General features: G+C 43.2%; 1 protein-coding gene across 1 annotated transcript; it reads right to left on the reverse strand.

Moving 5' to 3' along the window:
• Positions 1-2,700: 2,700 nt before the first annotated feature.
• DPT (dermatopontin) lies at positions 2,701-29,811 on the reverse strand. The gene is made up of 4 exons (XM_009976686.3): positions 29,495-29,811; positions 20,219-20,344; positions 9,985-10,092; positions 2,701-4,114 (listed from the first exon to the last, which is right to left on the reverse strand). Exons 1-4 carry the CDS (start codon positions 29,791-29,793, stop codon positions 4,048-4,050), a joined length of 600 nt encoding a protein of 199 aa, XP_009974988.1. The 5' UTR covers positions 29,794-29,811; the 3' UTR covers positions 2,701-4,047.
• Between the last annotated feature and the right edge of the window lie 42,278 nt (positions 29,812-72,089).

Genomic DNA, 72,089 nt, shown 5'->3' on the forward strand with positions numbered 1-72,089 from the left:
CTGTGTAACTACTGTGTCTTGAAACATAAATCTAGGCACAAGCAATGTTTTATGTTTGATAATGTGTTATTAGCAGAACTCCCCCTGCCCACGGTTCACATCAACAACTCTGGCACAAAGTGCCAATACCGGTGATGTTCATACTCTCTGCTTGCAAACAGTACTGTGGCCTTAAAGATGCAGACCAGTACAGTAACGTGTTGCTGGTGCAATAAACATGGACTGGAATTAAAGTTTAAAACCAGAAAAGGATTCAATGGCTGTGAGTCAAGGGTGAAGTCTAAGTAAGTTTTCCTAAGAGCCAACTGGTTTTCTGCCAGGTCTTCTGCTTCATCCACAGACTGGTTTCCCTTTAGCTGTGTTGGCATCTTTCTGCTTAGGTGATGCCATGACTCTCTGCCAGGTTTATCTCATATTACAAAATCCTGAACACTGGACTGGAAGAAGTTGAAAGGTCTCTCTTGATTTTATAGGAAATATGCTTTATTTCAACATGGCTATGGGCTTTCTATCTCTTTTTTTAATCAGTTCTGTGTTGCTAAGTCTGATATATTTATCATTAGTCTCATAGAATTTGATGTCCTGTAAAACTAATCCCAGCTCTTGTTGTCAAGTGATTAAACAAGAATCTCAGCCTTCACTTAAAAAACATGTTTCTAGGCTTAGCATTGTTGAAAAGTAATTGAAAAATAACGTTTAAAGCACTTGAAAAAGACTGAAAGTGAAAAATGTTGAAAAATCTTGGAAGTGCTTATATACTCTGCAAACTGAGCAATCAGAATATATGAAAAAAAGAGCTCTCTCTTTTTTTTTTTTTTCCACATAAGTCCCATGTTTTTTTAAGTTAATCTTGAGATTTGAGACAAAGAGCCATCAAGTCTCTTTGACTGTTTGAGGTTGATAGAATTGTCTGGTTTCCCCAATTACTTACACTGTTCTCTTACTCAAACCTTTCTTCAAGAGGAATGGATCAAATGGAGGATGTGGGTTTGGCTTAGCACCAGCTTTCACTGAGTTTTTCAGGTTAAAGGAGACCCACAAAGTCAGCGTTGGTATTTCTCTTCCCCAGCCAGCCCAACCCACTTTTTCTTCTTCACCTTTTTTATTTAGAGTTAGAAAAGCTCAAAAGGTTCTCCTTGTTTTTTGAAGTTTGCTGCATTTCCCTCTGTGAATGTGAAGATTACCCTGCCCTAGTTTATCTAAAAAAATCACTGACAGTGCTGACAGTATGCCATATGCAGCCCTTGTAGCATGACTGGGGCAATGCTCAGCATTTACGAGAGAGTTTTTTTTCTCTCAGATGTTTGAATTCAGTCCATACTGTTGTTATTTATTAAATAAATAAGACTTTATTTCCTGATGTTTTATTTATTAAAAAATAAGGATTTATTTTAAATGTTAGGCCCATATGGGACTTCAATAGTGCCTAGGCTCTGTGTTGGCTCTTAGATTAGGGGTGACTTTTACTCCGTATAGTACATGGGTAGGCGGGGGTGCTTCTGCACCACGGAACACATGAGAATGAGGAAATGCTGCGGGGTCCCCGTACCGGGCATCTGCGCTCAGTTGCCCTTGGACTGAACAGGCACAACTGTTTTTTGGCAATGGCACCTGGTTTGTGTTAGCAGGAGTGAAAGGTGATTCAGGTCCAGTAAGGTGTCCTAAGCAGGTTGAAAAGCTCTCTTTTCCAGAATGACTTTATGAAAGTCAAAACAGGCTTGATCAGCCTTCAAAGCCAGTGAACTTTTGCAAGGCAGGCTCGTCATCACCTTGTTCTGTGCTGAGGAATTTGGGCTGGAACCTTATCAGCTTTGGAGCAGTGTCTTCCCACGCGCAAAAATTACCTAAACATCAGAAGTGGATGCCGTAACTTAGATAAAAACTAAGTTCAGTTCCTAGCTCTACTAACTAGCTGTCCTAGGACTTCACAGGAACCACTCTTTCTCTGCCTCAGTTCTGCTTTTTGGGTTTTTTTTTTTTGGTCCACATCCCATTTCTGCCTTCCCCCAAGATACATTCTGTTTCCCACCCACGCCTTTCCTCATCTGAGAATTACTTAACTTTCTGAAGAGGAGTCCTGTGAAATGTATCCTACACAGATGCACTGCTAGGGTGGATCTGGGAATAGAGCATGGGTGGAAGGAAGTGACTGGGACAGGGATGAGGGAGAAAGGTGGCATATGGGACAATAAGACACTGCAGCTCCAGTGGACAGGAAAGCAGAACTGCTCCTTTCTGTGGCATTGTGGATCTAAATCAGCTCAAGCTGATTGTGCCCTGTCCTCTCAGTGGCCTCCATGGGCCCATGGTGTGCACACAGAATTAAGAAGTCAGGATAAAGTTGTGTGGGAGATGGGTGTCCATCTAGAGCAAGTGTTCCCAGAGATGATCCTTCTAGGCCTAATTATAGTTCCTGGCCTTTTTCATCAATTCCCTGGTGTGAGTGCCTTCTCTGGAGCTCTCCTGTTTGGATCTCCCTTGGCTTCCTTTGCCTGTCTACCAGTGTCAGCTAACAAGCCTCTCCAGCTTCCCTATGTCTCTTGATTTCTCTTTCACACTGTTCTTTACATGTCTCAGCAACTGGCTCTCTCAGAAACTCCCTAATCACCATCATGGTCTCTGAGAATGACAGAGGGTTTCTTTGTGGGCAAATTAATAAGGTGGTGTAAGTAAAATCAAGAAAGAACAAGGCTACAGAAATGCAAAACCTATTATTCTTTTATTGGACAAGTGTAGTTTTAATGTTCAGGCTTGAGGGTATGCTAGTAAATGTATTAAAAATGCTTGGAACATGGAAACTGCCTGGCTGACAATACTGTCTCCTATGAAGCTTTACAACCTTCAATTGGTACCTGGGGTCATCACGGCCCTTGAGCCAGCACCACTGAAGCCACTGATAAGTTTACAATTGACTTCATCAGCTAAGAAACTGAGCCCTAAATTCTGGTTTGTTCAAGAGCAAAAAACCTACCTCAGATCTTCCTGGAAGAGATCAATAGTCTTTCTTGTTGGATTACAGCTGCACAAGTGTGCAGTCGTGAAACGTGGTCAGCTTATCATTTACACGGAATGAGATCTGCAAGTTGGAGGAACTGAGGTCACCTAAGTCATTACCTTCATTTGTCTGTTCTATGCCAAGAATATACTACCAAGGGCAGATGGACACTGTACAGGCACCCATAGTAGAAACTGAGTCCACTTGAAAAGTAGACTCCTGGCAAGTGCAGTGTGCATATTTACTGAAAGTGCGAGTGGCCTGCCCTCCTCCTGGGTTTGCCCAGAGTCAAGCTCCTGGCTAGTTATGTCATTGGAGACTTTTAAGACAATACAAAAGAGACTCTCAGTAAAGCTGGGTTAGGCTTCTGTTTTTTATCGATGGATCTACTCTCATTTTAATCAGGTGTTGATGTCTTCCAGTTTGTAAATACCTGGAATTGCCCTGTGCAGGCAGACCTTTGCTGCAATGGAGTTACTCTGAGGGCTCTAACAGGTAACGCCAGATGCAGTACAGCAGAGACCTCCTGATGCCACTTTCAGCACACTTTCAGCTACTAAACACTGAGAAGCTAGTAGGGATCACTGGGTTGGTTCCAAGTACAAAGTAGAAGACAGGAAAGGCTAGTGGATGTTGGAAAGGTTATAGTATGTTTCCACCTCATTCTGAGTGACTGTGCTGGGAAGCAATTTATACAAAGTTGCTATGTGAAAGAAAGTTGTATTTGTTCAGAATGGCTATATGTATATATAAAAAAGGTAACTGTGCATATGCCATAGACCTGTGTATCATAAACGTGTGTGTCATAAGCAATTTTAGTTGGGGGATACAACTGCCAGTGCAGTTTGAAGGAATCCTCCAAAATCGCTGATGCAAGCACGTGGGCTGGCAATTTATTTATTAGCTCCAGAGGGAAAGAATTACATCTTCAGCAGACAGCTGATGAGTCTTGGTACTTTTTTTATGAGCCTAATTGCCCTTCTCCCATAATCACTGACCCTCATCCCACCCTGTCCATCCCCAAGCTTTCCAAGTGGGGTACACCCAATCTTTTAAACATTTTGAAATGGGCAGTCATACTCTGTCATCCTGCAGACAATGAATTTCCACTGACGATCCCTGCATGAAAGAGAGACAAGAGAGAGATATTAGTGAGCCAGAACTGCAGAGGATAAGGCTATACAAGTAAGAATATCTTTACACCAGGTATTGTGGCAACAAAAATGTCTGTCTGCTATTAGCTGACTTTGCTCTAAGTACTTTGTAGTTTTATGGTCTGGAAGGAGGTTAAATACGTCTGGTAGTTATAATTCCTTCACACTCCCTTACAAGGTAAGAAAATCAGTGCTCTGAATAATGAGGTCTCTGAGTATCCTTCAGAAGATAATGACTCTTGATGGTGATCAGTCCTGAATTGACTTTAAATCAGTGACCAAGAGGAAAAGGATGGTTCTGTCAAAAGTTATTGTCATGTAATATATCGCTCAGGAATGTGTACAAAGTAAATACATGGGTGATTTTCAAGCCATTTTTAAGTGGGGAGTTATCCACACAGCAAAAATCACTCCTTTTTTTTTTTTTTCTTTTGTTTCCTTTCCAGTACTATGTCTTCTAGCTAGTGTCCTTTATTAAAGATGTGAAGGAATCAATAGTGAAATTAAATTCACTTCTCATCCTTGATCTCCACAAGTCACATGGGAGACAGAGTAACTTTTATGAGTGTAAGGAGAGTTTATGTTCTTCCTGGTTTGTGAATAATTGGATGTCTGTGTTCTCTCTCAGGAGAGTAGTGATAGGATATCTACTAACAATTGTTAGTAGGAAGCATGGCTGGAGCAGCAGGATTCCACAGTGGAGGCCAGTGATTTAGTGTCCAATAGCTGCAACAGGCTGCAAATTTCTGCCTTAGCTTATTGTGCATTAAATTTTCCCTTGACAAAAAGGCTTGAGTTCAGAGGATCAGATTCTGGCCTACTGTGGAACAAATGTTCAATTTAAGCTGCTTGGTACTAGCTAAGAAGAGTTTAGATCTACAGTACAGTCCTTGCAGACGGCACCCATCTTTTAAATTGGTAATGGGTAAACCTTTAAATGGTAGCTGGTAAATCTCCGGGAGGTTTCTGAAAGTTTGGATTTTGCTAATGGTGATGTCCTAAACCTGAGGCATGGGACAGGTAATGCTGCTGGAGTGATTCAGTAGGAGCTTGATTCACAAGACCCATGCGTAATCCTGGTTTTCTGGTGGCCAGCTCCAAACACTGAAGAAACTAGTTCAGAACCTGCTGCCTCTCAGGGATGTGCTGAGACACCTGAGCCCAGATTTTGGTGTTAACTGCTCTTGCATGGTTTCACTGACTGGGTGACTCTATCCTGGAATAAGATTAAGCTGACTCTCAAACTCTGTGTAGGTATAAAGCATCTCATTTCAGCTTTCATTAACTGAGGTTTTTTAATTGGAAATTTACTATGCTACTTCATCAGTTTATGCTGAGTGTCATTTGGAACCAGGTCTGTTTATCAGCAAGTCTGCATTTATTTATATAGTGTTTATTTTTTTGTTTTCTTTAGGCCTTTCCTAGTTGGTTTTTAATAGTAATTTCCTCATAAAACTTGTTACCAAAGGTTAATAAAATGCGAGATTCATTTTTAGATTTATTTCAGAAATTCCTCATTTGGACTGTGTGCATGCTCTTCCAAGACAGTTACCACTCTTTTGGTCACTAAGATACCCAGAGAGACCAAAAAAAAAGATGACTCATATGTGGATTAACAGGATTATATGGGTCAAAAATAAGGTCTGCTAAACAAGCACCTGTTGTCAGAGAGACTTTTAGCTCAAAAGCTGAGGTCAAGTCATTTTTCTAAAACAGGATATTGTAAAGTTAAAAGTCAAGTTCTTTAAAAGAAATGTATTTTAGTTACCTGAATTAATAACATGCTTTCAAATATTAGAACAGAATTATTTCTGAAGTTGATATTTAAGATTAAATTTGCAGATACTTTAGCATACATGCACCTGGTTGATGGCCAATAGATTTATGCATTTAATGTCTTAATTTGTCTTTCTTTGCATTACTTCTGTTTGAAGTTAAGCATATACATCCAGCTTTTCAGGATGCAGGCAATTACTTTGTACCATTGGTGCTGTGTGTTTAATTCAGTAGTTACCAGCCTCCTTCAATTTGTAGATCCCCCACAAGTTTTCCAGTAGGGGTGCAGATCCCATCAGGAATTCCCCTATGTGGTATACTCTGGAATATATATGAACTTGCCTTTTCAGATCCTTAACACCAGTTTATAGGCATCGTGTTCCCCACCCCACCCCCCAACTGCTAATTTCATGAATTTTCCTTGGTTTGGGGAGTCAATATTGAATTGTCACTTTTACTCTCCAGCTGTCATGTGCTGTCAGATTTGCATTGTTGATGCTATAGGGAAAACATTTTTTATCTCCAAATATTGCTGAATAATCTGTTTCCAATTCAGTTAAAAAATTCAACAAATTCCTATTCATATTGAGTTTGAGAAAATCCTCTTTCTTTGGTCATATGAAACTTATTAGGGACCTAAAATACCCTATAATTTAGCTCAGCTGAGCTCGGTAGATATCCAGCTTGTCCAGGCATTTCAAATATACTTACTGTTGGAGTATCAGGGTGTTGATCTATCTTTCAGTGATGTTGTCAGAGCAGTTAAAAAATTACTGGCTATTTGGATCACCCAAATAAATGGAGCAGAGAATGATTTTGTAAAAGAAATGAGCTTATGACAGTCTGCTTATGCTATTTTTGTACTATGCAGTGAGGGACAAGCTGTGGCACCTACCAAGCATGTCTGGTAATCCCCACCTCCCTGTCCAAGCTACTTGCTGCAGGCTGGGATGTGAATGCTCCAGTGGTGCTCTCTGGATTTGAGAGACCGATCCAGCCAGCCCACAGCCCCATAACAAGGCTCTACAAGGGTGCCAGGCCATCATCACTTAGCAAGTTTCAGACCTCAGGCTGAAGCTATTTTGTTTTGTTTGTTTGTTTGTTTGTTTATTTGTTTGTTTGGTTTTTTGTTTGTTTTTATTTTGGAAGCCATTTTGCCAAGAGTTTACAATGTGCATGTCTATGTGGGCAGTTTCAGTTGTTTACAACCTGCTTCACACACCCAGGTCCTTCTCTAAAAGTTGACTGTATCGGTCTGTCTGACAAAAGATACTGCCTTTACCTGCAACTGTTCCCTCACTTATGTCCATAGGTCATCCTGTCTGCATCAGCATTACCACCACACTCCCGAATGTGTACTTCAGGCCTCTGCTAATTCTTTCCAGCTGCTTTTGTCTTGCTTTATAGACAATTGTTTTCTCCTTTTGACCCATTTAAAATGGGATGGAAAAATGTAAATATTAACCACTTCTAAAGTCTGTTCTTCACACACGAGCACTTAAAAATTCTTATCATGAACAGTAACTCCTTCATTCATTCCTGATACACAGGCATGGAAGCTCTCAGAGAGTGATTGCAGAAGAGGAGGTGGGGATACCACCTTTCTAAACTTTCTACAGCTTTTGCCAGACGTGCTCTCTCAAATAACTGTGTATCAGCAGTGACCTCAGTGATGCAACATCTTAGGGAGTAGGAGGGGAAGATATGATTTCTGCAAGTTCATTCAAAAAGTCTATAAATACCTAACTGTTTGAAGTCATTAGGAAAGCTTAAACTGAAATTCCTTCAGAGGCTTTTTTTGTGTCTCTTGTTAGCTCAAGGAGATTGCCCATCATGTTCTAGATACTATCGACACAAGTTTAATGTGCTTGAAAATGGAAAGCAGTCTCAAAATCTACAGCATGTTTACACAGACAAGCTGCATGTGTGCATGCTCCTGGCAAGCTAAAACTCACAACAGCTTTTTCTGCTCCTATTCTGCCTCAATTAGCTGCAAAGAACCATTTAGAATCACAGACTTTGCTGATTTTGGTGGCTATACCACTTAGGAGTTGCAGTGTGAATCTAAATTATGAACTGGCGTAGCAGGAATTTTTTTCAGTTCATACACTAGTCAACACAAGTTGGTTTTAGTCATTCTGGAAGCTAGGGGCCAGAAAGTTCATCGGCACAGAAAAGTTTCCTAGATTGCAATTCATTAAATATTTTCTCTATAGTTTTTACCTGCTACTATTGTAGGTTCATCTCTGCCAGCACTGTGGTGGTAGGACAAAGGTGTTGGTGGCTTCTTCCCTTTCCAGGTACTGTGGTCCCATAACCTGCGAGGACCTGTACTCCCAACGTACATCCCCGTGACCCTGCTACCACTCCTGGCCAGTCCCCCCACTGCCACCCCGTTCTGAAAGCTGCATTAAGCCTTCAGCAGTCACAGACAGAAAGCAGCTCAGAGGCATTGGTTACCTCAACTGCTCTGTTTTCTTCCGAGCTTCTCCTTCCGATTCCTGACTTTAGTGTGGTCCACATCCAGTGGAGGCTGGAATCCAGCTGCAGGGGAGCACACTGTCTGCATTACCTCGCCTGCTCTCTGCCACGGCCATGAGGAGCAAGGATTAAGAATGGCACTGGCGAATATTTAAGAGAAAAAACCCAGAACAGGCATGCCCCTTGTAAATTGTTTATCTAAAGGGATAAATAGATATCTTTGAGTCAACTGTGGAAGTTACTCTTCCTCTTGTAAGAGCAATTTGCAGACATGGCTTCCATTTGGTAATAAATGGGCTAATGAATTTTAGCCAGAAAATTAGTTACAGACCTGCAGCAACCTGACAATGTGTTATCATTTCTGGAAAAGCCTCCTTATTTTAGGTAATATTTTGGCTGAAAGATCCCTAGTGAACTCCAGCAAACTGAGAGCATCACAGTGACAAAAGCACCTCGGATCCTTTGAGTGTTACTGGAAACAGCTTGAAATGTTGGTGTGTTTATACTCCCACTTCTCTCCCTGCTTTCCCCTGTAGTCAGTCTTGGCAGCAATAGGCTGGTGCAGCTCACCTTGCCTTGCTGCCTGTGCTGTGTTCGGTCAAAAATGCTTTAATATACTGGACTGAGGTGTCTGATAAAAATCATCAGCAAAGAAATAGCTCACAGTTGATGTATTAGAGGTCAGCTTGAGAGGAAAGAATCAAGATTCCTCTCCCACAATCAGGTTTGAGTGACTGCTCGTACTCTCCTTAAACAAGTTCTGTTAGGATCTCTATAGTCCCAAGCAGACAACACTGTGGGGTTTTCTTTAAGTCCAAATTTTAAAACTTTGAAGTTCTGCATAGTAAAGAGGGAGAGATACTTCTTTTTAAATGAGCAAAGCAATTATGTATCCATTTGCATGACAGCAACTTCAATAGCCCTAGGGCCTCACTTAAGAAGATTAGCAAATGTCAAGTAATGACCAGGACTGATCAAGAAAAAGTAGTTAACTCATTTTCTGGAAAGGGATCAATGTGCGCTGCATTGCCTTAATTCCTGGTGTGGCCTCACATCTGTTAGAATTGTGTTGCAACGGATTGGGCAGTTTACAGCATTCACGCTGCAGTTTGTATGGTCCTTCTCTTTGCATGCTGGCAGAATCCCCGCTTCTCTGCAAAGAAAAGTGGGCCAAAATAAGTCCCTCATCCCCTGAAAGAACAGGCTGTTCAGGCTGAGTTTTGACTGACTTAGATTATAGATACACCAACTAGAGGTAGTTGAGAAACAGTACTGAAGATCTGTTAGGCTTTGTGGAGCTCAGATTCAGCTAAGCCTACCATTGCTATATTTTTCACTGCTCAGATGGACGTGGCAAATGATCCCCTTGCACATGAAGATGTCCTATTCCTGATACACCATCCTGGACAATTAGCCACAGGCACTGTGAACTCTGGTCCTCAGAAGTACCAGCCTGATACTGAGTACCACAGCAAATGGTGTGTAGCCGGGCGCTGTTTGGGGGAAATAGAAAAGGAAAACCTTTTGTTTCTAAAAAAAAAAAAAAAAAAATTCTAATGAAACAGATGAAAAGCAAACCTGTCCACAGCAGAGAAAGTTGTGGTTGCCCCACGGATGTAATGGTCATAAGTGTACATCATCATGTCCATATCTTCTCCATAGTGTCCTGGATATTCTGTTGTTAACCTTTATATTAGGGAAAAAGAAGATAATATAATTTACCATCTTATAGAAAAGTCCAGTTGACTGAATGCAACTCAAATAGTAATTTTCCTGCTTCTTTAAAAGTTCTTGTTTCTTAACAGTACCACGAGATGCAGTCTCACCTATGACTTTTCTATGCAATTAATTCATGTAGCTATTTGAATAAATTTCAGTGAGTTTAAAACTGCTAAGAGCAAGTTGGAGTATTTTTATGTATGTATGTACATCTGCAGCACTGGGATAAAAGCAGCCTGAAAAAGAATGTAAAGCTTGGCTACTACTTATGTCTTTATTGCAGGGATTTGCTCTGGCCTCTTGTGAGTCTGTTTGGTTTGCTGCTGTAGAGTGCTGTAAATGTTGCCAAGTCAAATAACTACAAGCATTTGTCCATTTATGAATGATATTAAATGAATGTAGTAATTAATCCATTCCTCTTTGTTCTTTCCACTTTCCTCCTAGTTTATAATGTAAAAATATGGACCTGGACAATATTTGTGCAGTGTATCTTATCTGAGAAGCTCAAAGTGCTTCTGCACTTATTAATCAAATTATGATTACTGCTTCCCTGGGAAATAGGCAAGTAATACTGTACTTGGTTTTACAGATAATGAACAGATACAGGAAGGAGCTGAGACCTTGACCAGTACTTTATGTCAACATTATGTTAGAGGTCAGGAATGGAAACCTGGCACTCAATCTTGCCTTGTGTTACACCATTTTATGTGGGAGTTGCTAGTGGAGTTGTGTCAGCTTCACTCTGAAACAGCACAGGGAGGAATTGGGTTCCCTGTAAGGGAGATGCTGTCCCCGTGGCAGTGAATGGCTCAACTCCTATTGAGACTAACAGAGTTAAGATGCCTTTACAGAAGCCTGACAGCTGTTTTTTCTGACTTAATTCAGCCCAACAGCAGTACTTGAATGATGCTTGAAGGTGGTCCTGGCACATCCCATCCAAGCACTCGTGTGCACATTTACATTTTGTTAAATCAGTGTGGTTTGATCACAAGCTTAAATATTTTATTCACTAGGAATATAACCATTGGGATGGTTTTAAGTTTTTAAAATGAGACGCTTTGGGGGTATTTGGAGCCCAAACCAGTAACTGTTGGAGTACTCAGAAACTGGAAGTTTACCTGAAAACTGAGGGACTCTGGAATATTAGGCTGCTTTCTCCTAGAGCCACTTGCTGTAACAAAAAAAATCCTCTGAAATTGCCAGCACTCCCTATATATTTTGATCACTGTTTACCCTGTTCTAATGCTGTTTACATCTTCTTCATAAAGCAGATGTGACTTAATTCCAGGTTGTTTTCAGCTTTTGAAAATGGAAGAAAAACATCATTCAGTTGGAGCCTTAGCCTGAGTATGAACTGGTCCCTAGGTATAGCCAACTTGCTGAAAGCCCTCCAGTTTGCAGAGAGCTGCTTTCGGGGCCCTGCACTCCATGCCCAGAGCTGTAATGAGAGCTCGAGTGTACTTCACAAAGCCTGACCTCTGCTATCTGATCTGTATTTTATCTATTTTCTTTACACAGAAATCAAGGCCTTGAGAAGGACTTTATGGCATGCAAGAGACTCCCATCAGTGAAGCCATGGATCTGAATCTGGGAACTTGAGAGTGTTTCTGGATCCATAGCCAGAGGCCAGAGAAACCAGGGCTACATCTATGCTAGTAAATCAAATCAGAGAATGTTTCAGGGCACTGTAACTCAATTGCCTAGACATGTAAATTATTAGAGCACTCCCTGGGACACTTTTAGCCCAGACCAACTAGCACAGTCCCAGCAGACACCCCAAAGATGCAGTTTGTGAGTTCGCACATGGGGGTTACCGTTCCCAACAGGCAGAATGTGGACACCCTGTTTTGGAGGGTAAGAAAGTTTAATGGTGTGGCTGCTCCCTCTGTCCGAGGAGGGTCTCCTCCTCAGTTTTAGATTTAGTTTACTCATTTGGAGCCTAAATGTCTGATAGTGCATCTTCAAAGATTCCTGGGTCATAGCATGTTTTTAAAATGTGGCATGAAGACCAGCTATGGACCAGGATTTCATTTTGCATTCCCCCATCAAATCTGGGTTTTGGGGCTTCTGGGGGGCTCTTATTATGAGAAAACACTAAGACGCATGTTTACATATGTTCCACCAAATATGTTTCATAACATCTATTTGGCATTCAGCAAGGAAAATATTCTGTAATCTTGACCAGCACTGTGTACTGGGCAGATGAGACTCTGCAAAACACAAGGTTAAAAAGCTGCTTTCGGCTTTACTCAGAGACAGAACTAAGAGTCAATTCTTTGAACTTGTTTCATGAGCCTTTCAGTTGAAAAGTAAATCTGATGACAAGCTCCTTCATTACTGTGAAGGGTCTCTCAGACCTTTTGCAGAAGCAGACAGTGTTATTCTGAAGGGAATGTATGCAGTAGGGAGCCTTCACTTAGCTTTCCTCTGTTTTTTTCTGCCTGCTGTCATCTCCCCCTCCCTCTCTCCTAACTTCTCCACATTATCATTCAGCCTCTTAAGGCTCCTCTGCTAAGAAGTATTTGAAAAACAAATATATGCACTTAGTGAAAGTAAATGATTTGGGGACTTGTGCTGCTCTGAAGTTTGTCTTGTTACATAGACAGATGCCTACTGACTCCTTTTGTTCTGGAGAGAAAAATGATAAGTAGTGCTATGACAGCAGTGTTCTAGTTCACTTGGGTCTGTGTGGTCTCTCTGACTAATTCAGTTCTCTTTGATGTTTGCTGTATTCATTTAGGAAACTGTTCCCTTAGGCCCATGCAGCTCAAGGTCATCTAGATTGAGCTGTATCCTTCAGCAGGAAATGCAATTGGTTGTCCATACAGCAGGGCTCTGTGGTGTGACCCAGCCCTTCTCTATTATCCCCATTTTTGGAATCCTGGGGGTAAGTCACACAAAATGTATCTGCGCTGAAGAGATGCTCTAGTGTTTAATGCATAGGGATATTCCGTATGTGATTTTCTGCTCATGGAGGGGAGAAACGTCGTTTAACTCAGTCGTTAAGGGTCGCTCAAAGTGGTCTGCCCAGCACAGGACAGTGATTTCCTCAGCATTTGTTGTAGCTTGGTGTGTAATCTTATTATCAAGTGCTTAACTGAAAATTTTGTTTTACTTTCTTAATGCATATCAACTGTGAACTGCCTACCAGGGCCCTATGAACAGGTAATTTATTTACAAACATGGTAGCATTTGCAAGCCATGTGTGTCAATGTATGGTTTATACCCGAGAGGAGTCATGAAACAGGTGAGAGATACTTTTTGCCCTAGTTGGTGAGGGTATGCCTGCCCATGGGAATCTGGACTCCCAAGGGCAAGACCCATTTGGGAAGGGCCATCAGCAGTAACCTGGGGGAGAGCCCTGTAAGTGCTTCTGGCATTGACCTCTTAGCAAAGAAAACTAGGTTAGGGGAGCAGTGAGAAGCTCGGGAATTGCCAGGTGCTAAGACCAAGTTGCTGCTGCCATTTAGGGTGATCTACAGCCTCTAGGACCAAACTGTGGTGCTTGAGGTGCCTGAGAGGGTACATGAGGGAAGGCCCTGAGAAAGAGGCTTGCAAAACAGCTGTGGAAAGACCTGTGTGGAACCTCGACACTGAGTAATTGGGTGCCAAATGAACCCCGAGGGGGCAGAGGGTCTGTGTAGGGGCTAGCAGGGTCTATTCGGTGGGATTGTTTACTAAACCCAGATATGCACATAGGTGTTAAGTTTGGGGAAGGACTTTTAGGGGAGAAAACAGTAATATGAAACCTTTAGCAAGTGGTAGTCTTTTTAATCCATATGATCTATTTGCAAGAATTAACACAGAAAACAGGAGTTCCGGTTTGGCTTTGCAAAGCACTTCAGGTTAGTATCAGGTGTATGATGTTTGGACACAAGAGACTTGGAGCACTAGTGCCATTGTCAAGAGAAGAGAAAGCAGGTAATTCTATGTTAAAGACTCTGAAAGAAATATTTGTGAGAAGGGATGTAAGTCCTTTGGCATGTGTGTGGGAGAACAGGAAAACTTGACAGAAAAAGATTTGTTCATAATGGGGTTTTTAACTGGTATAGAGTTGATGTGGGGTGGTTCATCTTCTGACTCGTTTGCATCATCCCACCCATCCCCATGTTTTTCTAATGTATTTTACTGTAATCCTATAAATCTTGCTTACGGTAGGAAACATTGAAAAAAGGCATTAAATCTTTAACAGGATTGCTGTTGTTATTATTTCAGTCTGAACCTAGTAATGTTGTTTATTTTCCACGGTGAAGAATTACTATGTTAGAGATTAATAGAAAACACAGTTACTCATTTAGCACTGAGAAGAATGTTTTGTACTTATCTACAATGATCCCTACCACTCTTTTAACAATTCACTTCAGAAATAGTTATCATGAGTCTATTTTTTACCAGTAAGAAGATGGAGTCACACCAATGGCCTTATTAGTATTATACAGCCCTGCACCTTAGAGAAGTAAATGGGAACTGTGGGTACGCCTTGCCCTCAGATATCAAGCAGACAAAATAAATGAGTCTTTTAAAAAATCAAAGACAGTGGTAGAGCTCATGGTTTCCTGCTCCAGCTGTCAAATATACTTATTCTTTGCTAATAAGTACATTGTTTTGGAGTTTCTTATGCTTTTCACTTCTTGTGCAACTGCAGTGCTGACAGGACAAATGGCTCCTCTTTAACCTTCATTTTTTTCTTTGTTGCTGAAGTCTTCCTATAACAATGCCACAGCCAAAAGAAGGAGCTGTTCCATTTCAAGAGGAAAACATAAGCTTTGACATTAACTTTCTGACCTTTGAGGACAAGGAGCGTCCCCTGAATGATCTTACTGTTTCTGATGTTATTTACAAGTTCTTCAAGAATATGACTCCTCTAAAGGAGAATTTTGTTTCAAGAGACATGAGCCTGCATGTTACATTCAGTGAACATGAGAATTATATGCCTCTTTAATCAATTTCAATTCTTCCTCCAGCTGGAAGACAGCGATCATTCCCTTTTAGAAAGCATGCTATGCAGAAGAGCCAAAAAGGCCTTAGTAAACTGACTACAGAAATTCCTGCCAATTCTAGTACAGATCCCAGATTGCTAGGCTGCCAGGGAGCTAGAGCTGTCCTGGAGCTGCTCTAGAGATGATCACTTTTTCTCATGTGGCCATGTCATGTGCATTTTAGGATTGAGTTCAGGATCCAGGCTCTGATATCATAGATTCACCTAGACACATCCCTGCCCGTCTGTTTCCACTCTGTTGAAGTGAAAACCTCAAACTCTCACAGGGCTGAGGAGCCATGAGGCCAACACAGTGGCACCAGAGTTCTTCGTGGAGGCCTACACGAATCTACGACAATATAGAAACAAGCAGCAGCAGAGAGCACAGGGCACCTTATACCTGTTCCTCAAGAAAGATGTGTCTGAAATAACATTAGCCAGCTTTCCAAAGTTAAGCAAATGGGTTTCTCCTAAGATGTGTTTGGAAGATGGTCCTGGAGATTGAACTGTAAGGTTGTATTTGCTGGGATATAAAAAAAATCAGTTAAATGCCTTTCCCCTCCCTTCCCCCCCAAGAAAAAAAGGAGGGGAGGGGAATTGGGTTGCCCAGAAGTGCATGTTTCCACCACATCTATTCTGAGTTCACCTCCTGGATTTGTATCTCTGCTGTTGGTAATCTCTGAGAAACCTGCATAGGATTTAATCAGTTTCAATATGGCTTTGGTGGCAGATTGAGTCAAGAAAACAAATAAGTTCTTTAAGCCCCATAACTCTTGGAAAATGTAATTGTTGCCTGGACAATGTCACTGTGACAGAGAGCAGCCACAGCTCCAGACAGACCTTCTGGCACTTGGACTGCTGGTTGTTTGGAGAGGGGAAACAGTCATAAACAGTCTGTGCAGAGTTGGGGCTGCTCTGTGACATGTGTTTGCTTTTGAGAGTATGGAGTCAAGCTTTCAATTTCCTGGCAAAGAGAAAAATCTAAGCTCTAATGGGACCACTTAATAACACTGTCTCTGCATCTGTGATGGATTTGCTTCCTTTATGGTTCGAATCAGCACACAATTTATTTTACTGTGGTAGCATTCCCTAGCTAGGTAAAATTATGGGAGCTTTTCTGCCTCTTGTGAGGAATGTTAATTATTTTCAATATGATAAAAATGTGCAGAATCCGTGACAAAACTTGGCATGGTGAGAAAGGAAACAAAGTACTTGTTAAAAAAAAAAAAATTAAAAATAACAAGCACAAAACTATGAGACTGGAAAAGATTGGTATATTTATTTTCAATATGGGCCTAGTGTACAGGTAAACTGGGAATTAATGGTGAGAAGACAAGCTGTGAAACAGAACTGCTGGGCTGTAAGAGTAAGGATATAGATGCTACCAAACAAAGTCCTTAAGCACGTATTTGGCTTTAACCATGTTCTTAAGTTAAGCAAAGTGTTAAAGTGTGGGTTTGGGTCATCATGATGGTGTCATAAATTAATATTCCTATCAGTATTAGCAGGACTCAAAAAACACAGGAATGTTCCAGCTGTAAAAAACAGGTCAAATTCTAACAAACCATTTGCATGTCTCATACACATGGGGAAAACCTGTCTTTATTCATTGTAGGGACGACTGGCTCATTTCAGGAGGAACGTAGTCCCAAAGAAGAAGAGTCAAGAGAAACCATGCATAAGAATCAGCTGTCTTCCTGCTTTAATATTTGCCAGAGAGCCCTGTATGGAGACAACTGGAAGAGGAAGGGATCAAATCCCCAAGGTGAGACTTAATTTAAAACAAAGAGTTTTGTTATGTGTCAGTATTGTCGGTTTTCTTAAAACTGCCTTTCTGCCCGTATTTGGTTTCATAATGAAGGATTCATTGCACATTAAAATTCAAGGCTGCTGAGAAATTCTGCACTGTTGATTGTCTTTGAATATGGATTTTCCTATGTGTCACGCATGATCCATGAGGCACCACAGTCATTGCATATTTTCCTGGTATTACTTTTCCATATAGTCATATACTAATAGATGTCTTTTCATGAAATTAAGCTGCTTCAACCAAGAAATGGGAGTCAGCAGCATGATAATAGCCATTTCTCCACAGATAGTTTATTGACAGCTTGTTTCTGGAATGGAATAGGTTATTATAGGTTGGTGCAGAAACTGTAATAAATAATGATACTGTATCTGTACACACATTTTAGTTGTGTCTTATATGCATATACATTTTGAGATCCTACCCATGATAGCCCAGAACTTTGCAGATTGTTTGGAACGCACATTCGCTCTGTCAAATGCATCTTAAACAGAGTGCAAGATACAGACCAGAAGTGTGATGTGTGAACAAGGTTTTGTGACAATAACTTGGAAATGCCAATGGAAGTGAGGTTGTGAATGGGATCTCCTGGACTTAGGGAATGGGAAGTTTAGTTGCTGTACACTGAAGTTTAACAATTCAGACAAGTCAGGTCTGTAGTAGTAAAAGTGGGTCCAAAGCACGGGGTTTTGTGCTACCACGTGTTCATGTTGCTTATATATTAGCGTAACAACTAGCACTCTCCCAGATACTGTGTAGACAGGGTGAAGGCAATAAAACAGAAGAGAAACTATTCACAGGAGACAGTGTGCAGGAGTCCACTGGAGAGGATAGTTTAGCTGCATGGTGTGGGCCCTCCGGCAGAGGAGTCCTCCTGTTTGGGATCACAGGATCACTCTGGCAGAAAGGGACCTTAGCAGGTCTCTGGTACAGACCTCTGCTCAAAGCAGGGTCAACCATGAAGTCAGACCAGGCTGCTCAGGGCTTTATTCAGTTGAATCTTGAAAATGTCCATGGATGGAGCTTGCACAGTCTCACTGGGAAACCTGCTCTACTACCTCACTGTTCTTGTAGAGGAAAAGGCTTTCTTTATATCCCTCTGAACAGCAGTCCTACCCTCATGCTTATCAGCTGCTCCCCCCAGTTTGGTGTCATATGCAAACTTGGCAAGAGTGTGTTCTGTTGCCTCTTCAAGGTCATTGATAAAAATGCTAAGTAGGATGGGTCCCAGGGTAGAACGTTAGTTACAGTGCTCTGCTCATAATGGGCACCCAGGCCGGCTACCACCCTTTAACCGCTACCCTCTGAGCCTGTTAAACCACCAGTTTTTTACCCATCTAGTTGTCTGTCCATTCAGACCATTTGGATAATTGTTTGTAGAAAGAGTTTGTATCTACCTTGCTAACTCCAAAGGCAGAATGAGAGCTTGAAAGAAATTGGAAGAAATATGTTGTAAGGAGGAACTTCAAGAGAGTAAGGTCAAACAAGGCTGTCAAGTAGAAGAAACTGTATGAAAGACTGTCCAGGCTGAAAGTGGATATGGAAGTGTCAAGATAGGCTGGTAGCTTGAAATGAACAAACTGGGCTCCAGATGCAATGTCTGAGCCTGGTGATACAGGTTACAAAATGGTTTTATAATGAACCCGTAATCACAAACTGTGCAACAGAAGCTTTTCACAAGCCAGGTGACAGGTCTTCCCAGAGGTTTTACAGCTCTCCTCTCACAGAATAACGTGAGCACATGGGATTTCTACCCTGCTTAGAGGGAGAAATGCTTCACCTGCCTTTGAAATGCTGCCTTTTCTGCATGGAAAGACAGTAGCAGCTGAACTACATAAGGTGTTCTTTTCCAAGCATAAAAATGGAGTGTTGTCACTGTTGGAAATGTAAGGGCTGTATAGGAGTCTGTGCAGCTGGAATGGAAAAGCAAGACATCAGTAACCCCGAACATTTACATTAGGATTTGTATTACTCTGAATGCTAATTTGCAAGGCAGACACAAAGCTGTTCCCACTTGTCAGGAGGACCTCTGAGGGAAGCAGAACTGTCAACAGAAACAAAAGAGGTCAGAGAAGATTTCTGCTATCTCTCTGAAAATACATGTTGCAGTATTAGAGGAGGAAGAGAGATTGGAAGAACTGCTTAAAAGTTAGAGAGAGTTTCCCTCAGAGGGAAGAGTCTGGGCAAGTATGTAAATAACCCGCTGAGTAAAGAACATCTGTAGGCAGTGTAGGCTGGAAAGGGGGCAGAAGAATGTTCAAAGACTTTGTTACAGAGTTCCTGTCATTTAAAATCTTTAAAAATAATAATTAAAACCCCATTTATTTTCCTCCTGGCTGCAAGAAGACTGAAGGATGCAAAGCAAGGCACTGCTGTTGTGTTTGGCCAGTAGCCAGCCAGACAAGTAAGACCTACGGGCATATAAACAGTTTGTATGCATCTCAATGGGAAGTTTACTTCAAAGCTGAGTTCTGGAAACACAGATTCAAGCACAGATTTTTTTCTCCTATTTTCTTCTTTTTTTTTTTTTTTTTTTTTTTTTCCCCTAAAGTGCAGGCTGGTTATTCTTTGTATCAGTGAGAATAGCTGGATAAATATCCCTGGAGCATAAAACCATGAGTTCTGTTACACAGAATGGACAGGAGCAATGAGTTTTCTCTACACAGGCTGCTACTGTGCTTCTGTCTCAATTTAGAGAAACCACACCTGGGGCCGCAGGGAAGCTCAGGATGTGTAGCTCATTTTTCCATAGCCTCTGTGAGGCTACTTTTTTTTTTAAGGTTTGGACTATGATCAGTAGCTCAGTTTGACTTTGGTCTTCAGCCTTGAGAGAGGGAGTAAGTTGTATGCACTACAAATACAAAAATCCCAAGTTGTCAGCCAGAGGATATTTTTTCTGAGGTAACTGGCAGTATGTTCACTCCTGTAAATCACTGTGGCACAGTTGCATAGCGCAGAGATGCTCCTACTCCTGTAAATGTGCTGGATTTATAGTGGGAGCTACATCACCACCTTTGAAATGCCCTTCCACTTAGGAGATTTCTGTCATGGTTTCCAGCATAGCTCAGCTACTGCTGGTACCCAGACCATTTGCGTTGCGCTGTTCAGCGTAACTGTGCCCTCATTCTCTTCCCTTAGCCATGGATCCTCAAGAATCCTGTTACCAGACTGGAAACAACTTGCTTAGCCCCAAAAAACACCGTTAACTTTTTCTCAGACAAAGTTTTTGACGGGCCAAGCAACCAAAGACATTTATAGGGACTGCTGGGGAGAAGAGGTTAACAGGCTTGGTTTCTTCTTGAACTCACCAGCATGAATACGGGCATCTCCGGCTATAGCGACAGCAGTAAAATTGCCATTCACGGTCAAGCACAGATGGAAAATACTGACTCTGGAAACCAGCCACCAGCCCATTGTTTGAGCAGGTTTGATACCTAATAAAGAGGAAAAAGAAGAGAACACATAAGGAAAACATGAAGTTAGATTTCCTGATCGTTTCAAACATTTCTGAAAACAGCATTAAAATTTTTGATTCAGGGTAGAAGCTAAGGGTTTGGCTTTGTATTGAGAAGCACTGTATGTACTTGTTGTGTATTGAGTAACAATTTTGTCTAAGAAAGAAGGAGTAGTTAATTAATAATGTCTTAACATTTATGTTACACTTAAAACTATTTAAACTGTTTTTAAGTATTTAATCATGCCAGTATGCTAATCACCCAAGAAGATTGTTCTGGTATTGACAAAATCAACTGTTTACAAATCATGAGACTGACTTCAAAATAGTCCATTAATACTTTTATCTTTGCATGTTGGTATTTGAGCATTTGGGGTTCACTGGAATAATTTTTTCAATTGCTTCTCTACAAAAAAGAAGCCTTAAGAACTCTTTTATAAGAGAAGTTCAGCAATTTTATTTTATTTCTTTCTCGATTACCTGTCTCCAGGAGAAAGCACTCTGAATTCAAAATATTACAGGCTTGTGATGAAATAATGATTTGGTAACAATCATATGAGGAAGACTGAGACTCATGTTATGAAATTATAAGACTTACATAAATTTTATGACCGGATTTTCAAAAGAAAAATCTGCTGCTTCATGCTGTCTGTCTACTTGGGAATTCTGACCTACTGGTAAATCACTGTCTTCAAGTAGAATAGACACAGTCTCTAAGCATGCAGATACCTGCTTCTCTTTCTGCACACCCTAGAAGTGTCTGGACACTGCTACCCAAAGTAATTCAAGTGATAATCAGTTTGAACAGCTTGCTTCTAGGAGACTAAAGACAAGGGAAGTGTGAAAACAGACAGCTCATTAACTCATCTATTGAGTGTTCTTTCTCTCAAGCACCCTCCTACCCTCATTGTTTTCCTATTGGAGAAAATTACAGGAACTCAGTTTCTTCCATTTCCTTTAATTTTCTTTCTTTCTCCTTCATCAAGGAAAACTGGCAGCCAAGAGCTTTAACAAACCTTCCTTGTGATACCATAAAATCAAAAACATTGATATATCCAAAAGACACTTTCAGAAGTAACTTTATGATTAACAAATACCAAAAATTTCCCCTAGTTTCATTCAGTGACCTCAAAGTTTATCTTAATGAACCTGGAGTTCCCAGAAGGGAAAACACATTGTCTAGCAGAGTTTGGTTTTTTAGAAAGTCATTCACTTGTGCGAGTGCTCCCAAAGTCTGAAGCTCAAGTGTTTGTATGCAAAAGCTGAAAAACTGATCAATTTTGACCGGTGCAGGTATGAATTCCTTTGCCTAACTTCCACCTTTGAACCAGAGGACTCTTCTGTATGTCCCTTCCTCTGTGTTCTCTTGTTCAGACAAGAGTATTTACATTTGTTTTTATCCCTGCATCTCCCACATTGCTGGGGCTACACATACTTGCTGTGCTTTGTGAGACTCTTTCGAGGACCTTCAGAGATAAGCGGTGATGGGGACTCTGAGTTGCTATGGTATCGCATCAAGTGAGGCAGTTTGGCTCTCACTCAGCGGATTTCAGCAGGACTTTGATAGGAAGTTGCTCTGTTTTTTGGCACACAGGCCATGGGAACATATGGCTAACGCTCCGAGTAAACATATTGGATAGCTGCAGATGATTGGTGTTATCCTGATGGAAGAAAGGTTGATACACAGCAATATAGGGAATGGTTGTCCCTGTTGCAAGATGAGCATTAGCCTGTGTAAAGTAGTACCAAACTTGTGTCTCTTCATCTTCTTCTGTGTCTCCCCCTTCCCAGTTACATGGATTTTCACTCCTCAAGTCCTTGTGCCCCTGCGAGAATTTCTAGCTCTTTTGCACATTCTTCCCCTCTGCTTACATCTCATACACAGAAAGTCCTAAAATCTGTTATTCAAGCTCAATATTAGGTTCAGCGAAAGAAAGATAATAGTGACGTTTAAGTACTTTTCTTTAGCTTTGAGATAACATAAGATTTTTTTCCATGATCTTTCTAATTTTCACGTGAAATACAGATATTCCTCCAAAAATGAAGAGATGCTCTCAGAAATTGGAGTGCTTATTTGTGAGCTTATATAAAATATTTTCTTCTCTTTCCTTTTCCCAGCTGGCCTCTTTCCTACAAGCAGAAAGTAAGTCTTCAAGGGAAACAAATAATGCCTCCCTACACACCTTTGTAGTCAGATGCTCTGTGCACTAATCTGAAAACAACACTTAATACATGAGGATTTCTTCCTTCACTGTTTGATTCACTACTCCTGTCACAGCAAATCCTGCAAACCAGTATGGTGTATAAAAGCTAGTGGCTGAGGACCTTCGATTTATGGACATGTTAAAAAAAATACCTTTTTCACTAGACCCGCTCTGTAGCGCTTTTGTTATAGTGGATAATTCGTTATTCAGAGTTAGTATCACTGGGTTTTCCTCACTCATGAAATCCTGACATTGCTAAGGAGAGAGGAAGATACTTGTTAGAAGGTGAATGCAGAAGAGCATGAGAAACTGGCTGGGACTGTGTGGGATTAACTTGGCAACGGGTAAGTTATTTTGTTTTTCCAGTTGGCTCAAGTTGTGATGCATGAAGAGTTGCCTTTTGGGTCTGGTAGTGGGAGAAGAGGATGTGAACTGGCTGGTAGGTTAGTAGGTGGGAAGATTAGTGGTGGTGAGGGTCAGGTGCTGTTGAATGGGAAGTTGCCCTTCCCTTCCCTCGTTTATGTCTGTTGAAAGTGACTGCAGGGTTTTTGTAGAACGTAAACTATACAGCCCTATTTTGGGAGGAGTTCTGTATAGTGACAGGGATATGTTAGCTGAGACTTTCCCAGCCTGCTGCAATTGCTGTGAAAAGCCTCTCCTTCAACAAATCTTTTGAACTGGTTGATGAGTGTTGTACAGCTGAGTTCTGTCATGGAAAGCAACCGAAGTGTGCATCCATGTTGTCAATTTAGTTCAAGTCAGTGCTGCTTGCCTTGTTCACTGATGAGCTTTTTTCTGCGAGACCAAACTAGAGCTGGTTTGAAGCAAACCCACTCAAAATGCGTATGTAGATTTTGGGTCCATGCACGAACTGTTTCAACTTACAGTTCCACTTAAATTGTGCCATGTTATTTGCAAACATTAATACAGCCTCAGCAACCAAGTGTGTACCTCAGTGACTCAACAGTTGCCTGCCAGACTGAAGACAAATATTGCTTGCAACAGTATAATCGTTTTGAGCAATGGCACCAATTGTGGTGACACTTCCTAATTATGCCTACATCTTATTTTTGCTGTTTGCTAGACAAAGCCCTGGAGTGTCGTGACCTATCTAATGCTGGTGCTGTGTTGTAAACCCTGCTCTGAGGCCCCCTGTCCCTTAGATACATCTGGAATTAGCCTGAGCAGCATGTTGTCCCGTGGATGGCAACCCAAAGAGGAAGCCTGTTCACTACAAATCCGCTCAGGGAGGCCCAAATCAAGATGCAGTAAGTGGTGTGTGCATTGAGCCCCTGCTACACTGATCAGGTCACACTCCCTGAAGCTCTCTGGAAACATGAAGAGTCTGACACACAGCTCAGGAGTCACTGGGTCATGCTGCATTAAGGGCAGTTTGTTTCTTATAACAGGGTAACCTGAGAGTGTCATTCTATGTACTTCAAAAAATCCCACTGCCTGTCACAGCAGAATAAATCTCTATATTATTGAGATATATCAGACGAGGCAAACTGACCCTATAGAAATAACTGCGTGCTTTCAGCTGCAGCCCTCCCTGGAGTGCATACGGAGAGAGGCACCCTAGCCTCATGCAGCTAGGAAGAGCACGGTTAGAGTGCGGGAGGCATTTTTTAACAAAGACATTCGATAGACTGTTTTCCTGGAGTGTTGTTTCACCAAAATCTGTTACTTTCAATATCCAAAACTTAATTTCCATTTGGTACAACTGTGGAGGGGAGGCCCTCTCCTGCTCTCCTGAGTTATTTTTGTGGAGTGTCCTCCCTCTGTATAATTTGGTTAGTTACATGATGAAAGCTAATTTAACAGTCAGTCTGTCACAGATGAGTGGGGAGACATAAGTGGCTGAGGGCAGGCTCAGGACACTGGAAACACTGGCACTCAGACAAAGGGAACGACTTTTCTGTGTTTCATTAGGCCATGCCAGTCTCCAATGGCACTTCTACGAGGAGTCTTCACTATCTGTTGTGGGGTGGTGAGACGTGTTGTCACAACTTTCTCATGCCAAAGGCAACCTCACTATCATCAGCTGTCTTTTCCTTTCGTTTAGGGGTCAGTGAATGACTTTCTTTCTCCTCCCCACCTGAAGGGGGAAGGCAAGGCCCTATTCACCCTGCTGATTTCTTCTTGACAGTCTCTGATGAGGCCTCCCTGTCTGCAGACACACCCCTCTTCTCCTCAGATGCTCCCACTGGACTCAGTCCATTGCAGCTGCTCTAAAAGCTTGTAGCACTATCCCTTTAACATAAACCTAGGGCTTTGAAGAAAATTAACTTGTTTGCATAGACAGCACAAGTGGGAACATTTTTGAAAGGGCAGCTTGATTATCGGGTTTGGGTAATACAGCCTCAGATTTGAGACTCAGGATTGGTCAGAGACTGAGAACAAAAAGTTTCTTGCAGATGTACCCGGGTGTGCTGCCAGTGCCTGAACAGGAGGCTCCTGCAGACACTTCCTTTCCTCATGAGTCTGTCTTTGCACTTAGTTTGTGGGAAATAGGACTGTGTGCCTACTTGAAGGATCTGTGTGCATGTGTGTGTGCACTTAACGGGAAGGCAAAGGAGAGTGAGAATGGGAGTCTGGAGGGAGAATTTAGATATCTGTTTTTTCCAAGTCCCATCCAAACACTTTTTCAGAAGTCTAAACAAGGAAAAGAGGCAATAAACATGCATTAAATACCACTTGGCTTGAAAAGCTTCTACTTTGTGCCTTATGGGTGACTGGGAGTATATTGGGGATATGGCATGGCTCCATCTGTATTATGTGGTGTAAAACAAACATTTCTCCTGGAAGGAAGAGTTGCTTGTCTTTCACTTGCAAGCTTTTGTTCATTTGCTTGTGTGATCCCTGTCCTTTGGTACAATCACTTTCAGGCAAGAAAAATAGTTTTTCTTAAGTAACTTATTCAAAAACTGCTCTGTAGAGACAACTCTGTAGTAGTCAGTGAAGCAGTGAGGAACAATCTCACCTGCAATCACTCAGACTTTACCTTTTCTTTGGTGCTGAAAAGCACTGAACTTCCTCCACTACAAATGGAGTTTAAGAACATAAGCTTTATTCTGTCCGAAAATGCATGATTCCTTGAGATGTCACAGCATACAAATAATTAGACAGACTGTGTATAATTGGGATATCCTGAAAACTTTTCCCTACTGCAGACACGAGTATTTCCAAATTATCCAGGAACAGATTCTGCTCTCAGTATTAATAGCATTTTGGTTAGCAGATAGCTTCTGCAGAAGGTGTTAGGACAGGTTCAATAAAGCCTTTGTACATGTACTTAACTTTAAACATATTCACAGATTAATAAAGCTGAGAAGGCACCCCTGGCCATCTGATCCAATCTATTGCCAAAATTTTCACTATGAGTCTTGTAACACGTTCACAAGTTTCTCAAGTCCATTTAGCAAAACACAAAAAAACATGCTCTCTTCAGAAGTGTATGTACATGTATGCTTAACTTCAGGGATGCATTTATTAAGCGAAGCACCTATAGTTAGATATTTTATGAAGTGCCAGTAGGTAATTCTAGGCAACTGTCAGAGGTTATTGGTCTTCATGAGTCTGCTTCTGGAGAGAGATGGGGTGGCCCAGAGAGCAGTTTTTAGAGTACCTATTTCACTCCATTGACCCTGGAAGGGGTTAGAGGTCATGAACTAGGCATCGTGATTAGATGCCTAATGTGGATCTGGGTCATTGCCCTTTTTCTGTTGAATAGTGTTTTTCATATCTGTAAGATGCAAAGTATTTTAATCCTAGAAGTCCATATATAATACCTAGTGTTAGTGTAGGAAGCAAATTTACCCAAACCAGCTGTGCCAGTGGTTCCCTCCAATCCTCCAACCCTGCAACTCTCCTACCCTATGCTCCCCACATCCATTTCTGACGTTTCTCCCCCGAGCTCATGGCCAAAGTAAATAATGAGTTGGAGACTCTTTCTTCTCTCTGCTTTATATTCCCACTTCATCTTCTCCATAAAGCTTGTCTTGGTTTGTTGTCTTTTCTAAAGAAACCTTTCTTGGGTTTGTCTCTGTGCAGCTGCACAACAGTCAGGAATGGTAATTTGTGAAATGCCACAAACATAATTTGTTAGAGGTCATTTTTTGGTCTTTCTGCCAGACTAGAATTTCTGGGACATGTCTGAGAAACTGGAGGGAATTCAGAGGACAGCTGTACTTATGCTCAGTACTTGCTTAGGAGTGTTGAAATATAAAACTTCCAAAGGAGAACTAGAGGAGCAGAGATGTGTTCAGCCTGAAAGCAAAAACATGGGTGAAGGTGTGTGGGTTAGAGAAAGGCATAGCTGCTACTTATTGATAAGTTAAAGAGATTTTACAAAGGGTGCAGTGAGCTTGTTTTCATTACTCAGTGAAGGTAGGACAAGGAATAAAAAGCCTCAATTACAGCAGAGGAAATGTAGCTTAAACTTTAGGAAAAACTTGGCAGCTTTGTAGTTACTGCTGGTACAAGGCATTGAATCTCCCTGGATGTGATGTGCAGGGTGAAAAGAAATACCCTGTGAGGCAGAGCTGAAAAAGGAATATTACAGCCCATCCTACACTGGTGGGGAATGGACTAGCGAGTCCAGCAGAGTGCTGTGTCAGCTGACATGAGGATGATGTATTGATCACCAACAGATTAGTTCATCAGAGGATCAATGGGGAAACAGAGGTGGCCAAACAGGAACTAATGGTACAGATTGCGACTCATATTTGCGGTCCCACTTGATTACTGAGTGAATCTCATTAGAATTGTGGATGGCTCCAAATAGCACTGAGCTGGGCATGGAAGAGAGAGAGAGAACAGAAGCAGCTATGAGAAGTAAGACTGCCAAGAGAGAGGGTGTGGGATTGTCAAAGGCCACACAGGCTACATCCGTGCTGCCACATTAATTTGAGGTTTGGGTTTGCACTCAGACACTCCAGGCTGGCTGGCTGCTGGCCCACACTTTCGCTCCAATCTGGGATGAGCCTGCTGGATTCTTGGGCAGCAGCGTCTGGGCACAGCGAGGGACGTGCTGGCTTACAGCAAGCCTCTCTCCGTGAAGGACTGTAGATGCATCCAGCTCAGCCCTGGGTGCAGGAAACTGCAGAACACAATCAATCACAGCTAGCTAAGATTTATGGAAATAGCCCAAGTAATCAGGAACACGAGTTCACCTCTGCAAAGGGGTATGTGCTCCCTAATCACTTGAGTGTATTCCCCCTCCCGCAAAATAGGTGGAAGAAAGAAAAGGAAATCTATGAAGAGAAGACAGATAAGTGTAAGGATGTTGGACTGAAAAGGTGAGCTACGGAAGAAATAACTAATATAACTCCAGAATCTAGGAAAGATAGTGAAACAGAGTTAAACACATTAAAAGAGGGGCTGGGAAAAAAAAAACAAAACAAACACATTTGTAGAAAAAACAGTGTTGGCAACAGGAAAAAATGTAGGCAAGAAAGAGGACCAAGTGGAAAGATTTTTTTTAAGAAGCGAAGGAAACAAGATTTGGGTAATACACTGTGGATGTAGTCATACTAAGCATACGGAGCATGGTAGTGAATATGACCCCATAGTTAGATAGCAGAAGAAAACATTCTGTATAGATTTACATGGTATCCTCTTTGTGAGAAATGAACTCGAGCAATTGCTGCCAGGGATTTTTGGAAGAGAATAATAATCCTATTTTGAACAATGGAAAGGTCTAGTTCAACATTACTATGCAATAAGTAGAAATTGCTTCAATGTATGAAAAATGAAGAAGCTACCCAGGATTATCCCAGTGTCTTCTTTCTGCTTGTTTTTCAGCTCTCCCCCTTCTTTTCAGTTCTTATTCCAAAATTAAGTATAGGGTCAATATTTTTTTTCCTTAGCAATTGCATCAGCCGTAGGAATGTATCACGTGGTAAAAGGAAGAGCATGAATAATTCAGAATAAATTTTGAATCATTTAAAAATCAGAAGCTTCACATTTCATTGCTAACCTGTTCCCATATAACATGAAATTTACAAAAATCACATTGCAATTTCTGGAACAAAACCATTTCAAGTATTTGAAAATATTCTTGCATTCATTTCTTTCTGCCCAAAGAATAATTCAAACTCAGAGTTTTCCAAAACTGTGTTTCACATTTCATGAAAAAATCAGAATTAAATACTGGATATGTAATGCCTAAACATGAAACACTATACATATTTCCAAGATTTATTGTGGCCAGAAAATATGATCACCTTTGCCTCTAAGGTTGATGGAAAATGTAACATTTAGTTAACCAAAACTGACTGTATTAGGGAATTAACGTGATCTTCTGCTCTCATTACCATGCATATATATGCCACCATCATCGCGCACTAGTGGGGATTTTTGGCTCTTGTAATACCAGCATGACTAGAAAACAGCCTTTAACTGTGCCTAAGCCAAAAAGCTTAGCAACAAAAACACAAAGACAAAAGCCAGTGCAATACAGAGAATTTTTTTTTTTTTCCTAGTGATAAGAGCAGGAGGACAGAGTGAGGAGTTTTACAATTTGTTCCCCAGTTTAGTTACTGATTCAATGTCTGGCCTTTCAAGAGGGACTTTATCCTCTTCTCACTGAAGGATCATGCCTCATTTTCCTCATCTATGAAACAACAGTAGCAAGACCAACCCACATTGCAGCTGAGGTTGTGAGTGACCAAACGACGCGGCATTTCTAAAGCACACTGAGACCCTCCAACAAGAAATTGCTACAGAGGAGGCAAATGAGATGCTGATCACCTCGCACACGTGCATCGTGACTAATGAGTCTCAGACAGTTGTTCAGGGCAGCGAAGCTGCTGCTTATGATGGCATTAATATGCATTTGCACTGCTCTGACTGTAGTATTAGCGCCCGCATTCCACAGGGGGTATCAGGGCTGCGCCCTCCGAGGACGGTTGGGGGTATCCTACCATTCGGTTCCCGCCCTGTTGATCTCTTCCCACCAGCACTCTGTCGGCTCACCGAGGCTCTGGGCCGCCGGCATGCAGGCGTAGTTCCACAGTCTGTCGGAGCCTTCCTTCTTGTTGAAAACACTCCTGACGGCCACGATCACCTGCCCATGGGGGCACTGGAAGTTGAAACCCTGCCGGTACACATTGACCCATTCATCATTATCTCCATAGTTATAGGGGCCATAGTAATAGTCTCCATACTGGCCCCATGCCACGGTCACCAGAGGCAGGAACACACAGAGAAGGACGAGGTCCATCCTGAGGATGTTCCTGGCTTAGAAATGCCCTGCTGGTTTGTTGGGCTGGCCCTTTTATATCGCCTCTAACATTTGGCTTCCAGATGTTATGCTTCGAGATCCAAATGCAATGTGTCATTGCTTAGCAAACCTTCTCTGAGTTACAGACACGTCCAATTACTTTTAAGGTGGAATTTTGCAAGTACAGTAAGTCTGCAGGCTGTAAGAGCAGGGTCTTCCCACCACCACAAACCATCTGTGATCCCTTGCTGCAGAGCTACTGTATAGAGCAAGACAGGCATTGTAGTACAACTGTTACAGACATCCCACTTTTATCCTCAAGACAGCAGTTAAGTTTGAAAATGGCTTTATTTGAAATGAAAGCTCTATTTAAAGTTGCTATTTTCCATCATCAGTAACATGCTACAAAATGTGACCATTTGCGTATGTCCTCACCTTCTTTATTTTCCTAAATATGTGTGACATGATTCTACCAGTCCCTAGAAAGAAAGGAATTGGGCAAGGTGGGGAAATTCACTGTTCCTGTTGTAAAAAATCCTTTAGGCGTTTTGGTTTTGTTTGGTTGGAGGGGAGGTGGAGCCTGAATGACTGAGACTCTGGTTTGGCATGAAAACAGCCCACCCTGAGAAGGAGGGCATTGGTTTCTTCCCTGCAGAACTGATTTTGCTACAACTGTGTGTGAGCACTGTAAAACTGTGGACTCGGCAGATGTTTTAATGTGAGGATAAGGCACATACGTGAGTTACGATGAGATAAGCTTTCATGTGTCACCGTAGCCTATTGAAATCCTTGAGCAAGGCCCTTTAAGCTGCCTTGCATGGGCTAGAAACATGGGGCTGCTGCTGAGGAACTGTTCTGCTGCAAATCCAAAACCTGACTTGCTGCTTGGAAATGTGCTTATGTGCCACATCCTCCGGTAATTTCTTTATCAGGAGCCCACCCTATTCAGGAGAGTGTGGAATGGTGTGCTTTATTTAACTGTGTACTTGACCCATAGAAGACTGTGAGGCTTGAGCATGTTTTAGTAAGTAAGACAGTCCAAAGTCAGGTTAGCGTGGTCTACTTATGTCTATGTTGCCTATGCTGTGTTACTAGTGAAATATGTGACCCCTGGAACAGCTCCAGATTCAGATCCTGTCTCTTCCAGTGAAATCCGCAGAGGATCCAGAGACTTCTTGCTGCAAGTTTCTCCTCCACCCTTTTCACTACCCCTCTCCCCATTTGGGCCATGCACCAAAGGAAAAAAAAAAAAAACAAAACAAAACCCAAACCGTATGAGCTTTTATTCTGTTGCTGATACTATCAGAAAGAAGATCTGTGATGGTTAACAGTGGACTTGCTCTACTCTAGGGATCTCCAAACTCAATCGTACCTGGTCATTGCTTCCCAGGAGGTGGGTGCCTTTACTAACCAGCCCCAGATCTCAAAAGCTGGCTTCAGCCTCATCAAACAAGTGGTTTTCTGCCTTTAGCTAATGGCTTTTTTTTTTTTGTAGCAGAGCCTTGTTTGACAAAACTCTTAAATGTGGGTTGAGCTCTTTGCCAGGAGCACAGTGCAGCAATATCTCAGTGTCCGTGCTCACAGCCAGAGCAGGTCCACGTGCACCTGGTGGCTCAGAGCTGCTGATCCAGCCCCGTGCCTCACCTCCAGCTGTAGCAGCCCCAGACCCCTGGGGGACAGGGCTATGGAGACAGCACAGAATGCCCCTTTCCTTGGAGCTGCCCTCCTCTAGATCTTAGGTAACAATAGGGGCCACGGGTAGCTAAAGAGGGAGGAAATTTAAGATTAAAAACTCCATAGTTATCCGATGAGCATCAGAATGCAGACTTGAACTGCATGTTCTCACATGAGTTTTTCAGCTAACTCAATTGTGTGTGTTTTTTCCCCTTACTTCCTTAGACACATAGTCACATCTGGGAGCACTGCACACTGCTGTATATGCCTGAGAGGCATTCTGGAAGACATTTTAACAGGAAGCACCACATTACCATATATATATGATCCTCACCTCACATAACCCTTCATAAGCACCATTCCTTGGAAGGAAGTCCTCACATAACCCTCACAAAATCAGGGGCAGGAAGGGATGAGAAGGGGGAGGAGGGCTCTGTGGAGAGTAGGATACAGTCTGCTTACCTTTGACATGTGTGTAAAGCTTTGAGGTGTCTGTTGTCACTTCCTACATACAGTCTATTCTGCCTGATGCCAGTTAGTGGATAGGGTGGCACTTCAATGCTGAACTGTGATCAAGAGGTGGTTTGGCTGGGGGAAAAATCTGTGCAGGGAAGATACAGAGCACAAGAGATGTGGAGATGTGAAACTACAACTCCCTGTAGCAGTCGTGACAGTCCAGACATGTCCTGACCAGGTACCGCCTGAAAATCTACAGTTCTGTGTTTCTGGGTACAGTGCTTTCTGGGAACCTTTAATATTAAATTTTATGTTTCATTCAGATACTGAGTAAAACCAGAAAAGAGTGGAATTTTTTGCAGGAGGGACATGATGGGTTTTAGTCACCTTGGAGAAGGGTGGTATTTGTGAGTGGGAGAAACTGTGATTTGAAAATTTCTGTAAGGGTTAAAAAAAGAAAATAGTGTGCATACATGAATTTTGTTTCTGAGTAATGCTCATCCTGCTCTGCAGTTCGCAGGTTCTGCTTGGTTCATGGAGCAAAGCTGAGGCTACACACAACTTGTTTTGCTAACATTTCACGCTATTACTCCAACCCAGATAATTCCACTGATGTTGCCAGTGCTGAGAGTTGCAATTTTAGCTGTGTTTCCATTGACTCACTGGCATGTTAACCACTATGTCTTACTCTGTTCTGGCCAGTGAATCAAATATAGCAGTTCAAAACCCAGGGGCTAGAAGAGCTGCAAAGTAGGCTGCATCTTGGTGACTTTGGTTGGCTTCAGCTAGAGTTTTCAGTAGGAGGAAACTCAATGATAATTGAAAATCAATCCCTCTCTGAAATGACTTACCCTTTAATTTGACTTTAAAAACATCAGCTGCATGCCTTGAACATCCAATCTTTGGAAAAGCAGGAAGTGTCAATGAAGTAGTAAATATGCGATGCTAAGACCAAGCTTTCATTATCAGTTCCTTGCCGTGGAATCTATATTGGCTGGTAATTTTATTCTCTATCAGTTCTTAGAAATGCTGTGTTTAATCCACACAAACAAGTATTTAATTTCTGTCTTGCCCAGTGATGGCAGACGAAAGTGATTATTCTTGATACCCACCCTCCTTGGCCTAACTTTGAAGTTAGCTCTGCTTTGAGCAGTTTGGACTAGAGGCCTTAAGAGGAATGTCCTTTCCAACTGGAATTAATTTGTTTTTCTCACCTGCAGGTGTAGTTAGTGCTTTGGAGCCATTAGAAGAAATGCTGCAGTATTTTCTTACCATGACATGTTACAGCCATGAAATGCAGAGAGATTGAAGTGCTTTGAACTAAAATCACAGATGCAGCAGTACTGTTTGAATGAATAACAGTAGCCAGCTTAATGGGTTTTATTTTAGCACCCAAGCTCTATACTAAAATAGGAGAAAGAACAGAAAAGCTTTATTTATTATTTGGCAAACACAGAGACACTAGAGCTGCAATGAGAGGATCAAGGGTTCAGACTTGGTCAGTGACAGGTATAACTAGACTCATGTCTACAAAACTGGGTTGCATGAAGGTAGTATCATCTGGTTTTATTGGAGTGGTCATGCTGCTGAAGTTCCTGCATCTGCAAAGGTCTGAGTCACGGACAAACTATGAGGGCAGAAGGGGCATATAAGGGTGTTATCTCACAGCACTTCATCCTTCAGATGCACAAGAGTGATTCCATCCCATATTGCTTAGGAAAGAGTCACGTTTTGTATGTATCCCCCGAGCCCTGAAATCCTCTGTACACAAAAACAGGTATGGCAGAAGCACTGACAGTAGCAGCAGCAATATACGTCTACTTCCAAGCTAATGCAACTGCATCATGGCATTTCACAGTGAGAAGACAGTTTTTCATGTCAGCTCATTGCATCAGTGAGATTGCACATTTTGAACACATTTTCCGTATTTTATTACACACTGTCCCAGAGTGATGCTGGCAGTTCTGATAAAGCAGAGTGGCTTGGATGAGTCAGGGAGGCTGCATGATCTGGGAGCTGTAAATTGAATTCAATTACTGATTACTTTTCCATGCCATCTTTGCAGCATAACTTTTTTTTTATTATTATTATTTTCCATAACCTTCCTGCTTTGTCAGTTTTTATAAAACTGTGAGGATTTGGGTGCTTTTAATATGTTTTTGAATTGAGGTTACAGAAGACTTGGTAAGGTGGAGAAGGATGAAGCTGCTAGAAAGCTGTGCTTCAGAAGAGACAAAGATATATTCTTGTCAACTTTTTAGCTCAGAGTTATTGCCTTCTTTCACAGTAATGTATATGGTGAAGGCTGGAGTTCATTTGTCAAGACTTCCTACTGTTAATGATATTTTTTCTAGCACCTTTCACTTGATGTTCTCAAAGTACTTTGATTAAGTTCAATCACCTCCATGAAACGTAGGAAAGGTTGAAAACCTCTCATTTTACATGATAGGTCCAGTGATCTGCCCAATGTCCACCAGTACCTCAGGGCTAGAAATGGATTTTAAACTCCAGCATCTAGACTGTCAGGATCAGACTCCAGCCCTGGGAAAGCACACCTTTTCCCAACCCTTTCTTCCTGCCACTTCCCTACAGAGATGCTGGTTCAGCTTCTACTTTGCATAGCTCTTTCTTTGTAAAAGGGAAGCTACAGGTCCTGTGACACTAGAGGATATTGCATAGCTATTTTCTCTTTGGAAATAGCTGTAGAAAATTCTGATATGATACCACCTGGAATATTGCTGTGGAGGTAAAAAGCGCTAGCTGAAGTGCTATTTTTCCAAGGTTGTCAAAAGCCTTTGGATTACTTTTGTAATAGCTTCGTGCCTGCATGTGTAGTATTAAATCATGGGTTCAGTAATAGAAGCAAACAGGAAATGCAAAATTTAAGTCATAAAGTCTCTGAGGAAAGGGTAAGGAAGGTGCATGGAAACGTTAGTAAAGGAACAACTGAAACAAATTTTCCTGTCCTGGGAAACCTGCTGGATGCCATGATAAATCTTTTCCATCTGCAACTCTGAAATCTATTGTTTTGAAAACATAGTTTTCAAGTGATCAGTGAACAACTGTTTAGTAGGTTGATTACCATTCCTAGATCAGATTACATCCAAAAACTGGGTACAAAAGTGGCAGTCACAAACCTTTGTGACAAACCTTTCCCTGCTCGCACAAAGCTTTGAGCAGGGAAAAGTTGGAGAGCGGAAAAGAGCTAAATTGTTCAAGAAGAAACACTCTTATCAACTGCATGGTTTGTACAGACATCCTAGAATGTATATATAGTATATCCTACCATTAAATAACCCCATAGCCTATTGCCATAATTACAGACTTCCAAAGATCTCTCCTCAGAAATAATTTCAAATAGACTTATTAGGGTATATTTAACCAGTTCTGATACAGTTATTCCTCAAATCTGGGCATGAGGAACTTTATAACTTGACTATTATGTACATACAGTAAGAAATCATGCACAGCTTATGAACAGAAAATGATGCATTTTTTGTTCAGTTCCACTAGTAGTGAGGAAGTTAGGTGATTTCTGCTCTTTCACCTCCTGCATGGTTTAATCATAGTAATACAGGCTTCTGTCAGAGCAGTGATATAACTGCTCCTCCCCACTCTGCGCATCAGGCTGTAAAAGTTGCCCTATTTTAGTAACTCTTACCATTTGTGCTAATTCATTCCATAAAGTTGTTGAAAATTACAGAGCTGTTGCATTCTTTCAGGATCATTACAATGAGGAAAAGCCGGTTTGATGAATGTTTGCCATTACAGTTTCAAATGTCAGGACAGGGCACGGTATTTTTCCAATTACATGTTACTGCTAAAAGCTAGGTGTTTTTTCCTAGTACTCTTTGCTAAAAGGGTCTTTTCTTATTGCTGTAGCTGTTGTTGTTACCACCACTATTTCTTTTAGCATGTATGCTTAAAATCCATAACAGATCTCTAGCTACAGTCCCATATTAAGCCTAGACAGGCAGGGTTCAGTGTTTGAAGGTGAAGCTGCCAAAAGGAAAGAAAAAAGCCTCAAGGCTACAGGAAATTCAGGTGGCATTGATTCGGGAGAGAGGCAAATGCTTCAGGCTGGGTCAGTGCTGAGCCTCCTCACAGATTTAGCAGGCAGCATTTTACCTGGACCTTTTTATACCTGAGCTGAGTAACTGAATCCCCCTCTTCATTGAAGATCTCAAAACTTTTTTTTTTTTTTATATAATAGCTTTATATTTAGTCTTTGGGCTAAATCAAGCTTGGCTATCTCTGTGCTGTCCAGAATTTGGGGGTTCCTGCTTGTTATAGTTGGAGAGCTTTCTTGGAAGAGGAGTCATCACCAAATCATGAGGCAGAAATGTTCTAAAACTTTATATGACTCCTTCAGAAAGAGATTTCTTCTCCAGAGGGCTCATTGGACATCTGACTGAAATTGGTACTGAACCTAATACATAAGGAGTTTTTAACAGATCTGTGAAAAATTACCTTCTCCCTCTCTCAATTTGCTTCAAGTTTGGCCTCAAAATGTGTAGCTTCAGCTGATTTTTGAAGCATTGAGAAAATCTGTTGTGGTAAAATGGGTAGGAAAAATGTTAAATTCTAATGCAGAAGAAGTTAGAAAAAGCGATCAAAGTATTTTTGATGTATTCTTCATAATCTGAGAAGAGATACAAAAGAGGTGCAAGTCCTATTTTGTTTATTTTGAAAGTTTCACACAAAGTTACTTTTCATGTGTTACCCTGTCTTTCAGTTTAATACATGGGAAACCTTTTAGAAAAGGCTACAGCAGCCAGCTGTAGCATTTTCAAAATCTGTGGTCTACTGACCTGGGGCTTAATATGGGCCACCCTTTTCCAGGGGTGTGACTGTAGCTGACTGACTGAACATCATTAAGAGGTCAGTCAACTGTGATCCTTGTCATGGAAACCAGCCGCTGTGGATGGTGAGCAGGTTTCTCCTTCAGAGAATTTTGATATCGTTAGAAAGTTCTCACATGACTTTCCCTTCCATAGACCATGACCTACAGATCATAACATCTCTGTGAAATACTGGAGGGGAAAATCTGAACTAATCACTCATAATAACTCTGCACAGACCCACAGGGTAAGTCTGAGGTCAGGGCTGAATTGATCTTTGATGTGAGAATGGCAGTAGCTGTAATTCATTTGCTGGTCATGGGAATGGGACTGAGCCAAACCCAGTTTTCTCTGAGCTAGGTAAGGGGCAGAAGGGGTGAGAATGTGATCTAGGAGTGTCTCAGTTTTACATGCAAAGGACCCTGTTTCTGCATGATCATTTGGGCCAGTGCAAAGCAAACGCTGAATAGGAACACTCAGAGCTCGCAGTGTTTTATACCGGTTTTGTACTTCCTTTGTATAGGTTTCTTTGTGTCAAAGTAAAACCCGAAGAGTTCAGAATGATCTTGCTTTGACAGTCACTGAAGCCGGGTGCTCTCTGGCAGCCCATGTTATGTGAGAAACGAAAAGAGATGCTTAGTTGGTCCCTTTTGGCCATGTGGTTTGTGAATTTGGATAGCTGGAGTGACAGCATAGCCATTGAAACCCAGCTCCCAGCCCAGCTCTTGGTGCCCTCCACCATTTGCATTCTAGTCATGAGAATGATTTTTCTTTACTTTACTTTTTTGCTTTGTGGTGCTGCAGATGGTGAGGGGAAGAATGAGGGAGAGAGGAAGAGGAAATTTGTGGAAGGGGCTTCTGTGTCCTGTCACTATAATTCATTGTGATCTGACCTTCTGGATTTTCAGCCCCGCTCAGCCATCCACCACTCCTCATGTGACTGTCACCTCGCATTATTGTAATTAGCAACTGCCAGCCCCAGAGATTTGACGGTGGAAATTAAAAAGTCCGAGAAGCTCTCTGCCAATTTAAAATTAACCCTGTCACTGCAGAACAAATTATTCTACTCCAGCAGTAGCTCCTTGGCATTTGCACTGAGACAATCCCATGCTCCTGCTGTTGTAATCCATCTCCTTTGTCTCACCCTGCTTTGTTCTCCTCGTGCCCTCCCAGCTCTCAGGGTTGCTTCACCCTCCTTCCTCCCCACCTGCCACCCCTCTTTGCTGGCTATGAGACATGAAGCTGCCAATAGAAGCGTTCGAGCCGACAGTCCCAGAGTCCGTGTGGGTGGATGATAAATGTGGCTTTTCGTGGCTGTGCCAAATGAGGTCTGTCTGCCCAGCCTCAGAAAAGACCCTGCTGCTCCACACACATCTCTCTTCTCCTTCCCCTCTGCCTGGGACTTCTCCCCCCTCCTGTGCGAGCACCAGAGTACAAAACCACCTGGGTCCCTGCCCATTTACGTGGCCGTCGGTTCATGCTGCTGCATAAGACTTGCCATCTTTGCTGCTGTGGATACCTCAGCCAGGTGGATGAAAGCTAGGTCAGATCTGCCTCATGCTACAAGTTTCTCACCTTTGTAAAGGGATTATAAACTTTCTGCAAGTGTGACTGGCAACTGCTGTTGTCAAGGCCCCTGTTACATGGCATTTACAAATCTTGCTTCGTTATCTTGTAAGCAGGGGTTGGCTGGAGGTCATTCTTGTTGCTTCTCTGTTCAGCTAATTAGGAGCAGTTCCTGCTCACCTGATGTGCAGAAGTGACAGCACAGTGACAGCTCAAAGGAAGGTTACCCTCCCCTGGGAAATATCTGGGGTTTAAAACAAAAAATTGGAATATGGAAGGTGCAATAATGTCTGACAACCAGTCTCTGTAGTCATTGTATCTGTTTAAACAAATAGAACACCATCAGGTAACAAAGATCATGATAGTCCTGCAGTTCAACTGGGTGATGAACTATTTCGGTGCATGTGACAGGCAGGTTTGACACTGCGCTGGCTCCAATACCATGCTGATAGAGTTTGCATAAAACCAAAAGTGGATTTGCTTGGCCTATTCTGCACCCTCCTGTTTTTTTTACTCCCAAGTTCATAAAAGCTGGTACTCCTAGTCCTTTAAGGGTAGGGCCATATCCCTTTTTGCAGTAGTTCCACACTGCCATGACTAGTTCTGATTGATAATGTTCTTCCCCCCACCCCCATTATTGTTGCAAGCAGTTAAAGCCATGACTGTTGCTACAAATTGCCTGTTTCTTAGTTCAGCTTCTCTGTGGGGCTGGGGCAGGTCAGCTCCTCTTCATCACCACAAGAAGTGTAACTGAGAGCCCCTGAAACATGATTTTGGTATCTGGTCTTCACATGATCGAGCCATGAAGTTCCTGAGCCTTCTCTCAACTTTCAAACGTGCAGATTTGCCTTTGCGCCACACAACTTATCATGCCTCATGCCCATCCACATGGCTGGCCTTTTTTGTAAGAGCACTCATGTATTTTGTTGGTGTGCCTGACACTGTGCTACATCCCAACAGTGACTGTGTTAACCGAGGAGCAGGAAAATGCCTGTATAGCTATTACTGTGTTTAGCTTTTCTAATCACAGCATATTCTGATGGCTTGTCAACTACATCCACAGAATAATGCATCCTTTCCTTTTGTTTGTGCTATGCTTTAGGTTATTTTATTGTACTGAGAGCTCCAACAGCTTTATTAGGGCAGCAGACTCTCTGTTTTTCTTCTCATCTTTAGTATATTTACAGCCACTGCTCATCTTCAGAGAACACTCTGATTCTGTGGAAGAGTAGCCTTGAGAGTACATAACCTCGGTATTATTATTTGCTTTATATGGATAAACGAAGAGAAAATAGTTGCCAGTAAATGTAAAGATAGACATGAAAAGAATGAACAAGAATCAGCAGAACTCTGAAAAAATCTCTGGAAACAAAGTTACATTGTTCATGAGATGAGGGTTAGAAAAGCAGGCATGACAGGCACTAGTGTAATAGTTTGTGCTTGTATTCTGAGGCTGCCTTCAAGGGAATATGAAATGATTAAGAGAAATTTCTGCTCATTGCTTAAATGCCTGGCTAAATTTTATGTCCACACAGTGCAATGCAAAGAGTCAGCACCCGTTGGTTCTGGAGCTCGTGCTTTAAGCCAGCTAGAATGTGTGTGGATAAGTCTTGCACGCCGAGGTTAAGCTGCCTCTGTAGCCATACCCAGTGACACTTTCTGGTGAAGCATGGAAAATGGGTTTGTCTCCAGTAGGCATCAAATACTTGGCACCAGCTGAAGGAAATAAGGGCCAGAAGTGGCCATTCTACTAACTCTGGACCAGCAACACCTCACCTTCCTCACACTGCAATGAGCACAGCGTAGTTCAGGTTGGAAGGCACCTCTGGAGGTTTCAGGTTAAACCTCTTGTTCAAATCAGGATTGGCTGAAGATCTGACCAAGTTGCTCACAGCTTTATCCAGTCGTGAAAACCTCCAAGGATGGAGAATGTACAACCTCTTATTTTTCCACCCTCAAACAGAAAGTATAAGTTACAGTGCATAGCAGTGTAACAGCTTTGTGACCAGAGGAACATGGTAACAGAATCAAAGCCGCTGTTATTCTGCTACCTGTGCACTCCTCTGCTCTGTAGCTGTCTTTATCACTATCCCCTTAAAAGTGTTATATTTAAAACAGTATATTTTTCACTTTAAGAGGCATGTCCTGCCTCTGTGACCTTAGAATATTTAGCAGCAGCAGAGTTGCAGATGCATGCCACACATGGAGTGAAAGTCAAAGACTCTCAGCCTATATTAGGCACATTTCCCAGCTCTCACCTGGTTATTTTTATGAAGGATGCAAACCCCAGCAGCTAAAAAGTGTGCATCAATATTCTTTTATGTCAGCAATGGGTTAGACCAGTTGCCTGGGGAACTATCACTGTCTCTAGGCCAGTAGCACTGCAGCTCTCCAGATGACCTGGCAATCCTGCATCCAACAAAAGAACTGTTCTAATTGCTTGAAACGCTTTTTATATCTTCCTTCCAACAATATTTTTATGTATTTATACCTAAGCTTCAGAATATCGGCAGTTCAGTGGGAGGTGCTGGTTTAGTAAATCCTGGAGTCCTGGGTTAATAAATCCTGACATGCTGTCTTTAGTCACAGCTCAAGCTGTCTTTGCCACCAGACTGTTCTGTATCCTTTAGCAAATTACTTTGTCTCTTCATGTTTCTGTTTGGCCTTCTGCTCATTTTTGATCTTTCTGGCCTGATGCTATAAGCTCAGTTGTTAAGTTACTGTCTCTTACTATGGATGTGACAATCGCTGTCTTGCAACCCCAAGCAAATGCCCATATTCCCCAGCTGTTAACCATTTGTTTCTTGCTTCTTGCTCTCTGTCTTTTCACAGGAAAACTCACAAGAGTCTCTGTCTTGTTCTCTTGTGGAAGAAGATGGGGAAAAAACTTCCAACTATTCAGCAGAAAACGAAAAATTTTCTTACCCAGCAGTTACAATAACTACTGTGAGCCTGTCTCTCTAGATATACGATTTCCTGCCATTAAATGGATTTGACATTTACAGCTGCTTTTATTTCTTCCAAGAGCCTTGTCTCTTTTTTCCCACTTAAAGTGCTGTTGTACTCTGAAAATTGTTGTTAATATTGGCACCCTGGGGGCTCCATATTTCTTATGTCAAATTTACTCAGAGCACAAACATGTGGATCGACAGCAAGAAACTCCCTGGCTTTTGTGGCCTTTGAGTCATGGTGGAAAAGGCCTTCGCTAACTCATAACTCTGCAAACTTGAATCTCAGAGTCTGCCTGAGCTGTGCAGAAGTGATGGAGGGCGATGAAGGAGAGCATGACGCACAGCGCCGAGAATAGGCTGTGCAAGAAAAGCAGAGACAGCAGGCTCCTCTCCCTTGTCCCGCTCTTGCTGCTACGGAGGATTTATGACGTTGTAACAGGCTTTGCCGTGAGCTGAATATGAATAGCACTTCTCCAGGACTGTAGTACAATCAGCATTTTTGCTGCATTGGTTTCATTGCTCTGCTTCAGTACTCCAGTGAGCTGACTGGCAAAGTCCAAAGCTACATGCTAAGATCCCTGCAGCACTGCAGGCAAAATAATGCCCAAACTGCAGGAGTAAGGAAATGATGTACCTTATAAGTGCCCTTCACTTAGGCAGAGATTCCCTGGGAAACGGTGAAAAACCTGGAGAGGGTGTTGCCAAAAATTCCTTCTTCACTGTCATCCACTGCAGAGAAAATAATTTGCATATAGTTACTGCTCTACGAACTGCCTGATACAGTCTCTGCCCTCTGCAGCAGAGAATTGCTGGCTGCCTTCATACACAATGGGCAGATCCAGTTTCCCATAAATGTGAGGCTGGGATGATGGGATCACTTATAATTTCACCATGATGAAACCCAATTAGAAAAAGCCATTTCATTGAAGTATGTACATCTCTTACCAGCTTATTGTATCCATTGTTGTCTCTTGTGTACAGTCTAAATATGGAACTCTCAAGTAAAGATCATTAGGTGTTCACAGTGCTGAACACAATGGGATCCTGATCTTCCTTCATCAATCACTATCACCATCACATCAGCTTTTATTTGTTTACACTCTCTGTTCTTTCAGTACGAAGCTCTGCTGGGAACAATAGTGCTAATAAGGATAAAGCACTGCTTTTCTCAGCCATGCTTCCTTTTAAGAATATAAATGGCTTAGTTCTTTATGGCACCCAAAATGACATTTTTCCACAGATACCAGTGGTTATTTTCTGAGTTGGATTTTCTCTTTGATGCCTATCTGATGCTTTTTTACACTGTAATATTTTGTAGCTTTCTAGCACTTTTCATTTAAGGATCTTGAGGCATTTATATCTATAAGGTACAGAAATGTTACATACATTTTACAGATGTGGGAAACTGAGGAAAAGCATGGTAAGGTTTGCTTGTCACAGATCACCACCATTTCTTCCCCTGTTTTTAGCCATTCCTTTGCTTTGTGTCTAATCTTCCTCCTGTCTTCTTTTCCTTCTACCATTTTGCCACTGTCTTATCCTCTCTTTCAGCAGGTCTTATCCTTAAAAGCGGGGTTTGTTTTCCAATTTGTGAATCTGGATTTGATCCCCAGTGACTCCTTTCACATATGCATATGCCATACAAGCACTCACACATTGCCAGTCCTGCTTTTCTTTTACATGCTAACAGTTAGGAATTTCCATAGCAAACATCCAGCTATTTCAGGGACCTTGGACACTGGCAGTAATTGTCATCTCTCCTACTGTCTTCCTGTGGCCCATTATAGTGCTGGCATTTACCTTTGTGTTATAGGCCATTAGTATTTTGCTTTAGAAATAGGTCATTCTGAAATGTTCTGAAGCCTGCAGTGTGTGTAAACTTGGAGAACAGTGTTTCCTGAGCCCTTCTGGAGGTGGTATCTGTTGTATGACTATCTGCAGAAGTTTGTGGGGATGAGGGCCATCTTTTCCCAGCCTGTATTTCAACAGCGGTTTCTAACACAAATTTTCCTTCTGTTATTCCCACATTGAAAAAAAAAAAAATCCCAAATGCTTCCTGGGTGAAATCTTCAGTGTTTGGCCTGAGTGCACCCCAAAAAAACAATCAGCTGTGTATGATGCAGCTGGATAAAGGGAAGTGTTTAGTGTTTGTGTGATTTTTTGATGTTGTTTTATTTTTTTTTTTTTACCCTTCCCAGAAGATAACATAACTTCTGCACATGGTTATTTCAAAAAGCTCTGGGCAGTGTACTCTGTGAAGTAAGAATAGCCAATTCAAAATTCTGATTTCTGTTGATGTGGTCACTCTTTGTATTTTAGGCACTGTGTAAATGCCTTTTCTGGATAGATTTGTTATCTTGTTTTTAGTACATTGAAACAGGGGGCAGCTGCTAAGGAGGAGGGGAGGCTCTTTGCCAATGTAAGGACACTAGGGAAGCTGTCTGCCAATTTCAATGAGAGAATAACAATCTTTTTCTCTTTTTCACTCATCTACTCTTTTCCAGTGCTTCCACTCCTTATTCGCTCCTGGATAGAGGTAGGAGTTCAGTCTCCAAACCAAAACAGTTCTCACTCCCTTCACTAAGACTGTCAGCAGAGCAGAGTTATGTGTCATGACAGTGTTTTTGTGTTGTGGGTAGCTCTTCTCTATGCGGTGGGTTGATACAAGCAGGCTTACAGCCTCTTTCCCCTTTAGCCTGCTCAGTGCAACATGCACACTGCAGGTCGCTAAGGCTGAGGTTACTTGGCTGTACATGTCTTCCCTAAAATGACTTGAAACCTTTCTCTCTCCTAAAAGCACCACGAGAGCTCTGAAACCATGTCTTTCGTCTGAGTGTGCTCTGAGGAGAAAATCTTGATTTTAAAGATCTGTTTTCCTTCTCACTTGTTTTACATCGCCAGTTATCTATATGAACCAGGTGAGGCAAAACAGCTATAAGAAAGAGTAGCCCCGTGCTGGTAAGCTGGCTGCTGGCTGATCTGTCTTTGCATGTTCCAATTCGCTCCACCCAAGAAGAGCATCGCTGGCTGGAGTAACAATATGGGTGGGAGATTCTCAAGGGATTCAGCGAATACAGAGAGGATCAGCAGCCTCATGTTAGATGCTCAGGTACTAGTGGAAATGGTAGTTTTCAGATGGGACAAAAAAATGAGCTCCCTGCTGTGCTATTTTCCACAAGAGTAGAGGCTGTCACAGCCTTATTCTAAACACACGATTGCTCACCCATACATGTCTGTGCCACTGCTAGTTACATTCTGCCTTACTCGGAATTTCCCAAGCACTCTTCATTTGCAAAAGCAATCCTCCCTACTTGCTTCCCTGGACTGCTGCTAAGTAAGTAGATGTGTTACCGTGTTGGGGGGAAATTTGCCCTGTATGTGGAGCAGAACATATACTGGAAATGGCCAATGCCAGCTATGATAATTGATAGAATGATGAAACTTGTTCCAGTTGCTTAAATGGTGTCATTCGTATGTATTAAACTATAGTCTAATGGTGGAGTATTAATCTGGAGAGAGGAACTTCTCATCAGGTTCGAAATCCATGTACGGTTGGCGAAACAGCATCTAAAATTGGCCTCTTGTTCCCCCTTAAAGTTTTAAGTGCACTTCAGCTTTTGAAGCTAAACCACTCCACTGGAGGACTGCCCGGTCTTTCTCTGGATTCCCGCCACAGAAGAGATGTTAGCTACTTCAGCTGTGTTTTAGAAACATGGAAAATGTGGCTCATGTAACCTTATGTTAATGGATTGCTGGACTCTTCAGGCTGACGTTGTCTTTTGCATTCTGCATTTCATGTTCTAGAAGGCAGTTTGGTTTTCCCCTTGTCGAAATCTTGACCCTGTTCTTTGTTTGCAAAGAGAACTCTTTTGCAGAGGTGGCAGGATTTGACGAGAGGAGGAATGGAAAGGGACTTGCCATGTAAATGTGAAGTTTTCTGTACCTCGCTGGGGCTTTGCAGCAGGATCTTTCTTCGCTTCTTCCTAATGTCCTCTTTTGATGTACTTTTGACTGATGTCTGTTAATGCTTAATCATCAGTCAGTGATGCTTGAGCTGTCTCATGGCTTGTTGAGGTCCATTGACTATCACCGTGCAACCCACAGCAGTCTTGTTTTTGTAACATCAGAGTGAGAAGAAAGTTGTCTAACAGAAGCACTTTTTACTGGAGCTTTCAAACAGGCAGCCACCACAACTCTTATCCCATCATAGGTAAAGATATGCTCATGAGGTAACAGGTGTGCAAAAATTTAATTTATTTAGTAAAATACCATATATATTTATAAATTTCTCCCTATTTATATATCACTCCCTATATATATATATATATACATATATATATGTATATGTTTTTATATCCCTTCAAAATTCGGGCCTGTGAGTGATTATCTGCAGTGCAGACACTAAAGTGGACCATTTTGATGTGAGGCCCCTGGGCATATGAAGAATTACACACTTTGTCAAGTCCCATTTGTAATTCCTCTCTTGATTCAGCCTATCTTCCACCCGAGGGAAGGGAAGGTGAACCGCTTAATTTGCATAGCTCTTGGAGGCAAAAATTTTCAGTAAAATTAGTGCCTTGGCATGGTGATTTTATATGCACGTGGATGTCTTGTCAGCCCATGGTCACTCCAGAAATAGTATTTCTCTGAATGGGTAGGTAAGGCCTATGTGCACAGAGTGTATGAAATACTTCCAGTTTCTGATGAGATTAAATGCCCTTAAAATAAACTCTGTCCCCACAGAAATCAAGTGCAGAGCTCCTAGTGACATCTGTGGGATCAAAGTATTACAAAACTTGACCTTCCAGAAGTGACTGAAGACTAGATGGGCCAGATTTTTCTAAGCTGCTAATAGGCTACTATGCAGATGGATCTTTTTTCTTAGCTTAGTTTGCTGTGAAAATACATTTTGTTTTAGAAACAGTCTTCCCATGGTGACCCAGTCAAGAGGGGATCACAACCGTACACTTGATAAGGGAGTCTACAGCTATATGGGATGAGGCCATAATGCCCTTCTTTGGGCAGCATGGGGTCTCATGGAATAATCCTGAAGCACCCGTCTGAAAAGACTAGGGAGAAACCCAATTCCAGATCTTGGATTCAGCTACCTTGGTGGTTTTCCAGGGTTCAAATTTCACGCTTGAACTGGGATCCAAATAGAGGCAAATGGTCATTTTCTCCTTATAAAAGATCTGAAATTGCAGGCTGGCATTTTCCTGACCTCTGAGTTGTTCCCACTACTGTGTTCTGTGGCATCAGCCCGTCTCACCAGCAGCATTAGGTCAAAGGAGTCCCAGAGGCCTCTCTGTCAATGACAAAGGAGTTTTGCTTTTTTCCCTGACAGATCATTCTCACCCAAAGCCAGGCTCTGACATAAAGTTGGCCTAAGAGGGTTGCTCAGACGTGCAGGTCACGGGGAGGCCAAAGCATGTAACCTTGGAGTGAGTCAGCCTCAGTACCTCTGCGAGACTGACATTCGAAGATGAAGAGAGAGAAGGAAAGACAAGCCATGAGTGCTGGTGTCAATACACTCGTGTGTGTACACGTGTGAGCGAATCTGTGGGAAAGAAGCTGAAAGCAGAACTGCTGCTGGGCTTGACAGGCAACAGGGGTGGCAGGACTGGCCTTGAGGGTGGGAGGAAAGGGTAAAGGCAACTTCAGACCTGAAAAGTGCCATCACAGGGACTGGACTGGATTGACACCATGCCTGTGTGGTACAGTCACAGTGACTGCAGCCATATTTAACCCACGGTTGTCCTCTTCCTCCAGGGGAGGAGAGGAGCAAGAAAAGAACCACGTACATTAGCTAGCTTTGGAGCTGTGCTATAGCTCTTGTTCAGCTGGGAGCCTCTGAACTGAGTTTCTCACCGCAGTATGACCAGCGGGTGTTCGATACCCACTGCACAGGGCTGCGCGGGATTTACTTGTGTGAGTTAGGGGAAATGGTTCACTCCATGCCAGGCAGGGTAGCACCAACAGGAATTGGAGGAAAACTTATGCATAAGGAGGAGGTGAAACTAAAACTGGCATCATAAAGCCAAAAAAGTGTATTTCCTAGGCATTAACATTAGTAGCGGTTAACAACAGGATCAAGATGAGTCATATGGACAAAGGGCAGTAATGGGTCAGTTTCTGCTACAAATTTCCCAGGAGCTGTTGCACAGATCAAAAGAGACTTTCAGCATTAATTCCTGGGAACAATAACATGGAGGCCTGCCTCTCCTCTTGATTGTAGCAGTATGAATCAGGAATGAATCTGTTGAAGTCAATGCAGTTGTCCTGACATAGTGAAATGGTGGATGAAGACACACAAATCCATCAGCCAGGAAAGGGACAGCCCTGAAGACTTAAAGACATGCCAAAATGACTGGCACTAGAGGCAGTAAGAGTGCAATTTTTTCCCACAGCACTATTCAGCCAAACTTTAGAGAGAATTACTATGTGAGGACTGCTCTGTCCCTGTATGCATTTAGGTTCCTGGCTGCTCTGCACCATCAGCCAGCAGGAGGGCTGGTGTGAAGTGCCTGGCATCAGGGTACCTAGCAAGGTTCCCTGCTCTTGTCCCAGCACGGGCCAAAGGCTGCCTGTGGCAATGTGAATAGCTCTGAAGGAGCAGTCAGCCGGAGGGACTGGTGAAGCCTTTTCCTTGTTAACCCTGAGGACAGTCAAGGACTCGCAGGGATTTGTACTGTTTAGTCTCATTGTTTGCTCCCATTTCTCTCAGTGCTGAATAAACAGCTGCTGAGGCTGAGATTATTTCTAACCTCTAGGGCAAAATTTTACTTCCACTTTCTAGCTGGTCCCATTGGAGCTTTCTTTTCCCACCGTTGTGCATGGCAAGGTTGGCTGGACAGTGCAGTCCAGAGCAGAGCTTCATGTCCACAGAGCACCCAGGAGTGAGCCCAGGACAGCAAACACGTCTGGTTCTGCTTCCATGTGCACCATGTTATGCCCACTGCAAGGAGAGAGTTTGGGAAGCTTGTAGGATCTTTCTGATATATATGACAAAGACGATATCTTCTTCTCCCCCAAATATACACTGGCCTAGGCTGTAACTTTGCCTAATTTCCTGGGAGCCTAGACCTTGGTGAGAACTCATTGGCACTGTGGTACTGTGCCCCTTGATGACACTAATTAGCCTTCATTAGCCTAGTTCTCCGCTGACTCTGGCGTCCTATCAACAGCTTCAGGGAGGCTTGGATGTAAGCTGTCCCCTTTTATTCCTCTATCTGTAGGAAGAGTTGGTGATGGGGCTTGGAGGACAGGCAAAGATACAAAATTCCTACTTGCTCTCCATTTCCAGTCTCCATTTCCTCTTCTTACCAGATTAGGAGATGTATATATTTCAGCTATATTCTTCCAGTTTTAATGGAGAAAGTCTGCTAGTATTTTCTGTTTGACTGCATTCATTTTAGAGAGCGATCTTACAATTTTGTCATTCAGTGTGGCCTTCTGTTCCCTCTAGTGGTGGCTGGGCTCTCTGTAAGCCATGGCTACGTAGGGAGTTTGGTTTAGGTCTGAGTCTACTTCCAAGATCTAATTTACCCTCGGTCTAGATTATTCACCAAAGATATTCACTAAGAGGGCTAGGAGACATTTAATCCAAGCTCAGGAGTTTGGGTATAGTCCTTCTGCAGGCCTGAACTTCAGAGGACCTGGTGTGTCCACCACCAGCAGGTGTCCCAGAAGCCCATTGGTTTCTCACCACAGCAGGCACAGGATCCCTCACACCTGGGCTTGGATCTTCTAAAGGGCAGCGTGTGTGCTGTGCCACAAGCAAGAAACAGCCAAACGAAAAGCACAACGTACAAAAGAAAAAGCGTGTGGATCGTGGGACTGGGTGTGCTTGAGCCACGATCTTCACCCCAGCACGTGGGTGCGCTCCTTTCAGGGGCTGAGGAGCCTGCTGTTGTTGCCTTGGTGACTGGAACCGGCTCTAGTAGCACAACCAGGAGAGCCTAATCCGGTATAGTCCGGAGGATTAAGAACGAGTCCCTGCAGCACAGCGCAGGAAGAGCTGATTTCAAGGATGACGTGAGGCAGATATCGTATTCTGTGTCGTGTTTAGCCAACACAGGAGTACTGGATTGAGACAGTCGACTGCTTATCATTCCCCCGCGCTGCAAAGAGAGTGTTATCTTTCTTATATTTCAGAAGCCCTTTGTCTTTGAAAAGGACAAGAACTTCACCGGGGACTACCAGTTCTCTGTTAGCAGTACCATCAACAGACAGTAGTTTCTCTGGCTCTTGCAATGGAAGTGAAACCTCTGTCTAAAGGTAAAGCAGTAATAATGTTGTATTAGTCCCCGACAAAAGCACAGGAGTATGTGCTAGCACCATCTAGCCAGCATCCCCATCATTGCATCACCAGCTACCTCCTTCTCCCTTTTTTTCCATATTCCAGCTCGATGCAAGTAGTTGTCCTCTATTTTCAGCTACAACTCTTATTTACTGCCTTGTATCCTTTGTCCTCTGGCATTATTGCACATCCTTCCCCACTCCCCATTGTCTTTCAGGGAGAGGCTGCAAACTTGCAGGCAAAGCCATCAACTATGTCCCAGTGCTTGGGAGTGAGGATGAAGGGAGATGTTCTGGTGATATCCCAAACCTCAGACCCTCTGACAAGGGTGAAGCCGGAGTATTCCTGCACTCTGCTTACAACAAGTACCTGAAACATCGTGAAGATGGCTGCAGTTGAAGCAGCCCATGGGCAAGCTCCAGCTTGGCACAAGGCACAGTCCCTCAGCCCTCAAAGCAGGCAGCTGTGAAGTCACCCTTGCTCTCTGGTGTTTCCAGGTGGGGTAGCCCCAGTCATGGGTCAGCTGGACCCAACTATCTCATTTTTCAAGACCATGTGTCCAAAGCAGCAGGGGAAGGGCCAGATGAGCAGCAAATGATCACCTGAGGCCAGTAATCACCGCAGACTAGGCAGTGCTGTGGGGCCAGCCATCCTTGCACACCATGTAAGCAGTACCCTGTTTCATGTTGTGGAGGCTGTCCTGGAAGCCCACTCTGTCTCGAAGGTTGCCTGGCTCCCCAGCTCATCTCCTGGCCTCCTTTGTCAGGGTGTGCTCTGCCTGACAGGGAGGTAGTACAGCAGTGTGTCAGTGAGGACAGGATATCCCTGCAAGCCCTCAGTCCTCATTCCCAGCATGTGAAGGTCACTGGCTCCTGGGTAAATTTCCATCGGATGCGGCACTCTCCTGTTGCGACTCAGCATTTCTGACACCCGACTGCAGCTTCTCTTTCTCATTTGATCATTTTCTTGGTAAGGGGAACTAACAGCCGTTACTAGAGTGATTTGGACACTGTCCAACAGTGTGTATATTACTCACACATTTCCCTGCTAGCAAAAGGCTTTTCTTTTTTCACTGTCTGGTTGCAGCCTCTTCCTATCTTCATCATTAGATAGCTTAGAAGGTCAGTGCTAAAAGAGAAATCTCAGAGGTTTTTTTTACAACCCAGAGTAAAGGAGGGCCAGGGGGGAGGGGAAGGGTGAGAGGGAAGGGAGGGTATGCCCAACTGAATTGATTCTTCACTGGGATTGTCTCTGATACAGCTGAAAACATGATCCTGGAAAATGGGATATTTATAGAAACTGCACTGCCCCAGTCGGGTAAATCTCAAGGTCATCTGATGATCACTGCAAAAGGAATGGCCAGATACTGCTGCTGTTGCCCCAGCATCATGAGACTATAAGACCTTCAATTCAGCACTGAAATCTGCATACAAAATGGGATCCTACTCCCTCTCCCTAACAACCATCTCTCCTGAAACCGCATTAAGGAAATACACAGCCCAGGAGTGAGGCTGCTCAAAATGCCTGCATGGCTTTTTTTTCTTTTTTTTTTTTTTTTTTTTTTTTCTGTGAGAACATTAAGCTATTAACTCTAATTCCCTCAGAGGTAGAGGTCTGCAATTCATTTCACATATAGGGCATCTCAGGAGTTTGCCTGAACAAGTGAAGGACCAAGTGCTGGCCTGAAGCCAGTTCTTTCATTTTTGTGCCCTTCTCATCCCTTGAGGAAATTCTGCATGGAGATACTGGATGCCAGAGTTCCCATAGAGAAAAGAGGAGCAGAGGACTTGTGTTTTCACTACATCTGTTATATTCCAGCACAAAGACAAGTCCTGACCTCATTGGCAGGTGAACACAATCCTCCCACCGCCCTCGCGCCCCCAAAAGTACTGGCTGTCAAAGAAATCTGTGGTAACAGGGAAAGGTGAGAGCAAGGTCATGACCACAGCCATTTCACTCTTGCCAGGTCTAAAGAGTGAGGGATCTCCACTGGAGAAAGTGGCGTCAAGGAGGCATTGTCCGGAGGCAGCTACCCACGGCTGAAAGTTTAAAATGCTCTCCCCTTCCAAAACATTAAAGGCAAACTAAATGTGACCTCTAGACAACCTTCCTGAATTGCCTTTCCTGAGCACAGAGCAACATCTTCCCTAAAATTTTCTGCTTCTGGCATATTTCTTCAGTGGGTGTGCATGCAATAGCCTTTAAGTTTTGTGTACAGGGTTAAGAGGGTAAATTAGGATAATTATTCATATCTTCAAACATTTATTCTCCTGAGAACCAAAATACTTGATTGCAGTGACAGTATTGTAGCCAACACAATGCAATGCAAAGCAGTAATAAAAGCCAGAAAAAAGTCAGACTGTGCCACAGTGGTTTGCGATAAATGTGAGAATAATTGTGTGCAACGAGGAGCATACAGCAAAGGTGAACGCTCACAAGAGTGCACCAAATAAAGGGTACATTTTTGCTGTTGCATGACCTTGGGTCAGATTAAGCTAGGCCAAGCAAATACAGGTGTGCCAAGCCGTACTGGAGCGTGTCCTTTGAAAAGGTGTGCTCACTCAGGTGAAGCTGTGGGATTTCTGCAATCACCTCCCAGGTCCTCAGCCCTCCAGCAGCCCCGGGATACATTTTCTCCTGGGTAGCTGGAAGCTGGTCTGGTTGTCTCCACAGAAATACTAGAAATAGTGCCTGCCCATCAGACTGCATTGCAGGCGGATTTAAACCTGGTATATACTGACTTTAGTGAGGGGTCATTTCTGATGTGGAAGTAGTGAGTAGGGAGCTGAACAAGAATGTGCAACCCAAAGGAAGTGATGGAAAAGCACTGGAAGACTGGCAGTTTTGAACACAGAGGCTAACAACCTGAGCCTGAGCCAAGTTGAATGGGTCATTAAACTCAGGTGATAGGTTTTTGTGGGTCAAGGGGAAATGGATAAGGAAAAATGCTGTGGAAAAGCTTAACTCAGTGCTGCAGGTGAAGGTGAACACTGAGTATGAACATGCAGTGCTGCACAAAAAGGTGTACAAATATGAAAGGGAGATACAGGGCAAGACGATCCAAAGCATTTTACCTCCAGATTCCCAGATCGGAACTCTCTGCTCTGGGAAGGAAAAATTATATATAGGTTTAAAGGTGGATCCTATGCAAAAAGTAGTGGTTGCTTGCCTCTCTGAAGAGTAAAGGTTGTAGGGGCGGGGTATGAATTCCCAGCCTAGGATGGTCTGTCTTGCTAGGACTTGTGTGAAATTGAATCCACTGTAGAGGTTTCGTACCAGAAGGGCTGCAGCTAATACACGTGACATTCTCAAGGATTAGAAAGATGATTTTTCATGGGCCAGATTACTTTAGAGACATTGGTGCTATCATATCAAGGTGAATCCTATTATCCATCCAGGAGTACACATGACGAATATGAGAGCACCACTGTGCCAGCTTACTTACATGGGAGAAGTTGGTTAAATGCATCAGTGGGAGAGAAGCCTGTAAGTACGGGTTTTCTTGTTAAACTTCAAAAGCTTAGGGCAGAGATTGTCTCTGTCTTGTGTTCAGTGTTGTCTTAGCTATATTTTGGAGAATGTAGGGTAGGCTTTTACTTAGTGAGGCCCAGCTCAAAGTGGCAAATGGTGCATGAAGCACCCAAAATGTGTCTACTTGTAGGAACTCTGCACTAATTCTTGATAGATACTTTAACTCTCATTTGAGTGCTCCCAAAAGGGAAGTGTGTTGCCCTGATCTGCCGGCTACCTTGATGACTAATGCACTGCTGAGGCCCTTGGTGTCTTCAGGTGGCATAATAGAGGTGTCTGGTAACCAAGAAAGACAAAGCTGTAGCTCACATTGTGGAAGCCTTTGTCTACTCTTTTTTCTCTTATTTATTAACACTTCTGGTTGAAGAACTCTAGTGAAATCATTATTATGCTTATGCCCCAACCCATGTAATAGAGGCATGAGCAAAATTCTCTTCTTAAGTCTTGTACTTTGGGTGTAGCACCAACTCCATATTTACTATCTCCTGCTGGATGTGTGAGCAAGAGTAAGTCCGTACATTTTTTACACTGGGACAACCATTGCCAACAGTGCAGAATGCTAAAGAGAACCTACGGAGTGTGTATAGGCTAAGACCGTGCCAGGTAAGACGGACATAATCTATTCATTCACTGCCTCTAACACTGTTTTGTGCCTTTTAAATTCTACAAAGTCACAAGAGGCCCCTCCTGCTATGCACATTTTTGAAAGACCTCCAAGCAGAATGACCTCCTTCTCTGTTCCCTTGGTGAGAGGACACCCTTCTGCCTACAGTGAAATGAAGCAAATAATAGCATCTGCTAGTCCAGGGGGCATCTTTCAGCAGTGGAAGCTTACAGGTTTTGCCTGGTATTTTCCCTCTTCCTAAAGCACATGTTAATGATTTTGACCTTTCTAGTAATTTGATTCCAAAAACAGTCTTGCAGCAGCTGAGCCCTAAGCTGTCATTTTGAAGAGAAGATTATTATCATTCCAAAATCAAAGCAAAGGGTTGCTTGTTCAAGCCTGCGTGGAGATCCCTTCATGTATGGAGATCCTGCTCTTTCATCTCTCTGTGTCCTCAGCTCTGGGCCTGCTGTCAAGAAGTTCCAGTCTGGTTGGCCCACGTAAGGATAAATCTGCTGCCAATTTTTTGCATCAGTGTAGTATGAAAAAGCCGTAGGAAAGCCAAACTGGTTGAATAGTTTGGGGTGATACCAAAGGAATCCTTGTACACAGGTATCTAGGATAGAGGGGTATGTTTATGTGAAGACATTTGTTCCTGGTGTGCAACAGTTGAACGGACATTTAGGCTATTTGCAGATGGACCAGAAAGTGCTCCCTGCTTGCCTTAAGCAGAAGCTGGCTCACGGGAAAGGTCTCCTTCCACATCTGTGTTCCCTTGGCTCCTCCCACAGTGTGAATAATCCTTAACATATCTCTGACTCAGTGGATTTGCGATGGAAATCACGGCAATATTTTCAGAGTCCCAGTCTAATACCTGAGCCCCGACAGGTTTCTTGCACCCCAGATCTGTGGTATTTTGCATAGTTATGTAACGCCTTTTACTCATGGCACTGAAATCAAGAGTATGTCTGCGTAGTGAGGAACTAGTGAAATTTGGAGTAAAATGCAAACCTCCCTTTTATTCAGTCTTGAAAACGTTTTCATTCATGTTTGAGTTTGCAACTTCTTTTTTTTTTTTTTTTAAATGTGATTTGGAGATAGCTTGCTCTATAGGTGGGAACAATAAGCTCACAGCTTTATTTTTAACTTCTTGCTTTTGCATTTCAAAATTCAAGTTATTGTGTAGAAAGCCCGATTGGCTGCTTCACAAGCCTAACATGAGCATCGGCCTTCAGCTTGGCTGTTTCATTCCCTCTTCTCCTGGTACCCTTCCTCCTGTTCCTTACATGCTTATTAAGAACAGCAATTGGAAGAGCAGGTATAAAAAAAAAGTAATTTTATCCTTTCAAACCCCTAAGCCCATGGCTGTGTTTCTTGTATCAACTGAATAGAAAGCTGCTGACCTCAGAAAACTGATAATAAAAATCATTTGGGGGAGGCTCACTACTCAGTGCAAAGCAAGGTCTGTTCTCAGTGCAATTTCTGGTTGCTTCTTCATGGAAAGAGCCCTTTCTGCTGTGCATGATGGAGGTGGTTCTCCCAGGTTAGATGGAGCGTTCACAGCTGCATGCAGAGGCCAGAGAACCTCGGCATGGGGCAGGTACACTGGGGAATGGTCACAAGAGGACTCTTCAGATATTTTTGTGTCGTATTCAGAGAGGGGATTTTAGCTGGCTGACTGAAAGGTAGGGGTGGACCACTTTGCTGTGAGTTCGCATATGTGAATGCAAATAGGATTTCAAAGCGGTAGGCGTGCATGTCTTGCATGTCTGCACCATCTGCCTTCTCTGGGCCGTGATCACCTTTTCTGAGAGGTTATATCAGCCCCTACTGCTGTCTGTAACAATCATAGTAGCACTGACTGCTCTGTTCCTATATTCATACAACGGGGGCCCCCCATAGCAAAAGCTGCCTCCCTTAAGGCTACAGATTTGAAAGCAGACCCGCCTGCAGACTGCCGTGCCGGCAGCTGTAGAGCAGGCAGGGAAGCCAGGGCCAGAAAAGCAATCATGCATTGCAAAGCCGCTCTCAGGCTGTTTCACAGGTGAAGAAACTGAGACAGATGGAGGGCAAGCGAACTGCTCAGAGTGCTATGAGTAATATGGCTGGCAATGGCCAGTCTTGAAACTAAGCCTGGCTTAGGCCAGGTTCTGTGCAACGTGCAGTAAACCGGGCTGCAACATCCCTGAGGTCCCAGCTCCTGCCCCAGAGAGACTCACTGCTGACAGCTGGCACAGCTGACACTGTGGTTGCACCACTGTGTTGGCTCTGATCCCACACTACTGCTGGGGGACCTTCCCATTTCTTTCTCCTGAGCGTGTCTATGTTGAGAAAGTAGCTGATTCTTTACACAATAGGAGCTCTTTCTTAAAATAGTCCCTTCTGAGTTTTGGTTCTGTTCAGCTCAGTCTTCCCCTTTTGGACACATGATGTAGTTGGGTGACTGAATAATTTATAGGTACCACCTGGCAGGAGCAGAGACGCTGACATTTAAAGAGTCCATAGGGATGAAACAAAGTCTTTGTTGTTTGCTGATGCTCTAAGAATAGGCTGCACTGAGAGCAAGCACACCTTGTATTTCCCCTCTGCCTCCTGTCCCTTTGGTACCCCCTCCCAATCCACTCCAGTCTGCAGCTACCAATTCTTTCTTCCCTCCTTCACTCCCTACAATTGACTGCCTCACGGGAGCGTGAAGCTCAGGTACTCCATGTCCTGCTTGCACAGAGGTTTCAGTAGACCTTGGGCAAAAGCTGAAACTGTCACCTTTGTTGCAGTCAGATGTATTTCAGTGTGATGAATTGGGACTCTCTCCAACCTCTTCTAACTAGGAGCCTAGGGTGGATCAATCTGCCTCATTCCTAGACCTCTGAGTAACTCTTTTCCGCCTGATTTCTTCTTTCCATTTGCTAGACCCCTGACTGACTAAAGAGCATTCTTACCCATGAGCCCTGTTTTGGACTTTGACCTTCCTCCTATTCCTCCAGCTTGGCCGGGCCCTGAGCTTGAGGAGACTGGGCAGGTAGGCAGTCCAGTCTGCAGGGAGAGTGAAGGCTGTAAAAGAGAGACGCAATGGAAATAATTTCAAATTATATTTTTGGCAGCAGTTTAATTACCCATGATGTGATGTGTGTCCGTCCTGGGCCACATCTAATCTGCCAGTTCTTCTTGTCTTCCAGGAAAAATGATGGGGTGGAAAAGAGCCAGATTATCTTGTGCTGGGACTAGGACTTTTATGGTTTATATGGCTCTTCTTTGGCTCACATGTCTATGTCAGGCTAACCCATTATTCATCGACTTTTCTAGTTATTCAGACTTTTCCTAGCTGTCCGTCATCCTAGGAGCCAACTAGTTTCCTGAAAACTAATTCTCCCTGCCAAGACTGCCATTTCAACCCACTATCTTTGGCAACCGTAGGACACTTCTCTAACTGGTATACTTGGATCTGGCCTAGATAAACTGGGAGACCTTGCTGTTGTTCTTTGAATAGCACAACCCTCTTTGTGCTGATTAGCCATTAGGCTAAAGTATTGGAATGCCTTAGATGATGCTCTTCACTTTTAAAAAGAGAAGGACAGAGAAGAGCAGAAATATACACACAAAAGCTACCAAATGATGAAAACCAAAGAGGTTTCTGAAGTTCTCTTTTCAGATTGATAACTTGCAATCCAGTGCTAACGCTGTATCGCTTCCATCTCCAGAAAAGATACTTAGAAGAAAGAGGGAGTTGCACATTTCTGGAGCTAGATGTATTGGAAAGGATAAATAGCTCCATCCCATAGTAACACTAGTCAGTCAGGCGTGTGCTGTGTGTCACTCAGTGGAGGAGTGCCTGCTCCACTGCACAGCATCTCTGCTGTTGCTGACAGTAGCTTCGGTCCTGTGTTCCTCACTTATCTTCCCATCATGACTCTCCTGTGCACCATCCATCCGTTAGTATCAGGCTGCTCCCTGCTTCTGGGTTAGAGATCAGCTCTGGGAGTACATCCCCTTTCTTGACTGTGCCATGCTTTTTGTTCCTCTATGCCTTTTGCAGTCTCACATGCTGACCGGTTTCACACTTTTAATCTCCTTTATTTCTTTCCTCCCTTCTTCCCTCCTGCATTTTTCAGCATTATAATAGTATTTGGCACTTGTTCAAAGAGCATTTTTAAGCCATAATCATATTTTCTTCAGGTTTTTACAGTTTTAACCATGTCACAATGCCAGCAGGGAAAGTGAAGCTAAGCACACTTAGTGATCATCCCAGAAAATGTTCACGTCAAAATCAGCAGCAGACTTCAAGGTATCTCAGTTTCAGTGCATAGTTCTTGCTCTCTTGCAGGGCATGGACACCGCACTCTGCTCCAAGCTACTCACGAGGTGGCAGTTCCTGTGCCAGCCCCTCATAACCTGCTCCAGTGCAAAGTCAGCCGAGAAGCCAGGCTGGTGAGCTTTGTACAGGTAGGTGAGAGTCACCCACAGGATCCCATCACCAGCCCAGTTTTAGGCATGCCAGCAGGCAGCTGGATCAGCAGGAATATTCTAAATCTTTTCCAGATGCTTGAAACATGCCTGAAAGCTACAGCCTAGGCAAGAGGGAGGGATGTGATAAATTGGATGGACCTTTTAATTGCCTCTTCTGACCTGTATGATACTATCATTATCTGATACTGTGCTTTCAGAGCATGAGCAGGCCTTGTGTCAGCCTCAACACAGGGGTGAGCATAGCTTGGCTACCTGGAAATACATCTGTGCTTTGGTTTATTGTGGGGAGTGTAACAGAAGGGAATAAAACTAAACATTTCTCCCATTTATGGAGGGTAGTCTATGTGTCTTCTGTATATTGTTCCTCCTTGGGCAGATCTGTTGAATGGCTGTCAGCAGAGTGAAGGCTTCTGAATATAATAGAAACCCAACCTAAACTTCCCTCATCTGGTCTGGATAATCTGACTGATCTCACCATTCCTGCCGAACAATGGAAAATTGCCTGAATATTTAAACATGTATTGTTCTTAGGGAAACAAAATGTTCAGCTAGTTTGGTTGCCTTAGCAACATCCACTTCTAAAAATACAAAAGAGACAATCTACAAAATAAGTGAACGTGTAGAACAGGCAAGGAGAGAAAATGCTTCTTTCTCCCTGACCCAGAGCAACTGAGTCGTGGGCATGAAATGCTTTCATTTAAATCTCAGTGAAGGATTTAGGGCGTATCTTCACACACTTGTTGCACAAGTTTAATTTTTAATAGTTTAGAACATGACTAATGTTAAACCCATGCAAGCCTCTGTGACATCCCTTTTATACTGGCTCCAGACAGATTCTGTCAATGATACGTTTAGTGTGATGTGAGCCCAGAAAGCACAGATTGCACCAGAAGTAAGCAGCTGGTCACAGCAATAGTTGCTGTGTGTTGGGGGGCAAGGGGACTAAAACTGTAAGGATTAATTAAGAATGATCAAAGGCCAACCTGAGATAGACCTTACAAAGGCAAGTAAAAGAAACAGCAAATTATTCCTGTGTGACATGATGTGGAAAGGATCTGTGCATGCTTAAGGAAAATTATGAGAGGATCATAGGTGTGACCCAAGGACAGCATGAATTAAATGAGTAACACTTCAGTTTTCAGTAATGCTGACAGTGGAGAACACAGGGCAAGCGCTGTGTGTATGGAAAAGGAAATGACTGCATTCGAGATGAAACAAGAACGTAAGCATCTTGATCAGTTCCAGTCACAGGGACCAGAATATCTCAGAATATTGAGATAGCTGGCATATGAAATGGCAAGTCTTCCAGGGCGGATTTTTAATTAATCTATCAAGTTGGTGGTGGCACTGTCTGACTGCAGAATAACAGATGTAGTACTTCTGTTATCTCTAAGAAAAGGAAAAGGGTGTAATCTAGGGAAATGCAGACCCGTTCTTCTGACCACCACAGTGCATACAGCCAATCTGTAGGAGGGAATAATAAAAAAACACAGAGGCAAATGAACAGTGAGGTACAAAGCAATATTAGTTTGTCAAAGGCAGAGCATGCCAGAATGGCTTGATATTTCTCTTTGATAAGACAACTGTTTTGGATAGGGGAAATGATAGAGATCTTATCTGTCCAGACTACAATAAAGTACTTGACACAGTGCCATATGTGAAATTTATAGCTAAAATAGAAGTTATGAAAAAGTTAGAAGGCAGATAAAGAGCTGGCTGATGGGGGTCAAAGGTAGGTTGTATGGAAAGGGAAGGTATCAGGTTGAAAGAATGGAGTTCAGTAACTGGCTTTGCTAGTGCATTAACTTTAGTGTGCAGAACTGTATTGGCATCTGTAACAGCAACACTATGGTGGCTCAACAGCTAGAAATGCCAGAGAAGGACAAAAGCTTCATCACACAGTGACTATGTTGCAATTGTGCAAAGGCAAATAATACCCTACAGTGTACCCAGAGAGAGAAGGAAGAGTGAATAGTGGGTATGCAGGGCTCAGGAGAGATCTCATCTGTAAAACGGAGAACAATTCTTGTTGCCTACTTACTAGAAATATATATTCCAGTGGGAACAGGTGAAGAGAAGAACAAGCAGATGATACGAGGAGCAAGGAGACTCCTAGCCTATGTGGTGAGACTAAGAGAGACTGGCTCTTACAGACAGCAAAGTGAAGGGTGAGAGGGGCTGTATGTCCTTTCTATAAATGTATTGGAATGTTAAAATCGGAAGAGGATGTTATTAAAGCTGAAGGACGATTGTATCTGAAGAACAAGTGGGTATAAACTGACCATAAAGAAATTTATTCTGGAAATTAGAAGAAAGCTTCTAGACATCAGAGCAAATAAGTATGGGAACAGTCTTTAATGGGAGAGGTGAGGAAAGGAGGCCATCTTGCTTTAAGAGGATTTCCCTCAAATGAAAGACACTTCGTGCTGAGGCTTCCTACGATAGCACTCAGTTACCAAGAGGTTTTTAGGGCTGTATTTGCCTAATCACAAATTAATTAGGCAGCATTCGTATCCAAAATGTCTCCACTTTACCTAAACTTAAGTCTGTGCTTTCAGCCACACCAGTACAACTCAGGGTGCAAAACAATGATTCACTGGAAAACACTTGGTGGGGAGAGAGTGACAGCAGGGCAAGGAAAATACTATTTCCGCAGAAAGTCCTTATCCTTCTCTGGTACTGAGGGACACCAGATAACACCATATTTGCAAATTGGGGATACATCCCTCTGATGCTGATGCCAACAGATGAGGCAAAAGAGCTTTCTAAAAGTAAAGTAACTGCTTACACTGTGTATAGACCCGTCACGGCGACAGACAGAAACAGCCCCAACTCTCTCCCAGTCTGTTTCTGTTTGCTTTCCCCTGTGAACTGTGACTTTGCTGAGGCTGTTCAGATGAAAGCCTTCTTTTTTTCTGGATGTTGTTCAGCCTGTTTCTTATCACTTACAAGGTGGTTTCCATGCTGTATTTATGCTCCTCATGACATTTTGTGACAGTTCCTCTGACAGAACCTGTTACGGAAGAGGAACTGATGTTCAAACCGATGGGATGAATTGCCTAAAGTCACTTGGAAAGTCCGTAGTAGAACAGATTGTCTACTGAATCCCTACTGCCTCCCTAACCACAAAGCCAGTGTCTCTGCTACCCCTTCTTCCTTGTTTCATTTTCTCCTCCCATTTTGGTCTGCTTCTGTCAAACTCACTCATTTTCTCTTCACTCCCTTCTCCTTGCCAGCTGAATCACATGGCTGTGGTGCCCAGCCGCAAGCCTCTGCCCTCTTATTTCTCGTGGGTTTCCATTTGCTCCATCCATCGCTCTCACGGTTGTAGTTCACCACAGCAACAGCACAGGGGTGTTTAGGATGATCATAAAAGAAATGAGTTATTGTGACTCCAGCTGAGGCAATATGCACGTACGAATGGGCAGCAGGGCTCTGGGAGAGCCCTGGGCACGTTTCTTCTTTCATACAGTGGATAGAAGCTAATATGATGGACTTGCCTGATCTTGCTCATCAAGGGTAGAACTCATGCAATTAATCCTCACCTTGTGCTCCCCTCAGCAGGCAGCTCCTGCTCTGTGTTTCCTCTGCGGCACTGCAGCCTGTCTCCCCTGTGCCCTGCCTCCCGTGCCAGGCACAGCTGGTGAGCGTAGTCTGTGACCCACTGAAGACCATCTGGGGGGACAGGGGTGCCACGGAGCAGGACACGAACCTCTTGTGCTGCCATGTGAGCCAGTGGGCCACATGCAACTCCCATCAGTATAATGCACGGAAGAGAAAAAGAGTTGTCAGAGAAGAAAGCAAAGGCAGTGGATACTGCAGTTGCTATGCAAGACTGTTGAAATGATCTGAAATTACTATTTGGGGGGGGATCTATAATGCAAGCAAACTCACATGTGCATATCCTTCAACAGGCAGTGCGAGCTGCAGCTTATCTCTGCATGTGCTTTCATTTGGAAAACTGGCTAATTATGCATCATTCACACTCTACTGTAATTATTCTGTCTCCAGAAGCAAAATTTATGTGCAGTATTGAAAGGGTCTGTCAATGCCACCTCAGTCCTTTGGGTGAATAGGCTTGTGCAGCCTGGTGTTTTGAGTAGGGAGATTTTCTCTGAAGTAGCTGAACTTTTATGTGTTTAAGTTGTGATGAGCATGGAGACCTTTCTCATCATGTGTGTGTCTTTCCAAGCAGGGAGTGTCAAGAGCAAGTGTGGTATGGTGAACATGATATCTGACTATACAGTGAGTTACAGAGATTCTTGCCTTTCACAATCTCCCTGTGACTGTCCCATTTATATGGAGGTAACATTTGGTGCAATTGCAGCAATTGCTTACAAGGAAAATGACTTAGTTATGTATAAATGTGGTCAGTACCGTTAAGTGCCTTGAGAAATTATTAATCATAATGGACCAGATCTTCAGGTGAATCAAGTTAATATTTGTCTCAGAGAAAAGTGTGCAGGGCAAGGTGACAAAAGCTAACATTTTACCTAGCTAACCTTCACCCTGCAGAAAGATCAAAATGGATCCAAAGAGAATATTATTAAAAGGAGTTTAGTGTTTGTGCTACCTGTGCCACAGACTTATCTCCCTTGGAGACTGCTATAGTGGCCAGAGATTTATATGTGCTCTCCCCTGTCTGCTCCTAAATAGCAAGAGGAGCAAGAGACATAAAGCTGGGTGTTTCATGTCAGTGATTATGAACTTGTTCAGAGACCACAGGTGCTTGATAAGACATTAAGGTTTTCTACAAAATATTGTAAAAATACACAATGAAAGAAAATACACATCTGCATTCCTGCTTGCAAGCAACAACAAAAAGGGGAGGGAGAAGGAAAATGCTGATTAGTTTATATAAACAGAAGGAGGAAAATATAAAGGCATATACAAAATTTTAGTCTAATTTTTAGTTGATTATAATGGAAAAGCAGTGAGCTATGTCTTCTTTTTTTTTTTTTTTTTTTTTTCCCCCAGAAAGACTGGATTGCTAAGAAACACTGCTACACTCTGCCTCGGTGCAATCCTTTTGATCAGCTTTCTGCCTGCTTTGTACCACAGACTCTCTGACAAAGCTGGGGCCACAGATCTGTCCCACACTTTCCCTTTTTTCTCCATCCCCTCTCCCAGCTAAGGATCTCACACACTATGGTGAAGACTCAAGGGCTCAGATCTCACTGTCTCGACTACCGTGCCTCAGTCTTACCCCCTGGAGAGTTATCACTTTATTAGCAAGATAATTAAAGGGAAGCCCACTTCATACATCAGCTGCTATTTTGCAAAGCTTCATGCAAAGCTTCCTGCTTTGTTCAAGAGGATTCTTCTTCTTCCCTGTTAGCCAAATGACTGATGTGGGCTCATCTCCCTTTATCTGAGGCAGCACATCGTGATAACAGCAAGAGATTCTAACCCTGTGGTCCAGCAGTCAAAAGCAGTGGTCCCGTGACGTGATTCTCTCTTCCCTGCATGTGTATTTCTGCTTGGCCTCTTTCATCAGGCTGCCTAGCTGTCACATCCCCTTCTCTGTGGGTGATTTCCAGCTGCTGGTTTCCTGCTACCCCTTCTCTGACCTGTGATTAAAGTAGCTGTGGGAGTTTGCTGGCTCTGGGGAATGTCATCACAGGCTTTAATGAGTATGTGGTGATGTGGCAATGCATCGCCTTACAGTCTGGGGACACAGCATAAGAAAGAGGAAGGGAACGAGTAGTAAAGTAAACTCCAGCAAAGTTTGTGTCTGCTTGAGGACACGGTGGCAGGCAGCTGCAATATCTGTATGTGTTTGTCTGTAGTTACGTACGGCTCTTCTGTTGTGCTCTCCTACGCTGCTTTCCACCAGGTGGGAGAATCTGCAAGGATAAAAGTTAACCTCAGCGGGGAGACCCCAGGATTTCTCTCTGTCAATTACAAAACCTACCCAGCTCATCTGTCACCAGCTTTTTGCTCGTAGCTTTGATTGCAACTGCTGATCTGTTCCTAAAACTGGGGGCAGATATGAGTAAGACAGTAATAATGCCTTTGCTCCTCTTTGCCCCGTAGGAAGGAAAAATGGTCACGAACTTGGAGATCCACCTGGGCAAGGCCAGGAGCTGAGTAGGGCTCCCTGTTGAAGAAAGACTGTCTTGCTCCATGGCTGCTTCTCCTCTTCCACTGTCAGAAAATGTCCTGAGCCCAGGAACATCCCTGCAGACAGACAGTAGTTAGAATCACAGAATTATTGAGGTTGCAGAAGGCCTTTAAGATCATCCAGTCCAACGGTTAACCTAGCACTGCTAAGTCCACCACTAAACCATGTCCCTCATCGCCACACCTACACATCTTTTAAATACCTCCAGGGATGGTGACTCAACCACTTCCCTGGGAAGCCTGTTCCAATGCTTGACAACCTTTGTAGTGAAGACATTTTTCCTAATATCCAGTCTAAACCTCCCCTGGTGCAACTGGAAGCCATTTCATCTTGTGCTATTTCTTGTTACTTGGGAAAACAGACCAACACCCACCTCACTACAACCTCTTTCCCGGTAGTTGTAGAGAGTGATAAGGTCTCCCTCAGCTCCCTTTCCTCCAGACTGAATATCCCCAGCTCCCTCAGCTGCTTCTCGTAAGACTTGGTCTCTAGACCCTTCACCAGCTTCGTTGCCCTTCTTTGGACACACTCCAGCACCTCAGTGTATGTCTGTAGTGAGGAGCCCAAAACTGAACACAGCATTCGAGGTGTGGCCTCACCAGTATGGAGTACATGGGGACAATCACTTCCCTAGTCCTGCTGGCCACACTAGTTCTGATACAAGCCAGGACACTATTGGCCTTCTTGTCCACCTGGGCACACTGCTGGCTCATATTCAGCCAGCTGTTGACCAATACTCCTGGGTCCTTTTCTGCCGGGCAGCTTTCCAGCCACTCTTTCCCCAAGCCTGTAGTTCCTGCTATTGCTTCTGCTGCGCAGCCTCTGCCTGGGACCTGGTAGGAGTATGAAGTGAAACTTGCGTTACCATAGAAATGTGGATCATGAAACTTGGTCTTGAATGGGCTGGTGCCTGTCCTCATGCAGAAAAAGCTTTGTTTGAAGATATTTAAGAAACAGTTCACAGGACCACATGGAGGAAAAGGGGAAGATGTGCTTGTTCTACTTTTCTGTCCAAAGCTAAGAACTCCCCCAAGGTTTCAAAGGTTTTGGAGATGGGGTGTATGATCTAACTAGAAGTTTGTACTTTCTGGCTGACACAAGTTTTCCTCATAAACAGGTCTAAATGGCATTGAAGTACGTGGCAGTACTGTACACCCACCATGCTGAGACTATGAGCAAAAACAGTTCCTGCAGGCTAGCAAACACAGCAGATCTCCACATCCAAACCCACACTCCAGTGAAGTTTTATTCCGTCTGGAATTTCAGTAGAGCCAGGATTTTGCCTCCACATCTACTTTCATCAGAATAACTTTTTTCAGTCCTCCACACTGCTCCTCAGCCAGCATGCACCCCAAACCATCTACTTGACCAGTGCCATCTTCACATTTAAATCCCTGACTGCCTTCTGCAAAGAATAGCTTAATATGAGTTACTGATTTTTCATTACGCAGTTGTTTTAGATATCTGTAGGGCCTTCCATAATCTGTCTGTCTAGGCTATACCAGCCTAAACCAGGTCACTGTGTTTGTTGCAATTCCTCTCCCATATTATACCCCATTGATTTCCTTACCCCTCCATTCCCCCTGCAGTGAGATTCAAGGTTTCTGTGGGGAGCCCATCTAGAGGCACTAAAACCAGTAGGATTAAGCCTACCAGAAAGCTCCGATTTACATCTGCCTCTCAAGGGTGAGTGCCCCCCAGCTGATGGCCACACCACTGTATATGCCCATGGAGGCATCCCACAGAGGCATCCCATCCAATCCTTTGCATTTTTTCCAGAAAAACTGGCTGGATCACAGCACTGCAGAGGGCAGAAGAAAAGCTGCCCTGATGGTTGCCTTTAAAGCCGTGAACTGATGACGTTGTCAGCACATAGTGTTCATTCCCAAGTCATGAAGTTTATTCTGGGACCACTTGAGAGCTTCAAAGGTTCGTCCCCTTGCCAGGAAAATATCTGTGCTGTTGAGCTCTCCTTCAGATTCTCTCCACATGCCATAAAGGAAATGTTCAGAAACCTAATCTGAGGGGGATCGGGCTGCGAATTCTCCTTGTCTCCACTGACTTCATGAGGCACGAAATCTGAGGGTGCTGTAGGAATCAGGCAGCCTTTCTAATGCTCACCAGCTGTGTCATGTGCCTCCAGCAGGGAGGCAGGCTCTCATGTGTCCCTGTTACTTCAGACTCTGCTCTTGCTGGTACCCTTCTCGCTTAGAAGGGCTGTAGATAGGACTGCTGCTAGGTAAGCAAATAGGAATGACATCTTCCCTTGGGGTAAGAGTGAGAGATGAAGGATGGTCTTGTGACTGAGGCATCGAGCTGTGACTCAGAAAAAATGAAAACTTCTGTTCTTATCTCTGTTGCTCAATTCTTGAGTGACCTTGACAAGTCACAGTTACTGTTTCAATTCCCATCTTTGACCTGGGGAAGACAATGCTTTCTCTATCCTTTGTCTACCCTCTGTCAGACCTCAACTTTTTGTGCCACAGACTGTCCTATGTTTGTGTGTCATCTAGCACAGTTATCCCTTCACTCTGGGTGAGCCTTTAAGTGCTGTCATGATATCCCTAAGTAGGAACAGGAGTGGAGCCTAGGGCATACGTGGGCAATGCACTGATCCTGACAGCTTCTTTCTGGCCCTGTTCTTGTGTGGCATGTTTTGACTCAGCAAGGGCTCTCAGTCTCTTGAGCATGAACCCCTTGGTCTGAGCTACAAATAACTACCACAGCCTCAAATGGATAAACACCAGATGCTAAACATTCACTGTCAGATGCTGTACTGTAAGTGAAGGCAGATAGTTAACCTACTTTGGGTACCTCACCCAGGATGTCAAGATGTGCTCTCAGTTCTGCTGACACAGACTTGAGGAGATAAGCTGAATCAAGCTACATAACTCTCATGACAGAGGGCTTATATGCCATCATTTGGAAGGCCACAGAAGTGCCAAATGCCTGACAATATTTGGAAAGGAGAAAACTGCAGCAAAACAATGGCTGTTTTGGAAATTATGTGTAAAATGCCTATAATTGTATAGGTGGGATGTCTAAAAAGTGGATGCCACTTCTGCAAGACAGAGAGCACACAGAAATCAGGTGGGAGATGAAGAGAGAATATGTGCCCATGTAGCAGAGACATTTCCTCAGTAGAACATATCTGTTGGTAGGCTCTTTTCATGGGCCGTACGATCCCAAGTTAAATCAGCTATTGAGAATGACTCGATGTCACCAGAAAACAAAAGGGGGTTAAAGCCCTGTATAAACGGGCACCAGAAAAAAAAAAAATTAAGGATGTGATCTTGTAAGATCCTGGTTCAGAATCCAAACCTGGGTCAACTTTTCTACACCCTGAGCAGAACAAGAGCTGTGGGGTGGGACAAGATGAATTGGGACAGAAAAATTGAAGGGAGGACAACAAATAAGTATCTTATGAAGAAAATTGATGGAAAAAAGGAATAGGGACAAGGCAGAGAGAACAGGGTGAAGGAATGAAATGGGGTAGTTAGCGGTTGGGAAAGAAAAAGAAAAGATGAAAGAAAATTGAGAGGAGGCGAAAGGACAAAAGATTTTTAGTGGGTGTATGGTGATGCATTTGTTGAGTCAGGTGTACCTTGGAGCACACCTTGAATGATGTATCTGCAGCTCTCCTGGTAGGCTTTGGGGAACAATATGTTGTACTTTTACATTTTGATCTGGATGGGGAGAAGGCTACTACTAAGGCTCAGACCTCTTCTTCAGGATCCATGAGTATCAGAGCAAGCTAAACCCAAACTGTTTTCCCAACACGCTTATAGAGTGACATTTTTTCAATGCCTAGAATTCCTTAAACTCCTGTCTCTGATGTGAATAATCCCTACAAAGCTATGTGATTTCAGGTATATCTTGCTGACAGCAAAGGCAGATTTGGGGAATGAGTCTGTTTTACAGAGATATCCTAGGCCCTGAAGGACAAGGTCGTCTTTCATCAGGAAATAGCTTTACAGGATCTTCCTATTATTTTTTATAGGCCAGTTTGAGACTCAGTGCCAGCTTAGATCTAGCACGAAGCTATCTTTGCTTCAGCCTTTCTTCCAGATCAGCCAGTCACTGATTCCTCAAGAGCTCACTATGGCAGTTACTGCCAGCTTTCCTTATTTTATTGGGAGTTTCTCAGCAGTCAGAGGTTTTGTGTCAGAAACATGGGCTTAACCAAGGGTCAGTTTTCTTGTTATTTAGTTAGAGTATGTTTCCCAGATGGTTGCTGAGAAGAGCTTTAAAACATGGAAGTTAGGGGTATAAAAACTAGGAAAAAAAATGTTAAAGAATTCCCAATTTTGAAAAAATAGTTTTTACATGAATGTCATCGTTACCACTTGCCTCATTTGTGATTTTTTAACAGATTGAGTTTTTCAGAGATTCTGAAAAGGGAAAATGAGATGGTAGCCAGTGTATTTGTGTAATAAAAATTCTGCAGGATTTTAAGATAGCTCAGGCAAGAAATGTGAGATACAAACTGTCAGGTTAATTTTTTTCAGTGTGTTTTCTTCCCAAAAGTTGTTCCTTTGAAACAGAGTGGCCAAAACAAGTGTGAAACTTCACAAAAGTAACTTGCTAATGGAAGTGAAGCTGAGGGCTTCTTAGCATTAGGCAATCTGCGTAGATAAAAACTACATTATAATCTTGTCAAAATGGATCACACTGGGATTGCATATGTGTTCTGGCATTTCCATTGGTGCACCTCCTGCATTTAAACAAGCCTTAAAACATTGTGGTATGCTGCGACACTGTCAGAAAATGTGCTGTCCAGCTCTGGGAGTCCCCTTTGCCTCTGATTTTTGCAGCATCCCCTGGTAATGCACAGCAACATCGCTCGACAGATCCAGGCATTCTGCTTGACCTTCCAGACCAGAAACAATGCCCAACCCCAATTCCATAATTCAATCTTTGACTGTGATAGCAAAACCAATCAGACCCTACAATTACTTCCTTGGCTAAATTAGCAACTTCTATTTACTGTTGCTTTTACCACAACATAATTCATTAATAACCCTTAAGAGCCTTCTCTATCAGAGCACCCCACTGGCTGGTACAGGCTCCACCACAGATTATGGAAATACAATTACAGAACAACTGTCTTGCACACAGCTTGAGTCCCAGCTCTATCCACCGTGCCTAATATATCCAGTGTGCAAATCTAGACAGCATCTAGGGACCCTCATGGCCTCACCCCGCAGCCACATCAGCAGTCCCACCGAGCCCCCGGAGCGGCCAGCCGGTGGCTCCTCGCCTGCCTGCAACCTCCGGCAGCCCAGGGGCAGTTCTCCTGCTGATGCTGCCGTGCTCGGCCGCGAGCCCCGGGGCAGGAGTGAAGTGCTGTTGGCCGGGGGGTCACTCGGTAACGGAGGCATGGAGCTGGGCTGTTGTGGTGCCGGGGCACTTGGCCCAGCAGAGTCTGTCTTACAGAGTCAGGAAAGGTTAGCTGCCCTTAGCGCAGGGGCAAGCTGACTGCTGTGTTACTATTTCCCCTGCATGTAGGTTCTCAAATGTTCCTCGTACACATCCATCTGGTTCCTGATAAAAACCTCTGAATGCAAGGCTGATGAAACCTGGTGCTTTCTCCTTCCCTGTATCATGAAGTATATGGTAATATAAGCAACAGAAGGGACTGCCCAGAACAGCAGGGGTGCAAAAATCGTCTGTCCTGTGTGTCTGTTTTCCCTGTGGCCCTCTCCTGTTCCACAATACAGTCCAGACAGCGGTCTCTCTTGTTTCACTGCTTGTGCAGAGGTCACTGTAGATGGTCAGGCTCCACGTCAAATACTCCCCATCTACCAAGAACACTTAGCTTGTGGCTTCTGTGCAGTCTGCAAAACTAGAAGTTAAACCCACTGGTCAGCAAAAATAGATACAGTTGCTCAGCTAGAAGACTAGACCCACTAGCAAGGAAGAACTGAAAGATTATTGAAATTAAGAGCATTTATCCTCAAAGTCATGTCCATGTATTTAAACACTGTATATATATGCCATGTGCAAGTGTGTGTCCTACAGCACACAATCACATGTTCATTTGTGTGTAGACATACACATAAACATAGATACTGTGAAGTGGCATGCTGTTGTGGGCAAAAACAGTCTTGCATTGGGGAATTTAACAACAAATATTGCCAGTTAACATAAACTTTTAATTACTGTTTCTGGAACTGAGACATAAAGAAGACAAATAAACAAGTTCTTAAGGAATATATCCCAGCTTCCCTCTGGATACCCCTCCTCCTCCTTTCTGGTCTCCAGTCCCCTAGCCACACGCTATGCTCAGTCCCCTCAGTGAAATGAGGAGCAGCACAGGAGGTTGGAGTTGATGTATTGTGGTTCCTTTGTTTTTGCTGCTCCTTGTTTCTTACTCAGCTGCTCCAGCGTGGGTTTCTCCATGGGCTGCAGTCCCTTCAGAGGCATGTCTCCTGTTGTGCCTCCTTTTGCTCTGGCATGTCTCTTGCTCTACCCCTGCTTGGGTGTCTTGTGCTCCTGCATGGGTGTCTCCTGGTACACCTTCACTCGTGCTGCCTTCTCTCTCTCTGGTATCTCCTGCTCCAGAAGAAGCTACTGCCCTTTCTTAAATATATTTTTGCAGAGGCTCCATATCCTCTTCTGACCGGCTGCAGCACTGGGACATGGGGGGTCGGTGTCCCCCATTGCTAAGTTGGCTGGGACTGGCACTGGGCAGTCCCTGATCTCATCCAACACAGGGCACCCAGCAGCCTCCACCCCACCAACCCTGCCCAATACATATGCACTCAAACAAGTATTTATACCATGCTAAAATATATGCAGGTTAACAAAGAAGCTTTATGGAAGTCTTTCTGCTTCAGCTCATGGGCTTAAATATTCTTCCAAAGAAACTCAAGTCCCCCAGCTTCCTATTGCCCTGTGAGCTGCCTTAGTAAATCAGCTTACTGAGTTTAATGTATGCCTTGGAGCTGGCTGAAGGAGGTGTATGACAGACCTGGCTGACTGGCGACCTCTTAGACAGAGCAGTTCCTTGTGAGAAAGCACATGGAAACTTTACTTTGCCTGCCTGAAGTTTGAGGCGTTCGCCTGTTGGACACTATTCCCCAGTCTAGCGGGCACCACGTGCAGCCTCCATCACAGCAGCATCCACACAAGCAGTAGACAGGACCAAGCACTCATACTGGTGGCTTCTTTCCACTCCTTGCAGGCTGCAGTGCGGTAATAACAGCATCTCTCTTTCATTCACATTGTCTCCAGCGTTAGTAAAAGGATCACCATCAGAGAACCAGATGGTAAACAAAGGCTCCTGGAGTGGGACAAAGCCAATTTGCAGCCTAAAGGGGATATGAGGACAGAACTAAATGGTCATTTTGGTATGTGCTTGACTCAAGCCCTACCGCCATCCACACTACTTCCCTGCTGCTGATTATCTGGGGCCATTCTAGTGTTTTTCTGGCTCCCCTGGTGCACTTGGGGGCTGCCACCACGGAGACTGCAGGGGTGGCCTGAAAGAAGAGGGAGCAGTGCAGCCACACAAGCCTGGAGAGGGGGAGACAGCAACAGCACCTGACGGCAATACAGAAGCCTCAGTAAAGAGAGAAAAGGCATAAAGAAGTTGGCAGTCCTGCAGTGTAGGGCTGAAGCTCTTGGAACCCAGGATTTGTGATGTCCCACCGGTTATGAAAAGGGTGGACTCTTTTCCTCATTTCGTTGTGCCTACATAGACTGTATATTATGACAAGGCTCCCTTGGCAGTGGATTTGCATGAATAATGTGGCTACACTGTAACCAAGTAAATCATATATTG

The sequence above is a fragment of the Tyto alba genome, unplaced genomic scaffold (genome assembly GCF_018691265.1).
Source record: "Tyto alba isolate M040663 unplaced genomic scaffold, T.alba_DEE_v4.0 Super-Scaffold_14, whole genome shotgun sequence".
Lineage (NCBI taxonomy): Eukaryota > Metazoa > Chordata > Aves > Strigiformes > Tytonidae > Tyto > Tyto alba.

Coding starts and splice junctions, on each gene's coding strand:
- DPT (XM_009976686.3), bottom strand. CDS start 29,793: ATGGACCTCGTCCTTCTCTGTGTGTTCCTGCCTCTGGTGACCGTGGCA. Junction 10,093..20,218: donor AGATGCCCGTATTCATGCTG/GTGAGTTCAAGA, acceptor CCTAATATAAAG/GTTAACAACAGAATATCCAG. Junction 4,115..9,984: donor ACTTTCTCTGCTGTGGACAG/GTTTGCTTTTCA, acceptor TCTTTCATGCAG/GGATCGTCAGTGGAAATTCA.